The following is a 71018-nucleotide window of genomic DNA, read 5'->3' on the forward strand; positions in this document are numbered from 1 at the left end:
CCTGGTCTAACTGGTGCTTTAGAGCTAAAGGAAAATACCACAAGCTTAGTTCTAGGGTTCACCTTGGAGACACCCCAAAGCAGAAAGCAGACTCAATAGGTATTTCATGTCCCTGATTGTGCTTTCACAGCTCTTTGTGAAGGCCAGGAAATCAGCTGCTCAGAACCTGTTCTGAAGTTTGCAGACTGGGAACTCCAACATCTGGGCTAGGGGGATTGTGCTTCAAAGGAAAGTCGTGAGGAGTGGGGGGTCTCTTGTAAAATTGGGCTCCTACTCTGCAGCCATTGATACTTCTTGTCTCAGTGAAAACTGCTGTTGTATTTCTATGAGATGACTGCTGAAACTCTGCATGTAGCTGCTAACAGTGGGATGCTGGGGAATACAACACATGTGCTAAGCCATTTTCTTGGAAGCTTTTTGGATATCTAAATTCAGTCTGGAGAAGGAAATTATTTCCTCTGAAGATACCTCCCTTTTGATGCCTTCTCTCCCAACAGTGTTCTGATTGCTCACTTTGTGGGAGGAAGCAGAAAGGCTGGTTGCAAACAGTGAAGATACTGCTTTACCACAAAAGACCAGGCAAAATGTCTGTTGGTTTAGTTTCATTTTGAGCAGGATTAAAACCCAGCTTCTTCCTTTCCCTGAATCAAAACATGGAAAGCAGAGGAACCACAAATACTGGAAATAAACATTTTCATAAAATCAGAGTCTGAACTTTGCCTTATAGTGTTATTACTCTAACAATTATGCCCAAATAAAACACAATCTACTGGCAAACAATACATCAATCTAAAAGAGAAAATGTAACTAATGTTGATTGATAGTTCATTTTGCATCTGACTGTTCTACCAGAACCATTAAATCCTGGTTAGCTTAGAATGGTTAATTTGCTTTTGGAAGAAATCTCCATCTGTGTAACATGTTTTGTTAAGTCTAAGCCAAATTTAATAGAAAGAAATTGTATTTTTGCAGACCAGAAAAAGGATAGGTTTCCTGCTAGTTTTGCAGACATTCCTTTTAATTTTCTGCCCAATAAACAGAGCTCAGACCCATTAAAAGATGGACTGTGTCAGCCATTTCTGAAACATCCTCTAAGCTGTCAGTAAATGCTATTTGTGAGAGGTGGTCCTTTAATAAAAAGGGAACAAGAACTGGATGTAGCTTACTAGGGAATACTTCTTAGTTCTTTCTGTTGCCAAGAGGCCAAAGCTTTTACTGCCTTTTGGCACTGTTTCACTAGCAATGCACATTACAGTTCAGTAGGACAGGTAAAGGAAGAGATGGATACTGGAACTGCTCCTTTATTTTTGTTGGCTGCAAAAAAAGCATTCAGCCTCCTCTTGGATGTGTTTTCTCAAGTGTAGAATAATACATCAGTCAGAATTGCAAAGTAAGAAGAGTCTTCAAAAGCAAAATTTGTAAAGGGCAAGTCCTACCTGACTAGGTGACCTGACAGAATTCTTGATGGAAAAATGAAATATTTCGTTACCTTTGGTTTTCAAATGTGATCTCTGAGGTGAGAGAAGGACTCTTGTGACTGGGACAAAGACACTACAGATGCTCCATCCTCAGCATCACACACTGCCTCTGGCTTTCTTTGGGACTTTGGATAAATCCTTTATCCCATGAGAAGGAGTAAGAATATCTATTTATCTCGTCAGCAGATGTTTTGCCCTTTTTAAACCAAATGCAAATGTTAACTTGTAGGTGCTCTCAATAATCTGTTTTACACACAGCTCTGCTTGTTAAAAGCCACAGGCACAGATCTGAGATTGCAGCCCTTGCCCCAACCTCAAAGTGCATTTACTGCCCCCAGCATTATCCTTCTGTGCTTGGGAACTTCTAGCAATAAAGACTTGCTTTCTTAGGAATCCTCCTAGCAGCTGGTTGCTTATCTAAGGAAAAGTGACAGATATGAGCATAAGCAGACACACAGGTACTGGATGCAAATTATCAATGGGAAAAGATTCCCTGAGGCCAACAGGCTTGGATATAGCCTGGCCCAGAGCTGATAAGAAGCAGTTAAACCCAAGAATGCACAAGTCTGAATAAGAAAGAAAGAAATAGGCTTCATCTCTTTATCCTCACTTATTTCAACTCAGGGGATGATCCAGAGAGTACCCCTGGGGCCAGGCTCAGGACCTGCAAAGCCACAGCCAGGTGATGCAGGGGCACGGCCACCGGAGCTGCTCCCTTTGAGCCAGCTGGCAGCAAGGCCTGATGGATGCAGCGCTCACAAATGCAGCTCATGCTTCCAAAAGCTCAATCTCATCCTAGCTCCTCAAACCATCTCTGTGGAAAATAGAACTAAGGTTCCCAAAGCAGCTGGGGATCTCTCCTTGAAAAGCTGGCAGTCTCCACCTGTGAATTAACTCAGCTGCTGTAGATCAGGTAAATCACTTCTGCTGTGTGGCTGAACTTCTCTTATTCATGGTGACCCTTAGCTATATTTTATTTATTTATGTAGTCATCACCGGTTTTACCTGACTGATTATGTCTATGAAGGACAAATATTTATTTTGTTGTTTGGTTTTGTGGGTTTCTTTGTATATTGAAAATCCATCAATTTAACGGATAAGAAAGAAGATTAAGTTGGTTAAGTATTAGCAGATACCAGGTTCAGGGCAGTGAATAAGCTGTGGTTTACACCATTAACACAGTACAGAGCAGAAGATTTAGTATTGCAGCTTGTATTTTGCTAGTCAGAAAAATAACCAAAATTATATTTATTTCTGTTCATGGAAATTTACAGGAGCTCTGTCCCTAAGAGGAAAGATATGCTCTATTCAGAGTTGTGCTTTTTCCCAGTCTATCTGGAAAAAATATCTTCATGTAGGCTGTAACAATGGAAGCACAAGCTATTTATGCATTGATGGGTATTTCTGACTTGAAATATTTGACAGTCTCTATGTTAAATATCTGGTTTCAGTTTCTAAATGTCTCTCTCAAAGCTTATCTTTCCCCTGTGCCTTATTAAAAAAAAAAGACTGTAAGAAATGAAGTGAGAAAACTTGAAAGTTAAAAACATTCTAGCAGTATGTAGGAAGCCTTCCAGTGTATCGACCCTCCTTGACCCCTAATTAATATATTGAGTTTCCTATATTCATTTTCTTGATCAATTAGTTTGTGTTTCTTTTAAAATGATAGATGCTTCTAGGACTTTTTAAGGCAGAAGTTGGCATTAAGGACAGAGCTCTGAAAGATATCAGAATCAGACTTACCCAAAACTTTATTTGCTTCACAATATTTGCCTCTGCAGCCGATGAGGATGTGTTTAATGGGCTGAAGATGAGCAGCAATTGCTTCAACTGTGTCTGTCTGAAGAAAATTTTGTTAGAGACCACTTTCCAAAGGCAAAAAATAAACCCCTGACCTATCAAGAGGAGCAGCAGGCTGCCTGCTGTGGTTTGTGGTGGGAAGGGCTGGCTCAGGTCGGTGCCTTTGCTGCCGAGTGCCACTGATGCCACCCAGTGTGTGAGCAGGAACCCTGTGCTCCTGGAGCTGGAGCTCCTGGTGTCTGCAGGACGGCACAGGAAGGTGGGACTGAACCTCCCAGAGTCCCTGAAGATCCCAAAGAGGACAGGGCTCAGTGCAGATGCTGATCAGGTTCTTCCCACCAAATGCTGCGATGGGGCTGGGGCTGATGGCTGCTGCTTTTGCAGGGGTGCTCCAGCTGCCAGCAGCACGTTCAGGGAGCACTCCAAGCTACTGCCCTGACTCTGCACACAGCCATGAGCAGGCTTGGATGTCCCTGATGGCAGCAGAGCTGGATGAAACCATTTGTCTTGTTTGCAATTATTTGTTTTTTTATGGAGACATCATAAGCTCAATGGACCTTCTATTCACAGTTACTGTCTCCTTGGAGCTGCTGGGCTGCCTGGACAACAGCAGAAACTGAGCTATTGAACACCAGTAATGTGCAGCATCCCAATTCCTGCCTCCCAGGCTGGCTGGCGGAAGCCCTGGTAGTGTGCTTTGCCATCCACTGGATCTTTACTGTAAGAATTTTTTAAAACAATGAAAATGGTTCACCTATGTAACCTGTCTGTTTAATGTGATCAGGGTAGTGCTGCTGATTTTTGCAAAGTTAAGGGTAAAGCCTTGCATTGGACCTGGTGGGTTTCTCTGCTATTCTTCAATAACCCTGCGAATCTGGGGGTGTAGAAACACAAGTAACTGCAATATTTTGTTACCCTTCATACAGCTGTGCTTAGTTGTTGACAACATGACTTGGGAGAAAGCAGATGGTTTTGCAGTCCAGAAGTCTGGAATTCATTAGTGGAAATTTTCAGACGTGGGTTATTTTTCTGGAGTTTTTTAAAATTATTTTCTGGCTGAGCTACAAAAAGTCAAAACAAACAGAGCTGAAAATTCATCATGAAGGGTGCTAAAGAGTTTCTTTGCTCTCTTTCACCAAAGAATGATTGGACAGGAAAATCACTTGAAAATTACTTTTTCCTGGTTTGCTTTATTTGTGACAGCAAACCCTTTCCTGAGAAGAGAAGCTGTTAAGTTTCTCTTCCAGTTAAGAGGAGCTGCTCTGGAATTCAGGTTTATTTGTAGAACATCAGCTAAAGCCTGCATTTTGTACTAACCTCAGAAGGGAAAGGGGAGGAGATAGAGAAGTGATGTTAATTTATTCACTGAAGAATTCAAACTGTGCAGTTTTTCCCCTCCAAGGAACTTTTTCTCCTGCTCAGGAACACAAACTGCTCAGCAAATGTTAACCTGTGACATCCTGACTCGAGACAGGAGGGGATTGCTTTGGGTTTGTTTTCTAGTGAGAGCACACTGCAGCATTTCAATACTGCAACGGCCTGGAAGAAGATGAAGGTGGAATTTGTTTGGCAGGAGTGAAAAATTCTTTGCCTGAATAAAAGCAAAGGAGTGCTGAGTCCTCCTGGGGCAGCACCAGCCTGGCTGCTGGTCTGGCAGTGCTCTTGGCCAGGTTCTGCCTTGAGCTCCCTTCTCAGTCTCATACCTATTTCTTCCACTTTGTAGGCTTTTCTTCCATTTCCGCCATCTAGATTTGTTGCTCTAGACTCCCTGTCTTTAGGGGCAAAATGGCATTGTCTCAGCTCCTGGCAGCTTCTTTCTGGAGTTTTTCAAGAGATCCTGTGCTCCAAGGCTGCCCCAGCATCCACCCTTCCCTGCTGTTCTACTTCCCATTATCCTTCAGACAGCAAATATTTCCTGTCTTGTTACACTCCTGTGATGCTGAGCCCTGGGAAAGGCTGGGCTCTGCTCCAGGGCCAACAGCTTTCTGACAAGCACAAGCAACCCCCTAACAAATAATGGGGCTTTGGAGAGCCACCTTTCCATAAGGAAACAGAGGTGGAGGGAGCAATCAGGCATGGGGAACCTCTCCTGCTCAAATATTTCAGCACACGCTGGGGATCTGCTGCAAAGGATGTTTCAACACCAGCTTCTGGAAGCTGTGCTGCTTGTGAATCACGAGGTGGTTTACACACCCCTTAGTCTTGGAAAGCCTTTAAGCCTTAGGTAAATACAGGTTAACAAAAGTTACACTGCCTGGTACTTCAGAAGTGTTAGGTAAACTCTGGAACTGGGGGAATTGGTTGTTAAAAAAAAAAAAAAATTAAAAATGCCTGTTTCTACTTCACATTTTTGGGCCTCTTGGACATCCAAGCTGATTTAAGTGTTACCCTCCCATGCAGACAGGGAAGCAGATTTGGTGTGTCATAGCAGCCTCAGAGCAGAAGTGATGTCATAAGGAAGTTTTGCCCCAATCCAGACAGGATGATGACTCTCTCTGGTTGGACTAAGGACTAGCTAAGCCCCTGGCAGCCCTCCTCTCACATCTAATACGTAGAGAAGGTGCTGCAGCTGTTATTTAACATCTGTGCTCCTCGCACTCAGCCAGTAAACGATGTGACTAAGACACAACGAAATTGGATTTTTTTTTTTTTAAACTGTAATGTGTAATTATGGCAGATGATAATCCAGCGTTTCTTGGAAAAGGGAAAAGTTCCTATGTGGGACTTTCTTAGTGTGACACAGTTCAGGAAGCAAATGACCTTCCACAGAATTCCCTGCAAAAGTAGCAAATTTCTGGTCCTTGGTGCCAAGGATGCTGGTTCTTGTGAACTGACATGCTTCCTGTCGGTTTCCAACATGGAAATTCTTGTTGCAACTCCAGTGGCAGATGCAGGGCAGACTGTGAAGCTGTTTCTTCTGCCTTCTTTTACTGCTGCTTTTGGTAAATGAACTCAGAAGATATGTGATATAAAATACAATGGTTCCTTATTTGAAAATTTTTCATGAATTTATGATATTTTTAGCACATTCAAGTTAAAACTGCATTCATTTAGGTTGCTTAGAAGCAATTTAAATTTTTCATTATAGGTGGATTCATAAATGTGGAGACTAATGTTAAATGTTTCCCATTTAATTCAACACCTATCTGTGTTTGAGTTAATTTAAAATGGAATCAAGCTGTATTATAACAAGATATCCAAGCTTTGAGCCTGGATTGACTGGATTGCATTCAAATCTCCCTTGCAGCAAGGCTGTGCCTGTAGCTGTACAAGCACCAGCTTAAACCATTGCTGTGGTTAGAAGACTTTAGCAAAACTTCTTCTGAAACATGGGCAGAATGTTGTAGGCTGTAAGGACAGAGGAGGCTTGTGACCATTCCAGATCCTGCTGCAGGACCCCGAGGTTACTGCCTGGATGTAGAGTTGATGTCCTGCAACTTGATCATCTGAGAGGGGTGGAGGAGAGCCCAGTGCCTGCAGCTGTACAAATAAGGGATTTAGCTGCTTGGGTTTCAAGTTTGCCAGCCAGTTTTGGTCAACTGAGTTGAAAACTGACTGTCTTTGCTGTCAAAATGTACAGCACAAAAAAAAAAAAGGTCTCAGACTTGAATTGAAATTAGATGTTTTGACTAGGGCAGAATATTTTTTAAGAGTAAATCTCTTCATTTTAAGATGTAACTCAAACACAGAAAACAGAAACGTCTATTCCTATTTAGTTTTCTAGCAACCCCCAGCTCTTGCTTAAATTTTGTCCAAGTTACCATGAGTTAGTATTTTTTCCTCTTTAAATTGCAGAAACAATAGGAAACATTTAAGAAGTACATGTTCAGTTTCAGCACACAGCTCAAAGAAGCACAGTTAAAACTGGAGAATCAAAACCATCATCTTGTCTCCCACTTGTCCAGCTAAAATGATGAGGTAAACTGTAGGTTTACTAAAAGCAGAAAACTCAGTTTTAAAGCAAAACATTGTCCTCAACTTACCCCATCTGGTATGTTCAGACCAAAGTACGCAGAGCCCAATGACAATACCACAGGAACTTCATTTGCCAAAGGCAACTTCGCAGTGCAAGAGCATAAACACCCCCACAGGGATGCCATCCTTTCATGCATCCCATGGGATACTCTAAACATGAAGTTCTAAATCCATTCAGCAACTGGAGCAGTTAGGACTAGATAGAGACCATCTGAGTAAGAGAAACCAAAAGAAGATTTCTAATTTTACTGTAATACAAGTTTCTGTGCTTAATAGAAGAAAACTATACTTAAAACCAAAAAAGGAAAAAAAAGCCCAAAAAAAACCCAGAAAATACATGGAATTTTTACTGGCAGTAAAACAGTGCAATTCATAGCTTGGCTATGAGAGCTGTTTCACTGTGTAGCTGAAGCTGTCAGGACAGATTTACTCTGCAGCCCGAGGGGCAGTGGCAGCAGGGGAGGTGCTGTGGGATGTGCACTTGAGGTGACACCGTGGGGGAGCTGCCATTTCACTGCACAACTTTTCCTCCATTCCAGGCTCACTTAAGGATAACATCCTGCCCACTTGCACAGGTTGTAGAGCACTGTTTCTGTTAATTATCTACTTGTGGCTTCTACTCAGTGGTCTCTATCGCCCTGTTCTGCAGCAATGCTGTGTGTGTAGTAAACAAACAGATGCTCTGCATTTTTTTCAGGTGCTTCCTAATCTCTAGTACAGAGGAACTGCACAAAAACTGAACTGGTTTTGCATATGGCTGGTGATAGAAAAGTTATCTTGGAATCCCCTGTGTGCAATATCTATATTTCTACCAATGTTGGTGTGCCCAAACCTGATTTTGACAATTGATAGGTTATGGCAGATCTAATAAGCCCAAACCCCTGGAAACAGAGATGTAGATGAGACATTAATTGTCAGTGAAAGAAAATGACTGCTTCTATTTAAGCAGAGTTAATGCTATTTTTCTTTGAATAAGCTGCCAAAAGAACAAGATCACAAGCTGTTAGAAAAACAACTTGAAGAAATTGTAGCTGTGATTTGTGTCAAGCTCAGAAGGAGAAATATAGAATCTGTAGGCAAGAGCAGACATCATCAGAATAGCTGTGACTCTGGGACAGAAAATAGCCCACCTGTGGGAAGAGTTTTGTTCAATACTGTATCAGTTGCTAAAAAACAGCATCACATATCTATCACAATTGTTTTTTATTTATTAAAGCTGGGGAATGCCTGATTACCTGTGTTTGGGCTTAAGGTACTATATTTTCACCCTCCTCTAAAATAAAGAGTAGCACTGAAGCTGCAGTGTTAAATACATCAGTCCTAAAAAATTACTGTTGTAGCTTAATCTGGCTCCCCTCATTTATTTATTTTAATCAAAAATGGGAGAAAAGGGAGAAGAGATGGTGTTTAAGTTCCCAGTATGTAGTCAGTCCTTTGAGGCCTATCTCAACTAGAAGGAAGTGATAGGGACAGATTAGGATTTGGGGATAGAGATAGATAAAACAAATAGATTTGAATGTGTGAGGTAAAGCCAGACGCATCTTCTTATATGGGCTGCTTTTAGATACTCAGATGTGTTTTCTTTCAGCCTAGAGCTGCTGATAACTGGAGCTGTCTGGAAGTGCCTCCCATTGCCAGCACCTTTCCTCCCTCCAGCTCATTCCAGCTGCTGCTGTAGCAGCTTCTTGCTGGGCACTGGTGACAGAAACAATGGTAGGGGTGAGACTGGAGAAAATTGGACTGTTACTCAGCTTGGCTTTGGGGAGAGTACAGATATGTGTTCTGCAAAACAACAGGGATTTATTCACAAAATCAGAAGCTTCTTGCCAGAGAGCTCTTTAAAGGGCAACCCAGAGGGCAGCCAGCAGCAAAACCATTTTGTAGCTTCAGAGGTGTTGTTCTCAAGGGCCAGTATAAATCCTTGAAGCACGAAAGTTGTGAAAATGAGAGAAGAATGGAATGAAATTGTTCTTACCAAAATAGCAAGCCAGGTTCATATGCTTAGAAATAAAATTACCCCAGAGCAGTGCAGGAGTTACACCTCACCCTGCTCTGCTCCGTGGTGCTGAGTGAGGCAGAGCAGCTGGGGGAGAGCACAATTATTGCACACGGGGAGAACAGAATTATTGCACACGGGGAGAGCAGAATTATTGCACATGGGGAGAACAGAATTATTGCACACGGGGAGAACAGAATTATTGCACATGGGGAGAACAGAATTATTGCTGCTGCCAGGAGGGCTCCGCAGGAGTTGGGGAAGGAGGTTGAGGCTTTCCTTCAGTGGAGGACAAAGAGGTGATGCTGTGGTTTGTGTGGGGTGTGAAGGAGCTCTTTGGGCCATATGGAGAAGCTGTAGCAGCTTTTTGGTTCTCTGACCAGTTCCTTGCCCAAACACTTTCAGCCAAGCCATGTTCTGTGGAATCACTGGAGAGAATTCTCTTCTTGCACTGCTTTTTTCATCTCTGGATTTTAAGCTTCTCGACTTCTCACATGGGGATGCTTCCTGCAACTGTTGTAAGTAGCTAGCTTTGCTCCCTTCAACCCAATGTAAGCTGAGAGAATCTCAAATTTATGAAAAATAATGAGCAGCTTGATCTGGTCCCCAGAAATGGGGCAGGGGAGGGAAAGTATTTAGTCTGTCGGCATTTCTCACTTTTGACCTGAAGGACCACACAATATGCTGAGAAAACTAATCCAGCACTGAAAGCTGGCTTTCTTGAAAAAAAATCTACAGACTTTTTCAAGAATTTATTTTTCTCTCTGATACTTGCCATCAATTTATTTGCAGCTCCTATTATGAGGAATTTACATCAAAACCTCAGGAAACCACATTTTGCTTTTTAGAGCACAATGCTTTAGATGAATTATTACTAAATGTGCCTTAATGTTTTTTAAAGTATTTAAGATCTAGTTAATTAGCTGGGTTGGTTTTACATTACATATACTCCCCATGACTCTCAGCTGAAAAGCCACCAATGAATTAAATCATGGTTACTTAATCCTCAGTCATAGGTATGATCTTGATTCACATTTATGTGTAACTCCTCCTACCACACATAATTTTTATAATTTCAAAGTCCACTTTTTGATAGTGATAAATGACAATTAACTCTCCCCATTCTCAAATTAAAAGCTGTTAATTACTATTTCATACTTTTAAACTGAAAATACCAATGTCTTAGCCCTACACAGATCCTAGGTGAGCAGCTAGTTGACACCTCCATTGAATTGTCAAAATTGCAAATATTTTTTCCCTCTCTTTTGAACTCTCAGCAGAAGAAAGGTGTTGCTGTTTCCACTTCAAAAGTATTGCTGATTGTTTTCCAAACTTGCTGTGGAGCTGAGATGGATGCAGAGGGTGTCCTGAAGCTCAGCCTGACTGTCTTCATATGCCAGCAAGGTCAGCACTTCATTTTTATGTTTTCTGTTGGTGAAATTCAGCTTCACTGGAGTGACTCCTGGTTAACAACACTCATCATCAGACTGGGAAGAAATCATAGAGATCCAGACCAAGCTGTCAGCCCAAATACTCCTAAGAGCCTTGGTAGGGAATAAGACTGTCCCATTTTGTTAAGATGAAAGTGATGTTGATGAGAGTGTTCAGAATTTGTCCACGTTTTAAATATTTTTTTATTTTTTTATTATACATAAAAAGTGCAGAAGCCTAATTGTGGGGGATGATGATCAGTGTACAATCACTGCTTTTAGGCTCTCAAATTCCTTATTCTGAAGCAAGAAATCTCTAAATAAATAATAGAAAATTATATGTAACTGATAAATATATAATATATAAATATATATTACATAGATATTTATATGTAAAATATAGGTTGAATATATGTATGTTAAATATATGTAATATATAATATAAACTAAAATAACAGATTTCAGTGTTAATATAAGAACTTTTGCTGTGCATTCTATTATGAATGTAGAGACAGGCTACCAGTGATCAGAAAATGTAGCCACTCAAACAGCAGCTCAAAAAGGCAATTTAAAAGGAGTTTTATAACCCAGTCATAATCATGGAAGTTGCTGGAGTTGGAAGGGATTGCCATTTGGTCACCCCTTGTCCTTCACACCACACACAGGTCACTCAGTGGTGACTCACAGGACAGGGTCTATTCCAGTGGTGTCACCAGAGAAAGGGCCATAATCCAGCCTCTGGGAGCTGTTCCATTGCATAACTGCTCCTCCTATTTTTTTTCCTGATATTTATCACAGTTCCTCCCTTTTGCACTTCACATTCACTACTTTTTTCCTGCCCCTGTTTACTAATGAGAGGAATTTGGTCCTTTCACTCCCTGGGACAAGGGAACTTACTGAAACTCCTCACCAGGAAATTCAGTCCCCATGGGTGTCAAGGAACAGAACAAGGTATTCAGAGATGTATCTGGACCTCTTGAGTATGCAAATGCAGTTTTAAGTAGCTGTTCTTAAAATGCTGATGGCTGCTTTTCAGGGAAAATCAAATGCTGTGAGAACTAGTACCTGTATTAGGCTCAGAGGGAGCATAAACATAAATCCCTCCTCTTTCTAGCTACATGCTCCATGATTTTCATTACACCTCACCTTTGCCTATTGGTAACTGAAATTTGCCCAGGCAAATTCCTTGTTACCTGACACTAAAACAGTGTTACAGTGCTCTTCACTCTGTACTGTGTCCTACTTCTATTTTTGATCACTTGTGTAAAGACAGAAATAAAAGTGAAAGATGCAGCTGGGCAAAAATTCCTGATCCTTTGGGTGCTCCTTCAGGTTTGCATTCAGACCTTAGTGGGAAGTTGCACCCCTTGACCTCCTTATTGCTCATCAGTTGTGTGTCTCTTATGACAGGAAAACTGAAACCTTCAATTTGCAAACTCTCTGTCAAAACTGCTCTCATTTGTTTTCGGTTTTTTAATGGTCTCATGGGAAGAGCACTTTTCCCGAGTATGGCAGAATTTCTGGATGCTTATTATGTTGAATACAGTAGGTGATATTTTTGCTTTTAGAGTTTAAGAAGTTCTGAGATGGAAACAGTTTGATCATCTTATCTGAGTACCATAAAATGTGTCCTTCAAGCCAAACAAAACCACCAGTAAAAAAAAATTAGTACTCTCTGATGCACTTCCAAAAAGTCGTGATAAAGCCAAATGGCCTCAGGCAGATGCATCTGGGAAGTGTTGACTGATAAGTTATCAAGGTGATGCATTAACCACTAATTAATGCAGTTCTTCCTAGCAGTTGAATCTCATTTTGTTTAATTTTCTCCCTGGGAATGTCACATGGAAACATGAAATGTCTTGCATGAATGGAATTTGGGGCTCTAACTCGTGATCTTTGGCAATTAGTATGGCAGTGATGTTAAAAAAAAAAAGAGTGTTTTTTTCCTACTGTCTGCATTACTCATTAGTTAAAATGCTCACAAGGAGCAAATAAGTTTTCCTTTATTGTATGTAACTTAATATAAATAAGAATGCTACTTAACACATAGAGCCGCAATTAGGAATGTCCCTCTTCACTCAGGCTGGGCTGGGGGAAACAGCCCGGAGGTGGTGGAGTCCTCATCCCTGGAGGTGTTGAAGAAATGATGGGATGTGACTTTTAGCGCTCTGTTTGACCAGGTGTGAGCGGCCAAAGGCTGCGCTTGGTGACCTGGGAGGGCTTTCCCAAATTTAATGGCTCTGTGACTCCCCGTGCGCGGAGCCCGGCACGGCCGGCCGGGGGGATTCACCGCGGGTCCGCCGGGCTGTGTCCCTCAACCCCGGGCTGTGTGCCCTCCCCGGGCTGTGTCCCTCCCCGGGCTCTGTCCCTTCCCCGGGCTCTGTCCCTCCCCGGGCTGTGTCCCTTCCCCGGGCTCTGTCCCTCCCCGGGCTGTGTCCCACCGGGCTCTGTCCCTTCCCCGGGCTCTGTCTCTTCCCCGGGCTCTGTCTCTTCCCCGGGCTGTGTCCCTCCCCGGGCTGTGTCCCTCCCCGGGCTGTGTCCCACCGGGCTCTGTCTCTTCCCCGGGCTCTGTCTCTTCCCCGGGCTCTGTCTCTTCCCCGGGCTGTGTCCCTCCTCGGGCTGTGTCCCTTCCCTGTGCTCTGTCCCACCGGGCTCTGTCTCTTCCCCGGGCTCTGTCTCTTCCCCGGGCTCTGTCTCTTCCCCGGGCTCTGTCCCTTCCCCGGGCTCTGTCCCTCCCCGGGCTGTGTCCCTTCCCTGGGCTCTGTCCCTCCCCGGGCTGTGTCCCTTCCCTGGGCTGTGTCCCTTCCCCGGGCTCTGTCCCCTCCCCGGGCTGTGTCCCTCCCCCGGGCTGTGTCCCTTCCCCGGGCTCTGTCCCCTCCCCGGGCTGTGTCCCTTCCCTGGGCTGTGTCCCTTCCCCGGGCTCTGTCCCCTCCCCGGGCTGTGTCCCTCCCCCGGGCTGTGTCCCTTCCCCGGGCTCTGTCCCTCCCCGGGCTGTGTCCCTTCCCTGGGCTCTGTCCCTCCCCGGGCTGTGTCCCTTCCCTGGGCTGTGTCCCTTCCCCGGGCTCTGTCCCCTCCCCGGGCTGTGTCCCTCCCCCGGGCTGTGTCCCTTCCCCGGGCTGTGTCCCTTCCCTGGGCTCTGTCCCCTCCCCGGGCTCTGTCCCCTCCCCGGGCTGTGTCCCTTCCCCGGGCTGTGTCCCTTCCCTGTGCCCTGTCCCTCCCCGGCTCTGTCCCCTCCCCGGGCTCTGTCCCTTCCCTGGTCTCTATCCCTTCCCCCGGCTCTGTCCCTCCCTGTGCCCTGTCCCTCCCTGTGCCCTGTCCCTCCCCGGCTCTGTCCCTCCCCGGCTCTGTCCCTCCCCGGGCTCTGTCCCTCCCCGGCTCTGTCCCTCCCCGGCTCTGTCCCTCCCCGGCTCTGCCCCGGGCCGTGTCCCGGCGGGCAGGGGGCGGGCGCGGCCCGGCCCGGCCCCACGAGCGGGGCTATAAGAGCCGCGGGCAGCGGGCCCGGCGCGGCGCCCGCCGCGTTCGCCGGGAGCGGAGGGAGCGAGCGCGGCCACCATGTGCGGTGAGTGCCGGAGCGCGGCCGGCGAGGGACAAGGGCGGCTTTGTCCCCGAGCCCGGCGGTGTCGCGGCTGCGGGTTCGCTCGGGACTGGCCCCGCGGCATCCTTTTGGGGGGTGGGAAGGACAGGCAGCGCCTGGCAGGTGAAGGTGAAGCCCCTCCGCCCGCTCCTTCTCCCGAGGAGAGGCGATCGCCGCTCCGTTCCTCCCTCCCCGAGCCCCCCGTGCCTGGCGGCGTGTCCCCGGGTCTTGGCATGGCAATCGTCCCGTTCCCACCGCCCGGCTGCCCCGAGGGTGCCCGGGGTGCCAGGTACACCTCTGCTCCTGGTCCTGCTGCCGCTGATGCACGGGATGCGCTGGGCTCTGTCTTTCCTGATCCGGGACTAGGGATTGATTAATCGTGACTCACTTCCGAGCTGCAGCGATAAGGGAGAGTTTGTGGTTTTCAAACAAAGGCAGTGAAGGAGCTTAATTTTTAGCTGTTGTGAGTTTATTCACCTCATTTTTTCTAGTAAAAACCATAATTCCTACATCGTGTACACAATTGTTTGGATATGCTTCGGATCAAAGTATGGGCTCAGAAGCTGCTAACGCGATTGTATTTGGTTAAGGAGGAAAGTTTAGTGAAACTTTGCCAATCTGTCCCTGACATCTCCTCTCAGGTCTGATGAAAGCAGAAAAACTTGCACTTGTACTTCTTAGTCGTCATCAACAAAATCTTTTTTGTGGGTTGCAGACTGAAAGTGAGTTGAATTACTTCTCCCAAAATTGTACTTTCTGAATTAGGGATCTTTTCCTTGCCTCCACATCCTTTTTAATTGTAACCTCAGAAAGAGCAAGGAGCTCGAGAATTCTCTTTCACTTGAATGGGGACACGAGGTGATGCTGTTTCAGCTCCTATTGTTTGAGCTCCTACGTGACAGATCACTATCAAAGAGACAAACTCGGTGCCTTCTAAACAAAACCCCTCCAGGTGATAGACCTGGCTCAGTGCTGAGCCACCCTGGAGAATTCACAGCAAGCCCTGAGAATGTAATGGTAATATCAAAGCCTTTGCATGTCTGGACTGTGTATTGATTGGGAAGTGAGGGTGTTAACAGTGTTCAAGGAGTTCAGTAGAACATCTAGTTTGGGGTGGAGAAAATGACTCAGTATGAAATGTCAAAGAGCAGCAGTTCATGAAGGTTAAGTGCTAGTTTTTTTCCCATCAGCATTTAGAATCCTTTTCTGTTACATTTGTTTTAATGAAAGATATCCCTCAGCCTGCTATGCTGATCTCTGTAGGGAGTGTAGGAGTTCTAGAGACTGCAACTAGTACTTTCAAAATTACTTTTTTGTTGTTTTCGTTTTTTCATATCTTTCCAGGTTTAAGTGCTGATAATGGACCCCATTGTGTTTTCTTTGGCTTCAGGTAGCATGTGAAGATTTATAGCCCTTGGTTTATGTTTTGAAAATACACAGGTCATAAATTCCGCTATAGACATGCTTGTAAGGAAGTAAAGTCGAGATGTCATCATGCTCACATGTAAGACAGTATAGCCAAGTATTCAAGCAAAAGTATTCAGGGTTCAGAAAACAGTCAAGATGCACTTAAACTGATGACCTCTTTTAAATCAAGGTTAGTTTCATCAGGATATGAAGCTGAGACTTTTTCAAAGCTAAGTTTCTGGTATCAACAATGTGCTTAGAGGTATCCTTTTATTTTTCAAAAAGTAAATATTTTTTCTCAAACTTCGAGTATAGGCTGCCCCCTTCTTGATTTTGGTGAAGCCTTGCAATTGCAAGAGTTCTTGTGGAATTTTCCCACCAAAAAATACTCAATTTACTTTTCTTCCTTTTGATGCTCTGCTTGTAATCCTGAAAGGTGAAGCTCTAAATTCTTGATATACATGTAAAGGGATTCAGTGTCTTGCTTTCAGTGTCTGCATGTGATTGAAACTGGTTTTAGTAATGTTTTAGCAACCTTCTCTTTCTGTTATTAGTACCTGCTTCTAAAGGTCAGCCATACATGACTGACCTAGTTCATCCTTCTAAGCAAACTGTGATTATGGAAAGATATAAACTAGATTTAACATTCAGATCAAGAGGACAATGTCCTAGTAAGACACTTCTTGGGTGCTTTTCCTGGATTTTATGTTTTTGAGTCTTCTTAAGGAAGCAAGATCTGGAAATGGCATCTAATATCTTGGGGAGGCCATCATAAAGGAACTTGTTAGCATCACAAAATTCTTATCATAAGATGATTCAACTGAGATTTAGTCATACTGGTGTGCTTCCAGAAAGAATTAAGATACAAGGAGTCTTTATCACAAGTAGTTTCTACATGAGTTGAGTAATGTTCTTTAAATGGGGCCAAAATGACTGAGGAGGGGGAAAAAATCGCAAGTGGAATCATGAAACAGAAACTTCCTAGAGAAAGTGTTACTCTCAGTGCTTAGACTAAGACTTATTTTCCTTAACTGGAAAAGTTTATAACATGTTCTTTGAAGTCAGACTGCAGCTATTGTTTTCATTTTAAATGGCCTCTGGTGACTTCTACATCTTCTAATGCACGTGTGTGGAAGTGCAGCTCCAATTCCCTGGAAACAAGGATCTTTTTAACAATTGTAGCACACTGGTAGCATTGTAAGGATGGTCCCAGAGGAAGGTTCTTCCTGGAGCTCTGTGTAGTGAAAGATGCCACATGGAACATACAAGGATGTTGAGGCTTAAATTAATTGTGAAATCTGGCCTAGAAAGTAGAGCTGGATCTGAAACGAGGTGTGGCAATGTTTTGGAATGATGTTGAGAAATTCGTATTGAAGAATGCTGCTTTTGAGGTTCATGGTTAGTGCCAGAGAACGGCAAATATCTGTCTGGAAAAATGATCAACAGGCTCTCAGTCTAAAGTGACTGCTTATAACCAGAGGCATTATTTTTTGAAGCATCCATGAAGAACAGTATTACGCAGTTCAAATTCTCAAATAGCTCCTTAAATGCAACTATTGTCTTAATGTCTCTGTTAATGTTGGATGCGCTAGAAATAATTAGGCTGAGCTCCTCATAAATCTCACTTCTGAAGCAGAAAAGTATTATTCACCCTTTAATCTTTCCAAAATAAATTCAGAAGCAAATGTAATACTCTCTTTGTCTCATCAACAGTATTAATGTCTTATAATCCAGTGGAGTAACCAAATTCACAGTACTATTTATTAGGGAGATTTATTGGTGCATCATTATAACAGCTTCTTCACTATGGCCATTTACAGTTCAAAAGCCTTAATTGAGGGGGAAGAGGGTGTTAAATTTCAAACAAAGGCTTTCTCTATCTAGAACACTTGTCTGAACTGCTTATCTGTAGAGCTCTTCAAGTCTGGATTTTTTTTTTCCTAACTGTAGTCTCCAGTCCTGACTTGTTGCTGGAAGAAACTGTTGAAACAGTGAAATTAGTTGTTTCTGTTTTATCGGGATACAGATTTGCAAGAGTTAATAAAAAGGCCTAACGTATCCATATAAATACCAGAGTCGCAGGAAGAGCAATAGGCATGGAAAAGGAATTAGCTGTGTTTTCCTTTGCAGGTGACTCTTTTATTACACCTTTTCTAAAGATAAAACAACATCCCTTCTAATAAAAAAATGCCTGTGTTCTTAAAAAAAAAAATAGGGTGGAGGAACCAAGCCCAAAACTAAAAAAAAGAAGTCTCTTCTTGGTCGATGCCTGGTCTATTAAAGAGGAGGGGGATCAGGGAGTGAGTTCAGGGTGCCCGGGGGAGCTGACGGGGCTCAGTGCCCGCCTGGCTTTGGGATTGTGCCGTGGCAGCGCAGGGGGAGTGCTCATGTTGTGGCTGACCCTGTTTTGTACCTCCTGTTTCTTTCCTTTTATTGTCCTACCCTATTGACTTCTGCCCTTTCCTCGTGTTTGCTTCTCCATTCTCTTTCTGCTGAAGTGGCTGCTGCATACAGGATTAAGCTGGAGCCTTTCAGAAATAGATGTTGTGCCTCGTACCTACCCATGGGTATTTAAGGCCACGACTTGGATTACAAAAGTCTCCTTGTGTTAGTACTGGTGAATATATTCCTTCTTTGAATGCGTGGATATGTAATAGATCACAATGTTCCCATTTTCAGCTGTGGTTTTCATGAAAAGTAGAGTTTTTTTAACCTCTCCTAACTGTTTAACTCTTGGTGGGTAACATGAGGAGAATGAAACTCACCAGTAAAGTTTGTGTTATGTGTTGAAATTAGGCTTCTGAGTCCTTTATTGTACTTGAATTCTTTCCATTTCAAAATGCATTAGAAGGAGGTGTACTAAACCAGGAGATTGGGTGCTCTTGGGACTTCTCCCTGACACTAGTTTTAAAGACTTTCAAATTGAGTCTGAAGTGATGCAAATTTTTAAAATAACCTCTTTGCTTCTTTTCCCCCCTCCTTCCCCCTTTCTCTTTAAACAGGAATTTTTGCTTATCTAAACTACAGAGTGCCTCGAACTAGGAAGGAAATATATGAAACCCTGATAAAAGGATTACAGAGACTGGAATACAGAGGATATGACTCTGCAGGTATGTTAACCAACTCAACGAATTAATTTTAGCAACCACTAGCTCATTCCATGACTTCTGGGTACTTTCAGTGCCTGGCCTCTTGGATTTTTCTTTCTTTATTCTACAGATTAACAGATCAGAACTAATTAGGCCAATTCTTGGAGTGCTACAGTTTTTCTCAGGACTTAAAATTGGGTGTTTAGCTCTGTAATTAGATGGTTGAGGTTAGTACATGTAAGCAAAACAAACAGGGTGTGGAAAAAGATCTCTATACAGGGCCGTGTAGTTTGTATCAGCCTTTTTTGAGTATGTGAATCACAGTGAAGGATGGGGAAGATTAAACTTGTCTTAATTTTGAGTTGGCTCATTTCATCAGGCAAAATATGTCTGTTGTTAAATACAATTTGAGATGGCTCATGTATGTTTTAATCTGTGCAATGGATATAGACTTGATATGGTTTCATTTGAACATGCACAGGTCTAGCAACAGACTTCAAATTTAAAATTCAAAGGGTAATTTAACAATACTAATTTCAGCGGTGTGTGTATTTTCTCAGCGTTTTCCTCATTCTAATGTATTTCATGCTTTAAATAACACTTATGACTGTGTCCTGTGCTGTAGGAGTGGCAATTGATGGAAATAATAATGAAGATAAAGAAAGATTCATCAAACTGGTTAAGAAAAGAGGAAAAGTAAAGGCCCTGGAAGAAGAGTTGTACAGTAAGTGTTAAAAATGACCCCTTTACTTTGGCCTCCCAGTCAGATACCATCTGCATTTCAGCAGAAAGTCAGACCATAAAATTGCAATTATGATTTTGCATTAGCAATAACATCAATGGGAAATCCAAGCAGCTAAATTTTTTGTGCCCCTCAAATCTGCACTGAAAAAGCAAGCTGATCTTCAGATCTAGCAGTGGGGAATTTCAGTCTATTCTCCCTTTTTTTGGTTGCTCCTTTGTTCAAGACCTGGGTTGTTTGGCTCTTTACTCATGTGATTTCTGTGCTGCATGGCTGAAATGCTGAAACATGCACTCTGACAGAATTTATGACCATTTAAGCAGCTGGCTGTCATCACAATCTGCTTTATGCAGTGCTTCCATCTGTGAAAGGCTGAAGTTGTGTTTTAATACGTTTACATTATAATTTGTAGTAATGGGGTCTGTTAGCCTGTCTGTTAGTATTGGCTAAAAATGCTCATGTCTTGGCAAACAAGGTTTTAATCACAGTAGCTGAACTTTCTGAAGTGTCATGTAAAGAAAGCAAATGGTTAAAAAAAAGCCAAACAGAAGATATCTTTTAAATTTTTTGCCTGTAGGAATTGTCTTTGTGTTTTACTAATAGTGTGTATGTGAGAGAGAGAGAGAGAGGGAGAGAGGCAATATTAATTATTCAGTAAACTGAATTTCTCCTATATAGAACAAGATGACCTGGATTCAAAAACAGATTTTGAAACCCATTTTGGAATTGCTCATACTCGCTGGGCGACCCACGGAGTACCAAGTGCAATAAACAGTCACCCTCAGAGATCAGATAAAAGGAATGGTACGTAATCTCTGCAGCACTTGAACCACACAAATCTGAAATGATTCAATCCACTGAGCACATATGTTCTTAATATTGTTATGGTATCTATTTTTTATAGTAGGGCTAAGCTGTTGTTATTCTATTTAGCTCAGACACTTTTAAAACGAAATAGCCTCTTTTCAGGCTAAAGTAACACTAAAAATTAATGAGATCTGTTCTCTGAAAATTGCAAGCTAATCGAAGTAGAACACTCTTTTTTTGAAAGGTAAGACTGAAAATATGAATGTGTCAATATTGCCTGGTCCAGAAAAGGGAGATTTATTATCATTCTTTACTTGAGATGGCTTGGTACTCTACTAGGTGTAGTTTAGAACCCTCTCAATAATTTGGAACTGCCTTTGTATACTTTCAGAATTTGTAAGATTCTGCTTGCAGTTGCCCGTGTTGTTGTACACTGCAGATCTGAAAGCTATAACAGGTGGTTTCAAGTGTACTTCTAAGCTTTTTTCCCTTGTAATTTTGTGTTCTGAATTAAATATCGTAATTTTTTGTTGCTCATGAATATATATATATTTTTTTTTTCTCTTAGAGTTTGTTGTCATCCATAATGGAATCATCACAAACTATAAGGACCTGAGAAAATTTCTGGTGAGTCTGTGGGAACTCAATTCTAAAACTAGAAAGTGAATACTCCCCCAGACTACCATCAGGTCATTCATGACTTTGGTGGAACATGAATTCAAGTTTCTTGATGTCATCTATAAAAAAGCTGTGTGAAAGGGTCTGCCTAATAACGATACTCAGGAGCTGATGAAGTGCAATATGTCCTTGTAATCCTAAATGCAAACTATTTATGAGCAGAATAGCAGTTTGTGCTGAGATTCTCTGAGAGGGTGTGTGGAGTGGGCTCCCTCCTGTCTCTTTCTGCTTCACAGATGCCAAATATGTCTTACTATGGGTTTTATTCCAGCATTTCCCAAAGAGTATCTGTGACATGATAAGTCCTTATATTTTATCTATAGTGATTTTATATCCACTGGTCCAATGTAGTGTTCTGAGCTCTGACTGAAGTTTCTGGTGGGAGGCAGCTGAGAGGCTCTTCAGTGTTTGTTGTCTGAGGTTGGACACAATTTTTACTCTTCTATATGATATTTCAGGAGAGCAAAGGATATGAATTTGAATCTGAAACAGATACAGAAACAATCCCCAAATTGATCAAATACATGTATGACAATAGAGAGAGCGAAGACACCAGTTTTTCAGCCTTGGTAGAGAGAGTTATTCAACAGTTGGTAAGTGGGAAATTACTTTTTTCCCCTGTACAACAGTATAAGCTACCTGTGGGGTTCCTTAGCATTCTGCCTTAGCATTTATATCCTCTGCAGGAGTTCTTAGAAGGTGATGAAAATAACACTTTTAGGCTTCTAAATAATGCTTAATAGACCAAGAAATGAGATTAAAATTTTGGAGACTTCAAAGGCTTTTCACTGTTAAGTCTTTAAATTGCAGTAGCAGCAGGTTTTGTTTGTTGAGTTTTTTGTCTTGTTTTGTTTTTAGCAAGAAGTTAACACAGCTTTTTAATGAAGCTGTTTAATTTTAAAAAGTAATAAGAGCCTCTGGGGATTCAAATCTCTCATAAATGGCAGAGTGTTCCTAAAGGTTATTCTGATCGTGTTGAAACACTGCTGTGATTCAAGTTTGGCCAATGCCTTGGCTTTCCTATTTGGAAATAGATCTAACGAGCTGGACGGGTTTCCAAACTGTGAAGTGGGAATCTACTGTTACTCAGTATGTGAATGCTTAAAAACTTTGATAGATGCATTGCAAACTTGGAGAAAGCTGGCTTTGTTTCCTCCCCCAGTCTCCGGGCAGATGTTTTCCCTCCCCTTCCTGCAGTTTCTGACTCTCTTTTCACCTCCCGTCTCCTCTTTAAAGCAGCTCTGTAGGATTCCGTGGAGGAGGCTGGAATCCACACCAAGGCAAGGCTTGTGTGGGTCAAGGAGCAGCCCCAGAGCTGAGGGGAAGGGAGGCTTCACCTGACCCCAGAACAGGGGAGAGCTCTGAGTGGAGCCCTGGGGAGGAGGGAATGTCACCATCTCTGTCCTGCTGGCAGGGTGGGGGGCCTTGGCTCCTGCTTTGGGAATCCTCCTCCAGGAGTTTGCCATCTGTTTCTGGTCTTTTGTTTGTTTGGTTGGGGTTTTTTTTTGTTTGTTTTTTTTTTTTCCTGGTGGATTTTTAATTTTTTTTTTTTTTAATACATTAATGAGAACTTGCTGCTTGAACTAGAAACAGTAACTCCAGGTTTTTAGTTGAAACTGCATGGTAATGCACTACAAGCAAAATTCTGATTGACCGTCTTACAGAAAGTAAATGTCTAACAATCTTCATGTTGATTATGAGTACCATCTCTGACAGTTTTATAGCATTTGGATTCAAGTTTATTGTTTTTATTTATAAAGAGAGGCTAAGTGCTCACTTCCTGGTCTTTTAGCCATTGCACCTTTGGTGTGCATGTCAGCTTGCTCTGCTCCATGGCCAATTCCTTTAAAGGTGCAGTCAGCCCTCCAGGAAGAGACTCCTGATAGCAGCTCCTTAGTGCCCCTTCAGAGAGGGGCCCCAGTTTAATGAGATGCAACTATTTGAGATAAGTTGTTTAGGATCTTTTTTTTTTCTCCTTTGTATTCATGGTTTCCAGGAAGGTGCTTTTGCACTGGTTTTCAAGAGCATCCATTACCCAGGTGAAGCTGTTGCTACCAGGTTAGTAAAAGTCCATTTTATACATAATGCATGCTTTTTATTAGGTTAAAAAAAAAGCCAGCCTCTTAGAGATACTAAAATATTGATGCTTAAAGTGCTTAATTAACCAAAATCAGTGCATCAATAAAGAGCCTCAGTGTATCTTGTGTTTCTAAATTTGTATTAAGAGCATGCTAACACTTTTTGTATATCAAAAAGGGGCGAGGAAAGGGATATGGTTCAGTTTTAGCTCCCATTGAGTAAAGATTGAGATAAGTACACTAATGTTGGCTGAAAGACCATCACAGTAACAGGTTATACAAATAGTGTTCTATAGCTGTCATAGCATTTATGGTGTCTTTCTGTGTTAAGTTCTACTTTTATTTATGACTTGAAAAACAACTTTCAGGAAATGTAAAGATATTAAAATAGCAACTGACATAGCAAGTGATTAAAATAGCAAGTGATGGGAATAAAGACTGTTTTATATTACAACCCAAAAGCCCATTGCTTCGGTGGTCTAAAATAAGACTATATTAAAATTTTGAAAAAGCCAGCTGTACCATCACTCCAACTGGAGAACATCTTCTGAAATGAACTATTCTATATGTGGTTCAGATTTGGGTTTTTAGGGCTGAGGGATTTAAGAGAAGCTAATCTTGTAATCTGAGTGTGACTTGTTCTTTTATTTCTGTGATGATTTTTTTTAATAAGGTCTTCAGTGACATGTAACCCATTTAATTTAAAAATTGTCTTAATATTCTACAGTTTCAGAGGTACAGTAGGGATGGTTGATGTTTCTGACTTTGAGAGGCTAAAGAGTGTAACAGTACTTCAATTCTAAAGAGTACGGGAGCTTACTGTTGTCTCACTTTAGAGGCAAAGTAAGCTTTGGTTCAAATTGGTCTCTGTACTAAGATGTTTTCTGATTACTAGAAAGAAAACAGCTGGTTCATATACATTTTCCTCTGCCTGGATATAGTTTACAGGTAAAGAATCACCAAGGCATGTAGTAATTACTTATTTAATAATATTTGGTGAATTTTACAGAAGAACAAATTTAATAGAACTCCTGCCATGTAATGGCCTTAGGATCATGGTTGAAGGAGGCTGTTCCTATTTAGGAGGCTAGATGGGATATTGTCTTTTCAGTTTCACCAATGTCTGGTAACTTCTTTGCATGCACATTTCTCTTTACAAACTTGAGTGTTTTCCTTTCTCTAGGAGAGGGAGTCCTTTGCTCATTGGGGTTAGGAGCAAGTACAAGCTCTCAACTGAACAGATTCCAGTTTTGTATAGAACATGTAAGTTGATAAATCAAAATACATTATTTTTAAGAACTAAAATTACCATCACTTTATGACTAGAAATTAGGTTAATTGGTTTTTGTACCATAAAGCTACCAGCTGATGCCCCAAATAGCTTCTTGGCTGGGGAAATTTTTATACACTGAATGTGTAGTTCGTGTGAAAGTCCCATGCCCCAACCTATTTCTGTAACTGTGGTACCCTAAAGCTGTGTAGTCTGTAATCTTAACTGAACAGAATGGGTTTGCATTTAAAATGTCTCATTTCTTTAATAGGCAACATTGAGAACGTGAAGAACATCTGCAACTCCCAAATGAAAAGACTGGACAGCTCAACCTGCCTTCATGCTGTTGGGGATAAGGCAGTAGAATTCTTCTTTGCTTCAGATGCAAGGTAGTAAAAGTACTTCAATTTTGCTGAAAATACTGGTTTTTGGTTTTTTGGGGTTTTTTTTTTGTTTTTTTAATAAGTGAGATAGTTCTGGAAATTTAAGCTGCCTTGACCTTCACAAGTGCAATATCTGCCAGCTGCTGACCTCTATGTGAAATACATCCAGTGTAAAAAAGTAATTTGGGTACAAATGGGCACTCATCAGCTGAGCATTTGGGCAGACTATAGGTTAGTCGGGGTTGTGATATTTTCAATACAGATACTGGAGGAGGAAAATAGAGGTGTAGTTCCAAGCTGGGCAGGAACCTGGACATCAGGCACACATTTATCTTGGGAAAAAGAGTGGAACCTTAGCGGGATCCATCAAGGCCACTGGGAAGCATCTTCAGACCAGCAGGAATGGATGCAGTGGTTGCTGAGCCTCCTGCTGTGGGTTGCTGTGAGGGTGCAGGAGGAGCAGCAGATGGAGCCATTGCCTTTAGGATGGCTCTGGCTGCAGTTCTGCCCAAAAGGAAGAGAGGCAGGGCTGGAAGTGCTCGTAGCGTATTTAATTGCTTTGTTATTACCAACTCTGATGTGTCAGGTTTGTCTTGCTTCTGTTTTTTTCTCTGTAGTGCTATCATTGAGCACACCAACAGAGTGATTTTCTTAGAAGATGATGACATTGCAGCTGTAACTGATGGGAAGCTCTCGATTCACCGTCTGGAGCGTTCAGCTAGTGATGATCCTTCCCGGGCCATCCAGACCTTGCAGATGGAATTGCAGCAAATCATGAAGGGTGGGTTGAAACATCTGTAAATTAGTATCATCAAAATGGATAGTTACTGTTTGTGTAGTAGATGAAGCAGAAAACTGTTAATTTGTTGTGACAATTACCTTATATGCAAACCGTTTGTACTGGGAGCTGACAATTCCAAGTTTTGAGACCAAGAGAGAATGGGCAGCCTGGGACCCTATCCATTTTAGCCTTGGAAAAGTCATAGATACTTCTATTCATTGCAGTATCTAGTGAAAATGTAACTAATGTTAACATGTTGTAGTTGTTGGCAAAGTTTGACTATAAATTAAGAATTGAAGGGGAGCACAGATGTTTCCTTATGAAGGAATTTATTTACCTTGTCAGTACTGGGAAATGGAACCTACCAGATAAAGTGACCTATCCATCCTTCTTTTCTTCTTGCTTATTCTAAGCTTTTATTTAGGCTAACACAGTCAAGTTAGTCTTAAAAGGTCTCTTGGTAACTGGAATAGATGTAAAGTAACAAACCTAAGTATTGTCATGTCATGTTTTTATACAGGTAACTTCAGTGCCTTCATGCAAAAGGAAATCTTTGAACAACCGGAATCAGTTGTCAACACAATGAGAGGCAGGGTGAATTTTGAGAGCAGCACAGGTAAAGGAGAACAGCCTTTCAAACTTCACTAAGTTTGAAATTTGTAAATATGCTATCTAGAAAATCAAAACCACCGTTGTATATTTATTTGTTTGCAGTTCTGCTGGGGGGACTGAAGGATCATCTGAAAGAAATCAGAAGATGCCGAAGACTGATCATTATTGGCTGTGGGACCAGTTACCACGCTGCAGTGGCTGTATGTTCCCAGCCTTGGTCGAAATGCATTTATAACTTAATTGCTGGGCTTTCAGACAACAGCTTTTCATCTGCTTTTTCTTCTATCTCAGACTTTGTCTTTCATTGAGGGGTCTCACCCTTTTATTTAGCTTTACTTATTGCCACATTCTTTATTAATGCTCCAATGCCATTAATTACCATGCTAGAAATTAACTTTTTCCACCTTGGTTTTAAAGTTCTGGTAAGCTGTACTTACCAGCTTTTCTAATAAGAATTCATTTAGATTTTCTCTGACCTGTAGAATGTCCAAATGTTAGTGGATGGCAATATTAACAAATATTGTGTTCTGCTTGAATACAGACTCGACAAGTCCTGGAAGAATTAACTGAATTACCAGTGATGGTGGAACTTGCCAGTGACTTCCTGGATAGAAACACACCTGTATTCAGGGATGATGTGTGCTTTTTTATAAGCCAGTCAGGTGAGCTGCATTTGCTGTTGAGTGAGCACTCTAAGATTGCTCTCCATTGCACTTTGCATCATGTAAGCGTGGGTACAGTTATCTAGAACACACTTGTGTAGGCTTTGATGCTTTTCAGGAATCATTACTATCTCTGCCAACCTGAAGTGAAGGTGTGAATGTTTTCCAGGTGAAACTGCAGATACACTCATGGCCTTGAGGTATTGTAAAGAACGCCGTGCTCTGACAGTCGGCATCACAAACACAGTTGGAAGTTCAATATCCAGGGAGACTGACTGTGGTGTGCACATCAATGCAGGGCCTGAAATTGGTGTGGCAAGCACAAAGGTAACTGCTGTTCAGTGTTTGGCTTTCACCCTTCAGCCCTGTGGAATACAACTCAAATTTTAATTGCAGCACTTCAACCTGAGATCATATTCACTCTCTGCAGAATTAGCTGCTAAATGGTTTTGTTTTGTCTGCAGGCCTATACCAGCCAATTCGTGTCTCTTGTAATGTTCGGCCTAATGATGTCTGAGGACAGAATTTCCTTGCAGAAAAGGAGACAGGAAATCATAAGTGGACTAAAATCATTGCCAGGTATATTGATATTTTGGGTTTGAGGAGGCATAGGGGATGTTTGCAGTGTAAAATACTACTCAGGGATATTTCTTTTTCATTTAAGTTTCACTCTCCCCCTCATCCTGAAAGGCAGACAATATGAGAAAAATGGACTGTTCATTTCTCCACTGTTTGCCAATTTTAAAAGTGCCCTTCCAAGAAACTTGGCAGGAAGATTGGAAATTTCACGGGGTGGGTTTTCTAATTAAAATAAGGTAGTTTTGTATGAGAAATATTACTTGATCTCCTACATTCATGATTTGAAATTTTTAAAACCTCCCACTTTAAATCAGGACAGATAAAATGAAACTAATTCAAGGTGATTTTCAAATGGAAATTTAACAACTTCCTTTAGAAATTCAAATGTGATTTATGAACACTGTTTAAACCAATAGTTGTTTTAAATTTATTACTGTAAGTAAGGCTGGAGAAAATATCCTTAAACTGCAGTCAAAGTTGCTAAGTTAATGGTTGAATTACATTAAGTGTATTTGTCCTATTCGATAATTAGAACATTCTGTACATTCTGTTCATTCAGTACAAATGAACTATTTTTTCCAGTTAAAAAAATCAATTTTTGTTTTTCTGTACCTCAATAGAAATGATTAAAGAAGTCTTGTCCTTGGATGAGAAGATACATGATTTGGCTCTTGAACTGTACAAACAGAGATCATTGCTGGTTATGGGCCGTGGGTATAATTACGCCACATGTCTGGAAGGAGCTTTGGTAGGAACTTCTCAATATTCTTTGATATTATTTAAAATAATATTTTGTGGATTCTGCAAAATAGGTTATTTCTATTATTTCATTACAATTTAATTCTACTGCAATAAAACTATTTATAACTAGAAGTATTTAAACATACACATAAGGTGAACCTGGATGTGATACCACTTTCTTGTTTCTTTCACATAATAAACACGGTGTTTAATTAGTCTATTTAAAATCAGGAAACTAGCAATTTAAGTTGCTGACCCATTTGAAAACATCAGAAACAGTGTGCTGATGTTGAGAAGAGATGCTCATGCATGAAACTCATTAATTATGTTATGAACACTGGTAAAATGGACACATACCCATCACTCAGAGGAGTTTGGTGTGTTAAAGGTAGACTGCAGTAGCCAAGGTTGTGCTGGGTGTTTGGTTCCTAAAATTCCTTGTTGGTTACTCCATGTGCATGGGCGAGCTCTGCTGCTGGCCACAGCCTGCTACAAACCCCAGCAGCCACCCGTGTGCTTTCACTAATGCTTGATGCTGGGTACATGAATTTAAGTGGCAGCGGTACAGTCTGGGTGTTTTGATTTTTGTGGCTCTTGTTTCTCAGCTGATTTAGTAATAATTTGAGGCTTTTTTTTTTTTTCCTAGAAAATAAAAGAAATCACCTATATGCACTCAGAAGGTATCTTGGCTGGTGAGCTGAAACATGGGCCTTTGGCCCTAATAGATAAACAAATGCCTGTTATCATGGTGATCATGAAGGATCCTTGTTTCACCAAGTGCCAGAATGCTCTGCAACAGATCACTGCTCGGCAGGTAGTGTTCAACTAATTAACTTCTCCTGTGTCATAGGAAAAGAGATTGTGCCCACTGCACTGCTGCTGACTGTGCACCTGGAAAGGGATGTACTGCTGATTATTGTTAATTATTAAGTTATAAATAAGATGCTACATCTGCATTGAAGGTTTTTATTACAGGTTAATATCAGCAGTGAAAACTGCTTTCAGATGGCTTGTTTGTTTTGGGGTTTTTTTGTTTTGAAGCAAATGGAATAATGTTAAATCTCTACAGGGTGAAAACATTCAAATCTTACAATATAGGGAAAGTCAAGAGTCATTATGCAAGACTGGCATTGCCTTTGTTAGCTACTTGAATGTCTTCAAACACATACAGGCATGCTGTGAACAATATTTCAAAGCAATTCTAGGCTAGCTCTTCACTTAACAATGCAAAAATTTATTTTCAGGGTCGCCCAATCATTCTGTGTTCTAAAGAAGATACTGAAAGCTCAAAATTTGCCTACAAAACTATTGAGCTGCCTCATACAGTTGACTGCCTTCAAGGAGTGTTGAGTGTCATTCCTCTACAGTTACTTTCATTTCACCTGGCTGTTCTCAGAGGATATGATGTAAGTGTTTTCTATATTTAACACTTGTTTTAGTGCAGTTTTGAATTTCCTTCTACCAGTATAAATTGACAGACACAGTTATATGGCATATCTAAGATTTACTAGCTATGAAAACAGCTAGTGAATCTCATAGTGAGTGTGCTTATAGAGGTGACATTTCAGTGCCAATTCTTCCATTTTGTCTTTTTCAATTAGTATCCTTCTAAAAAATTGCAAAGCTCTTTAGCTGTTTGGTTAGTTAAGAGTGCAAATGGGACTTTTCCAGGGAACCTAATCTTGAAATGCGATATTGTACTTTAACTTAAAATAGGTCAGTGCTTTGTACACCTTGGTTTGTTGATGTGTCAGTTTGACAATGATGACTGCTTTGGAAAGGTATCCTATGCAAAACGAATATGTTTTTGTTAGGAGGGTTTTGGAAGCACAGATGAATTCAGCTGCAAGTCATTACCTGCAGATCAATAGCCTGCTGTGTGTGTTAATGTGTATAGAATCAAACAGAACTCATTAGGAAGTCAGAAAAATCACACTGAAGGAACTTTCAAATGCAGAATGCCAGTATTACTCTGTCATACTGAAAGACTGTCTCTTCATTCCAGGTGGACTTTCCAAGAAATTTGGCCAAATCTGTTACTGTAGAGTGACAGCCAAGAACAGCTGATGTCTTTGTCACCAGACCTCTGAGTTATACTTGTATAATGTGTTGTTCTGAATTGATAGGTAAATGTTTTTTCTAAAGAGAATGATAGTGCTAACTGGAAAGTGTCAGAAGGATTTATCTTGCAGCTTTAAAAGCTTTTGATGTGCCTTGTACCCAAGTGCTTTTGCTCCCACCAAATACTCCTCTAAGTCCTGAAATTACCAAAGAAGATAAAAGTTGTTTACACATGGTATACTGAATGAACTTTTTTACTGTGCAATATATATATATATATACAGCTCTCTCCAGAGTAACTGTGAACATTTTTTTAGCCCACACTACATAACTAGTTTCAAAGATATAGTATTTATAAGTACAATTTGTATAGCTTTTTTAAGTTATTTTTTTAGTACATTGCTTATCTGTAACATTGGTAATGCTCAGAATGTAAACACTGAGCGTGTTGATACTTCTGTACAGTTATTAGGGATTTTCCTCCTTCAGCCTCAAACTGGAAATTTGTTGTCCCCTCTTCTTTCCCAGCTTCCCTTCCCCCATTGAATCTGTGTTTCATATTTAAAAAGTCATTTGCAAAGTTCTTCTGTGGCTGTAAATTCCCAGCTATGTTTTCAATTTCTGCTTCTTTTAACTGTTCTGAAAAGTCAGAACGACATTTGTTTTGTATGCCACCCTAGCTTTTATTTGCATAACATGTATACTGCAACAGAATAAGGGAACTGGATGTCTCTCAAGTGATATTTTTGTTTGAAGAGGGTACAATGAAATGACAATGCAATTAAAAGATTATATAATTCTTCTTACTTTGTGGTTTGTTTCTTTGTGTGTGTATGTGTGTTTGGGTTTTTATTTATTTCATTTTTGTTTTTTTTTTAAACTTGATGACCTTTATCTCAAGTCTGAAGAAAGTCCTATTTTAGTAGCATATAGATGTGCAAAAACACACTGATAGTTGTGAACCAACTTGCAGTAGTGAAGAACCTATAAACCTGCAAAAAAAAAAAAAAGGCAGATACACACAATAAGTTCTCTGCTCATTTGTTTAGTTTTTATTTCTAAATGGCCAGAAGGCATAGTATTTAATTTTTCTTCATTTTATTAACTAAAATGTAAAGTTAGTTTAACAGTAAAGTTTATGATATTCCTCTGCAGGCTTGGCTCTAAATGGAAAAAGTGTTTGAATGTTTACTTAAGAGCTTGAAAGTGTTACACTAGCTTATTATAATAGGATATACTTTCCCTAGTACTTTTAATAACAATAATAAAACCAAAATCATAACAAAAAATATACTACTAATGTGACCTAAATGCCAAGAATATGTAACTCTGTATCTAACATGTTTTGGCATGAAAAGGCCTGTTTTACTCTTGATCTAGAAGTAATATTCTCTTCATATTAAAAAGTGGAACTATAAAGGCATATTGAGGTCATCTGGTCTATTTGTGACATTAAATTGATTTATTTAAAAAATTACAGGTACATTTTTCTAAAATCATCTGTGGGAACAGAAATCACAGAAATGAAAGCGCTCATCAGTCCTAGGAGAGGTGGCAAATTGAGTTTATTTTTAGGCAGCACCTGTTTTAAAAACAAGCACTCCTCGTGTCGGGGCGGGGGGTACGTAATGGAGAGAAGGCTTCTGATTTTTGCGTGGGGTTGAAAATAGCTCCGGGAGGGAATGAATCCCTTCCCTCCGGAGCCATCCCTCGGGAAAAGCTGAGGGGAGGCTGTGCTGCAGGGCTATGGCAGCCCCGGGGTCGGGCCTGCTGTGGTGCGCTGTGCCGGGGTGCCAGGTGCCACCGGGAATGTCACCGCTGCCACTGGGCCATGCCACCGCTGCCACCGGGAATGTCACCGCTGCCACCGGGAATGTCACCGCTGCCACCGGGCCATGCCACCGCTGCCACTCTGGGGTGCTTGTGCAGGGCAGGGTTCGCCTCAGCCACGGCTTCTGCCGGCCTGCCGGAGCAGTGAGGAGCCGGCAGCAGGATGGGCGCCACAGCACTGCTGTCAGGTGACATCACGACTATCGTGACAGGCTGACGTCAGGCGGTGACATAACTCCCGTGGCGCCATGACGTCATGCATGACATCATGGCAATCGAGAAACGGTGACATCACGCAGCGACACCCCGCCGGGGGCGGGGGCCGAACTGCCCCGTCACTGCGGTCCTTCAGCGCCCTGCCTTATATAGTGGTCAGTAAGATCCACCCCCAAGCGCGATTGGCTGAGCTTCTCCGGCGGGAGCTGCGATTGGCCGGGGCGGCTGTCAGTCAGGGGCGGCGCCGTGCGGAGCGCCGGGAGGCCATTGTGGCTGGGGCAGCGGGAGGCGGCGGCTGGGGCCGGTCCCGCCGCGTCCGACCCAGGTGAGGGGGCGGCCGCGAGGGGCGTGCTGGGGCGGCGGGGCCGGGGCGGGACGAGCCCTGCGCCGGACGGAGCGCTCGGCTCGTCCCGCGGCGCGGGCAGAGCCGGGGCGCCCCGCGGGCCGCTGCCCGGGCCCGGGCGCGCTGCAGGGACGCGGGGCAGCGGCAGGGCCGGGCCCTTCCTCCTGCGGCCGATCCCCGCCTTCCCCGAGCCGCAGGCCCGGCCCCGCGGGGCCGCCTCTGCCCGTCCTGCTGCCCCGTCCTCCGTGCCGTGCCCGGCTCGGCGGCCCCGGAGCCCCGTCCCGGAGCGCAGCAGCGCCGAGCGCCGCGGGTCCCGCGGCCGCGGCCAGCCCGGGCTCTCTGCAGCCGTAGCGATTTCTTAGCAGAAGTTTTAGGAAAGATGCGGGAAGAATCTTCCTGCTCGCTTCCTACATGAACGGCGAAATTGCTTGCAGCACATGCATGTTTAAACTTTTTCTCTCTTTACACCAGCTTGCCCTGGCAGAGTTCTGAGATCCTTTCAGTGCGTCTGTGTGTAATAGCTGAATGCTATTCACTGTAACAGGTAGTGGTGAAATCTTCGTTTGGCCAGTAGTAATGTGGGCTGCTTAAAGAAAAAGGTCTACTTTCCAAGAGTTTTCAGTTGCAAACTGTCTCTGAACTGCTGTAATCCTTGGGGGTTACCCAGCTAGTGCTTTGTTACACTTTCGTTCTAAAGAGTCAGTAGAGGAATGAGGTCTAGCTCACTGTGATTTTGTAGTTGGACTATTTCCTTTTGATATATACTGCTGTAAAAATTAAAAAAAAACCCTTGATGCTATTGGGTGATAAAACTTAAAAGGGCACACCTGAATTAGAAATGCTTTAGCAAAGGTCAATAAGAGAATGGGGGGAGATTTTTCCATATGTTTTCATAAATACACGTGTGTGTGTATATCTATTCATTGTGAATATTGTCAGCAGTAGAATTTTAGCTTGAGGCTTAAAAATCCAGGCAAGCTTCATGTTGTTCTTGTGTTTTGTTGTCAGTATAACATTTCTGTAACCAAAACAGCCCTGGGAATGTGTGCCCAGTCTGTTTCATAAACTTTTGACTTGAAGATATCCAGAGTACAAATCTGGTTAATAATAAATTGCCATTTTAATAAATACATTTTAGGGAAGTATCTGTTTAATGCAGGATGCATTCTGTAATGCAGTTGCTTCCAGCTTCTAAAGATTTCTCACTGCAATTGTGTATAAGCCTACTACTGGCAGGTTTGGTGTGTTGGTTATTTTTCTAGAAGGAGAATAACAGGTAAATACTAAGAAACTTATTTGACAGATATACTTCTTATTTGCACAGCAGGAAATCTATTTTTATTTGTGGGTCTTGCCCCCAGAATGGATTGTCTGAAGTGCTGTGAACAGCTACAATTGCATGGCAGCTAATTTTACAGTAGTGGGTACGTCTGAAGTAATATATGTCCTGATGCATTCCAGCCAACTTGAAGCCTGAGTGAAAGTCAAGACTCATGGAGAGCTGCTTTGCAAAGAGAATTGTAAATGTGTTCAAATACATAAAACTTGAGTGTTCTGATATCCCATTTCTCTCTTTGGGGCTTTTCTAAGGAGCTTATGCTCATCTCCAAGTGATTTTTGCAAGGTGGCTTTGTGCAGACAGTGATTCTTAAAGGGAAGAGTTTTTCAGGATCAGGATAATTTTGTTTTCCCATATTTCTTTGTCCCTGTTACAGAAATTTTTTTCATTAATTCCTGAAGAGGTACAGCATTGTTCTTGTGTAGCTAAGAAGTTGATATCCTGTAACTTGGTATCTGTACTTTTTTGGTTTTGTCTCTTAAGTCCTTGCAGAGGAGGATCTTGACCTTCCAGCTGTACTTTTCTTACAATATTGAAGATTCAGTGAAAATACCATAGGTGCCTAGGAACTATTAATCAAAACACTTGGTACCTCAGAGTGCATAGCTGTGGAGTAATGAAAAGGGTTGGAAGGAAGGGTGTGATGTACCAGGAAAGTCTGGGAGCTGCCCTTGAGGCATCCTGTGGTCTCATGTTAGTGCTAGCTGGCTGTGGAGCTGCATCTGACTGCCTCTAATATTATTGTGTAGGAGATACTGTTTTCTTCCTCCTTCTCCCTGTGACAGAGCAGAAAGTTGGTAGCCCACATTCTCCCTTTGCTGATCCTTTCTCCTCTGCTTTTTTCCTAAAGCTTCTAAGAGGAAATGTCAGGTAAACTGACTGTCTAAATTATTGCCGGAGATGACCCAGTTGAATGTCTGCCTCTTAAAATGCTGCAGAGATTTTGAGAAACTAGAAGGTAAAAGGGACTCTAGACATTTCTTGAGAATCTCTTAAAACTATTACAGTTTGGTTTAAACTCAGTCTTTATTAGGTCTTGGAGGTCTTCCTCGTATTTTACTGCAGATTCCTTGAGTTCATCAGCTCACTTAAAACATGGAAAAGATGCTGCTGCCTCCTACATGCACTGAGGAAGACAGAAATCCTAATTTTTGAAGGAACTAAGTGTTATTTGTGTGGCTTTGTGCCCTTCTAGGGTGGGTGTCTGGGTTGTCCTCGAGGCTTTTCTGTTTTGCATTGGCTCACAGATACTCGGTGGGGCCAGTGAAGAGAGCTCTTCCAGTAACCAAAGCAGACAGCACAGAGCACAGATGCTCCGGGGGAAGGGGCTGCTTGCATTTCCTGTTTTAAGGAACAAGTTTCAAGTGATTTGCCTGTGCAAATCACTCTGGGCTCTAATGGCACTATCTGTCATAGTGAATGCAAAATTATGAAGGGGAGAATTTGTTAGAGAGCTCTTCAGCAATTACTGAGGTAATTTACTTGTAAGGTTTGGAAGAGGGATGGACACCCAGGAAAACTGTTGGTCTGTGCTCTTGTTACTGTAGCACTTCAGAGCTAAAGAGGTTGAGTCCATTACTGTACTCTCTGATGTAATTACTTACCTCTTACTCATTCTTGACAGATTAATTTAACTTACACTATTGTGGCAGGAAAGTCTTTTCTACACTGTAGCACAAAAGTCTTATTCTGTAGTACTACAAGGACCACAAAGTCTTATTCTGTAGTACAACAAGGACTCTGACTGATAGTGCAGGGTGTTGTGGTGTGTATAAATTGGGAAGGAGAATGTGTTGCCATAGGTCTGGATCAGGGAAGGGTTGCCTGGCAGAGCCCTCCTTGAAATTTCTTACTGAACAAGGCTGGCAGGGATGTTGGAGAAATTGCAGCAGGCACAGGGATTTGGGGGGCAGTTTTGTTTGAAACTTGTTTTGCTATTTTAATAAAGTCTTTTATTAAAACCCCATTTCCCTCTGTCCATGGACTCCATGGATGTCGGTTGTCACTTTTATCTGTATTCTCAGTGTTTGAATAACATACTTTTTGATTTTTTTTCCTGTAATGCAGAAATTAGTATAGTCCTAGCACAGAGCAGTAGTTCTAAGTTATGGAGTTGCCTTCAAGGAGTAGAGAGTTGTATTTGGGTGGTTTTGTTTTTAGTGTTGTTTACTTAGATGCTTTTTGTTTGAGGGATTAGAGTAGGAACACACATTCCCTTTAAGCTGTGAAAGCTGTAATTGCTGTCTGTCTACAAGTATATTTCATTAGTAGTGGTAATGCACAAAACTGAAAATGTTTGTTTATGAATGAATGTTTAATGGTGTGCTGTTGAAAAATTCATATGTATTAAAATATGTATAATATTTCCCATCTTGTCTGCATGAAATTAGTGAGATATTGAACATTTGTTTTCTTTCTTTTTCTTTAAGATCTTGAAAACTTTGCCAGGTCCCTGAGAGAGAAAACTACATGACACTACACCATGACTGACAGTAAATGTGATAGTCAGTTTTACAGTGTTCAAGTTGCAGATTCAACATTCACTGTACTAAAACGTTACCAGCAATTGAAGCCCATAGGATCAGGGGCACAGGGCATTGTTTGGTAAGTAATAATTACTCTATTTAAATATTAAAAGCTATAAATATAAAGCAAAGTTTGCATGTATTTCTGATAGAGGTACCAGAACATAAAACACTGATAACAAATTCTCTTGTTACAGGGTTATGGACTAAATAAATTCTAAACCAATTGCTTCCTATAGTTCATGTGCAAACCTCTTTTTTTTTGTTCTGTTTTTAGGGAAAATTAATATTTGAATAACTGCATAAATTAGAATGGTAAACAAATTTCTTCCTTTCTCATTAATCACTTTTTTTCTCTTTCTAGTTCTCCCATTGCCCTTGTAGTTTTGACATTGCAGTGTAAGGTATTACAGTGATGAGAGATTCTGGGTTTTACTCGTTTCTTCATCATGGCCCCCTTTCTTCCCCCTCTTTTATTCCCAATCACTCCTGTCCATTTCTAGGAGCCATCAATGCAGTGCCTTGCCATTAACTGGCAGGATGAGGCAAATCAGTGTCATTGTCACTCCATGGATTAACCAGAAAGGGATGCTGTGTGAGGGGCTGGGCTGGCCTGCTCTCCCTTGGTGTGTCACCCCAGCTTTGTGTCCAGCCTCCACTGGCCCAGGACGTGGGAGTCTTTAGGCTGATCCTGAACCTTAGTCTCTTGTATGGCACCACACCTCTGGGCCAGCTAAAGGTAAACACTTTCAAATGTTTTTTAGACTGCAGCAATCCATTCTGCACAATTTAGTGCCAGCCCATATTTTGTTGGGCAAAACTTACTTGGTAACAGCAGAAATGTTTATTGATGTGGGTTTTCATTCCATAAACAGGGGAGCAAACAGATGTACTCAGGGACTCTGTGATACTGACTTCATCACAACACATGGTGGGCTGTTCATGCTCTGAATTCCAGGCTGCAGTTTGTCTTCATCTATAAAATCTGCAGAATAAGTGTGATGACTCATGTGCTGTGAACAGCTCCTTAACAACACCTGCCCATGTCTTCTTGGCCTTTTCATAATCATAATAAGTTATATAAGTAGGGAAAGAGTGCATTTCTGTGAGACCATGCATTTATTTTAAAAATTTTTATCTACCCCTCTTTCCCTGCTGATCGGTGACAAGCAGTCAAAATGAGAACACCATATTTCATTCTTTTTCAGTGGGTTGAGTGATGAGGGGGTCCTAGATCTTGGTCATATAGGATTTGGGAAAGATTTAGTATAGTACTGACATTCTCTAGGTGTTGGTGTTATCAGAGCTATGCTTGGTTGAGATGGCGTCCAGGAATTTGGGTGCTTCAAAGTGTTTCTCCTTTCAGTAGAAGCAGAGCATTTTTAAGCCAAATTACTTGGTCTGGATCTCTGCTTCAGAATTAAATGCAAGTAGTGATAAGGTCATCGTGTTGGGAGGAAGAAGAAATTAGTTGATTTATTGACTTCTTTTAAACTACTTGATTTATGGAACAGCAGAGTGAAACATTGCATGAATTTTCATCTTCATGTCAAATAGCTCAAATTGAACAAGGTGCAACAGCTTAGTTTCTCCTAAAATCTTTATGCAAGGGAAAGATACATTTTACTTCCCAGTTTTTTGTAGAAAAATCATTGTAAGATGAGTGCTATCCTGCTATGTTTGGCTGAAAAAAATGTCACAACATTAGGGTAACACACAGATGTGATAGCTCTTTTATCATCCCATGTTTAATATAAAAAATAGGAAAAGTTTTTCTGTGGTTTTCTGTCTAGATTTAATTTATTTTATGAGGAATTCTTAATACAACCTGTGTCACTTTAGCTAGGAGAGGTCTAAATTTATGCTTTTTTTCTCATTATATTAGTGGGATACTCCATTGGTATTGCTCCATGTAATTTTAACTGTGATACTAAAATGTTGCAAAATAAGTAGTTTTAAAAATATATATACTTAGGGAAAATGGTAAATGAGAGCTCTAGGAAAATGAAAAAGTAACTCAGTTTTTATGTTGAGGATATTTCTAGCTCACACAGAACACAGGCCAGGAGAGAAACTGGATATACCTTTTGTATTTTATGTACAAAGTACACATACTTAACGGACTGCACTTTGTTCCGAAGTATTAGTACATCTAAAGTCTGGTAATCCATTTTGGACTGAATCAAAATAACTTTTGTCTTTAACTTCCTGACATCTTTTTTTTCCCTTTTTGTCCTTGGTTTCCTAAATCTTCTAGTCAATCTCCAAAATAAGAGATTTAGGTGGAGTTCTTCATATTTGCTAAGACTGAGGCTTGTCATACATCTGATTTATCAGATCACAGAGGGACACTTCCCCTAAAATTATTCCTCTGTCTGCTGCTGCCCTGTGATTTACAGCTAATTCATGCAGACCCTGATGGTTACTGATTTGATACTAATTCACAGGTATAGCCATTAAGATATGGAAGTCATTAAACATTAAAGGCATTAACGTATAACATTTAATTTACATGTAACATCTTTTGGGTGAATACTGAAATATCAGTGCTTTCATGTTTGGGAGGAAAACAATTTCTCCAACTGTCTGGCCAGTTGCTTTTCTCCCACTCTGAGTTTCCTTTTGCACAGGCATAAAGGGTTTAAATCAGAGACTTACTGTAACATTCAGCAATGACTTGTGCACTACACAGAAGTAAGCTGAAATAAATGGTAGCAGGTCTTCAGTGTAAGTGGCATGGTTGTTCAAACTGGGAGGCATGTCCCAAGAAAACACATCTCCTGGGTGCGCCCTGCTTTGTGGTGGTATTGCTTTTTTCCAGGAGGGAAAACAGTGACTTCATGCTAGGAAACTTGATATAATTTGAGTATTGTACTCACAGAGAAGCTGTACTTTTTGTTAGAATACTGTAGTGTGATGGCCCTTTTAAGTCTGGTGTCACATATAACTTGATGAGATAGGAAAGGATCTCACAAAGAGCTTAAATGTGCTTGGAAAAAATGTGAATGAGAATTCTTTCCTACCCTATGAAAGTAACATTAAATGGAAATAGGGTAATGTGGGAATCCTTATTTAAAACTGTTTATAGACTGGAACTTCTGAGTATCACGTGCTAGGAATTCACATATATTTTGCCAAATAGTCTGTGTTACTAATGAAGACTATTCCCACTTTAGTCTTGTCTTGTTTATACAGAACTTTAGCTTTAGATTCTTTCAGCTATTAAAGTAAGTGTAACTTTGACCTCAAACTGCAGAGGGAAGGAAGAAACACAAGTGAAAAACAGAGTAAATTTAATGGTCATGGTCACTTTTAAACTCTTGTATTCCTCTCTTCAGTCTGAGTTTTCCTTATTTCTCAATTCAATGCATTTTTTTCCATCCAGCAGATAATGAATGCAATTTTCTGCTAGGCACTATATTTTTTTATCATTGCAAACTATCCACATACAGGAGAATATTGATCCCATGATCACATCATGGAGATGTGGTTGTGACTCTTCTTTAGCTAAAAGAAATTTCTGCTGTAAATACTAAATGATTGTCAGTCAGCAAAGTGTCCAAAAAATACTCCAAATATACAGATTAGGCTGCAATGCTTCTTGATTTTTAAACAAGCCTAAAATATTTTTAGATCTTGCAATTTTGGTTTTGAGTCTCAAGTCAGCAGTTTCAAGCTTGAAAACAAAAAGGAGAGCAGGAAGACTTTGATGAATGTCAGTGCTTCTGTTTGACTTACTTGTATTTATTAAAGATTGTGTAGTTTTTAAAGGATGTTTCTTTTCTGAATTAAAATCAGGTGTAGTACCAACAAGCTAGTGGGTATACTTTGTCTTAAATCTTGATTTCTTTCCTTCCTTACTCTGCCTCTCTTTTGCCCCCTCCTCTCCCTTAAACAGACTTCAACTTGTTTGTCTTTGAACACTTGTAGTGCTGCATTTGATACAGTGCTGGGAATCAATGTTGCTGTGAAGAAGCTGAGTCGTCCTTTTCAGAACCAAACCCACGCCAAAAGGGCCTACAGAGAGCTCGTTCTTCTAAAGTGCGTCAATCACAAAAATGTGAGTTGGGCTTTGTGTTCTCTCCTTACTCTGCCTTATCAAAAAAGCTCAGGGTTTGCTCTCTCACTTGCTGTTAGTAACCACAGGAATGGAAATAGAGATGGGCTGGAAAGATTTGCTGTGGGCAATGCAGTTCTCCACAATGTATGGCTCAGTTTTTGGGTGAGCTGCTTGGGGTCTGAAGTACCGAGGGGAGGAGGTCCTGCTGCCATCAGTGTCTGTTAGAGACCAGGCCTTGCTGGGTTGCATTTGTCCTTTTAAGCTACGTGCAGCAAAGCCTGTTTGACACTGGGGTGGGTTGTGGGTTTGACCATTGTAACTCTTCTGAGTTTAGGCAAGATTTTATTAAATACAGTGTTTAACTGCTGAGGTTTTCAGGGCTACAGCACTGCCTACAAAATGCTATGGACAATACTTGTGAATTTTGAAATCTTTAAACTCTCTAAAGTGAGCCATGATGTCAATACTTCATTATTCAAATACAAGAATATCAGAATTTATCTGACTGCTGTGTGCTAGTATTAACATGAACTAGAAACATTGCTGGTCATTGGAGTTCTGCAGTCAAATCTCAAACTTCCTGCAATTAGCTTTTCAGGTTTGTTTTTAAGTAAGCTTTTGGTGAGGCCCAAATGTAGCAGAATAAAAGCAAGGTGGTTATTAAAGATGGCAGTAGAGCAATTTTAGCAGTTCTGGAAATAGTACATCATAATCTAAGTTTAATGGGATGGCGTGGGGCACCTCTGTGCATGTGGTGTTGGACAACCTTGGTTAAAATTCCTTGCACAGCATATGATTTAAAATAAGAGATTATTATTTGTGGGGAAAAATGGGATATATTTCAGACACTGGGGAGGGAGCTAGAAGGTGACATATAACTTAAAAAAAAGAAAGTAATTTTGTCCTGTCTTGATTCCCATGGCACACATGCTGCAGTTTGGAACTATTTCTGAATTGGCAGTTTTTCAGCATATGCGATTTAAGTGCAGCCAAGTAACATTCAAATTGTGTATATAGTAACAGTGTGCACTTTATTTTGCATAGTAACTTCTGCAGTGTTAGGGGTTTTATATGAATTAAAGCAGAAGTTTCTTCTAATGTTTTGGTTTTTATTTTATAGATTATTAGTTTATTAAATGTATTTACACCACAGAAGTCACTAGAAGAATTTCAGGATGTGTAAGTACTAGATTTTTTTTTCATTTTCTCTGAGAAATACTGGCGTAAGCACTAGAGATGGATTTCCAGTATCCTACAGGCTTCATGCTTTGAAAATCAAGAGTAGCTAAAAGCTGAAGTGGGCACTGAAAAAGGGATATTTACCTTTTGTTCATCAGTCTGCCATACTTTGCTTGCACATGCATCTGGTTTATCATCTCCATGGATCACCTCAGGATAGTAACTTGGTTTGGATAACGTGAGAGCAATTTTTTACTGTACCAGTCACATCAGCACAACAGTATTTTGGCCTCAGTTCAGAACTGAGTATGTTTCCTTTTTATTCAAGCATTATCTATTGGTTTAGAAAGGATTCAGGGCCATTTGGCTGGTGGGATATCTCTAGGTTCCAGTGAATGGGCTGTTGAAGTTTGTGAATGGGCTGCTTGGGTAAATGAGGAAGTGTTTGTTTGAAGAGGGTAAGTAGATGACAAATGAAAATTATTTTATGATTATTAGTTTTCACTGTGGTTATCCTAATTTTCTTATTTTTTAGAGTAAAATACAGTGAAAGAGCATTTATGTTGCAATATCGCAATCTCTACATCAATTCACTCAGTTTTTCATGATGCATAAGGATAGAATTATTCTCTGTATTGCTGTTGATAAAACTAGTGGATTTTTAATATTTTGTGATTGAATATTCAACACTTTATTTTTAATAGATATAGATAATTTTTCTTTGTAATTGTGATAATGCATGAGGTTTTTTTATAATTTTTTTGACACTTAGGTTAGCAAAGGTGATTTTTCTTAAATATCTCATATGCTAAACTTAAACCTATGAAAAATAAGATTTGAGTTTTCTTAATACTTTCTTTTTTGTGCTTTAGATATTTGGTTATGGAGCTGATGGATGCAAATTTGTGCCAGGTTATTCATATGGAGTTGGATCATGAAAGAATGTCTTATCTTCTTTACCAAATGCTATGTGGGATCAAGCATCTCCACTCAGCTGGTATCATCCACAGAGTAGGTAGTAGTAGATCATTAACAATACTCTTTATGAAATATATACAGTTTTTATGAAATATGGAGGAAGGGAGGGGGTTGTATAAATAAGCATATACACCAGGGCAGGAAAATGCACTTGTTAGTAAAGTGAATTTTTGTCTTATCCTGATTGTGGAGGGGGTTGTGTGGGTATTATTCTGTATGTTAATTCTTCCTTAACTGAAGTAATTTCTTGTTAGGATTTGAAACCCAGCAACATAGTAGTAAAATCAGATTGCACACTAAAAATCCTTGATTTTGGGCTGGCAAGAACAGCATGTACTAACTTCATGATGACTCCATATGTAGTAACACGGTACTACAGAGCACCAGAGGTTATCCTGGGAATGGGATACAAAGAGAATGGTAAGCTGCTGGAGTAATGCTTTAAATCTTCTGCCTAAAGTATCTCTCTCGGAACATAACTGCTTTAAAAAGAGGAGGGAGGGTTGCTTTCCCCCTGTCAAGTTTGTTGTTAAAGTATTCTAATCATGCTATTGGAAATTAAAATTATTACAGTGTAATTTTTTTGTTGAAAATATGATAGTTTTCTGTATGCTTTTCTTCATTTAACATTAACTATTCCCTCTCCCCTGCTATAGTTATATATTGTCATATATTCACCATTATCTTTTTGCTATGTTTTTTATTCTCAGAAAAACTGTTGATACACTGATGGTGGCTGGTATTAAAAAAATCCAAACAAAAAAATCAATATATGAATAATAAACCCTTTAATCAACGTAATTTTATTCTGAAACACCTTCTTTTTGCAGTGTGTCCCCTTTTGCCTCTCTGATTATGAAAATACATTGCAGATCCCTACCATAAACCATGCCTGATATTCTCTTAAGTCTGTTTGGTGCTCAAAGAGGGTGGGTGTTACATTATTAAAACCAACACAGCTGTAATATATTGAACACTGAGCCAACAAACTTGCTGCCAAGGATTGTCCTTGTGTTATTGGGGATTTTACCTGCTGACTTTTACTAGCACAGGACTTGTATGCTCTTTATCACAAAGGCTTGTGGATGCCATGATTTTGAGAATCTGTAATTTTGTGTGTGTAAAAGAAGGGATTTGTGGCATCTTGCTGGGCCCTTGATAATGATAAAAACACTTTATTTAGTGCAGAAGGCAGCTTGTTGTACAGTAAGTGCTGATGTGGAGCAGAGCTTCAAAAAGATTATTCTGGTTGGGACAAAAATAAATTATCTGCAGGACTGTAGGAATACAGTGTGAGCTTTCAAACAAATAATTGTGGTATTTAAAAAAAATCTCTTTAATCTTTTGTCCTTGTTGCACCTAACATATGATAGTGGATATCTGGTCTGTTGGGTGCATTATGGCAGAAATGGTCCTCCATAAAGTCCTGTTCCCAGGAAGAGATTGTATCCTTCTTCATGGTGGTTTCACAGTGTAAACACTGACTATGTTTTACAAAATACAAAATTCAGGAACAGTCAGTTGGTGTTGATATGATTGAAAATTCATGTGAACAGTTTGGTTTTCCACATTGTGTTTTACTGTAGATGCAGATGGTTTTGTTTGTTTTCCTCACATTTGTTCATGATACTCCATAATTTGATCATTTCACTTTTATTTTCAGTTGATATCTGGTCAGTTGGGTGCATCATGGGAGAATTGGTGAAAGGTTGTGTGATATTCCAAGGCACTGATCGTATCCTTCCCTAGTCATCCCTGAGTCCCATTCCACTTCCAACAGAAACACAATTATTTAGATCTGTATAAAAGCACAAACAATATTTTTAATAATGTTTTACTAGATCCACTGTACTCTTTGAAATTAGTGTCATTAACCAAGTTGTTGAGCTTTCAATTTTATTTTCTTAGTAGACTATATTTCATGTATTTTATAGTGGTTGAATCCAATGTGTTACAAGCTTCAGCTTTTGTAGTTTAAAAGACAGATACTGCTAGGTTTGAAAAATAGAAAATAACTGGTTTTTTACTCTTGTTCTTTGTACATAAGTGTTTTAAGCAAAAGCCTACAAAGTTACTCCTTTAATATGCATGGGTTTTGCTTATTATTTGTTTGAACAGTAGACTAATTTTTTTTTATTGCACAATTTTTTGAGTTTTAATCAGATTTTTTTTCTTATTTATTAGGGCTTGCTGGGCAAAAGTGACCTGATGGCAAGCACACTGCATGAGATGTTTTTTTTTGTTATTATTTAACAGAAAAAGCAAAACTTCCTGGATGTTCCTTTTTTTCCCATTTTATGAAAATTTTATTTTGGACTGACTTCTTCTATAAGACAGTTGCTCTTCCATTTCTCCTTCCAATATTTTTCACCAAGATTTCATAGAACCATAATCTCAGAACAATTTGGGTTGTAAGGTGCCTTAAAAGCTATCTTATTCCAACCCTCCCTACATATTCCACTATCCCAGGTTCTTCAAACCCCATCCAGCCTGGCCTTGAACCCTTCCAGGGATGGGGCAGCCCCAGCTTCTCTGGGCAGCCTGTCTTCATAATTGTGCTCCAAGGTTTTGAAGCCAATATAATGCTTTTGCTCATCAGCAAGGAGCAACCACCACTAAAACATCAGGTGCCTGTTCACAGATACTTGTGTATCTTATAGAGGATAATTTCCAGTTTTAATACTAGATTTCATGACACTAATCTTCAACAGTTGATCATACATTATTTAGTAGTAAAATGATTAAAAGTTAAACAAGTATCTTTTTTTTCTACCTTTCTTCCTTTCTATATTTATTATTTTAACTTTTGAAGCCTTCAGACCAACCTAACACAATTCTTCATGGATGTTATGTGTCTTTCACCTGCATGTTGTTAGCATCTTGATTTATTCATGAATAAATGAAGGAAATTTTGTTCAAGCTTTTTGAATATACAAATTATCATTTGTGATTCTCTCAGGGCCCCTGAAGCTCTACCAGTCTATGTTTCAAGGAGTCTCCTCCCCTGACAGGGAAGTGCATAGCTTTGCTTACAGGGATTTTTGCTTCTTGTAAGAGTTTCAGTTCTCTTTAATGTGAGATACTGACAATTGTTTGTGTTGTTGAGGCCTTTCCTGGGTGATCACTGGGTGGGTCAGGTTGTCACCTTAAGCTTCAGGATTGTCTTGGCAGGGTGGTTTATGGGCAGTGCTGCTGTGCATGGCCATGAAGCATTCCTTTTGTTGATGGTGTTTGGGGTTTCTTTTGTTTGGTTGCTTTTTTTTAATTTAAATTTTAAGATGTCTTAGTATTCAGGCATTTAGAGGAGGGTGCCAAGTCCAGCATATTGCCCAATGCTTGTCCTTGACTATCTTCAGGAAAATCTGCTCCTAGATTCAGTAAATTGTATTTTCCCAGACGGGGTATGAGAATTTCTGGGATACTTGCAGCAGTGTTCTGGGTGGAATGAGAGGCTCTGTGTTGCCAGGGTGATGGATGCACAGAACCTGCTCCTGACTGTGCTGGGGAAGCCTGAGTTACTGCCAGCTCCTGTTGGAAATGAGAAGTGGAGAAAAACCAGGGAATACAGGCACCTAAGGTGACATAGTGGAAAAGCCTGTCAGCAGCCATGTGTTTTTGGTGTTCTTTCTGCCCATATGGAGAAGAAAACGGATGGCCTGACCAATGCAAAAAGCATGAGGGATATTTGTGCTTTCCTGGGAAAAGTCATGCTTTTTTATGGTTGTAGGAAGGATTCTTGTTTTCAGCTTCTCTTCTTGCAGAGTCCCAAAAGGCAAATAGACTTGGCATGGATTAAATGCCTGGTTCCTTCTGACCCTGAAGCCTCTAGAATGGGGAGAGTGGCTTTGTGTGAAGGCTGCCAGGTCAGTCACAGAGCTTACTCTGCCTGCTTTATACTGAAATCCCACTTGGGTTTCTGATAAGAGGCTTATTTTAAATCTGTCCTATATTGAGAATTTTTTTGACTTTCACCATCTGTAAAGCATTTTAAAACTGAGATACTGGTTTTTGCCTGTTTTTATCTCTAAAGTGGGATGGGTCATTAAGTTTTCTGCCCTTTCCTGCAATCTTCTGAGGCCTCAATAAACTGGACTTTGATTTTCTGACTAACCAAGCTGCTGTTTCTTAAAGGAAAAGCATCTTCTTGAATCTAGATTGGTGGAGCTCTCACATAAATCAGTTTCTCAGCTAGAAACAAAATTTCCTGTTGTATGTTAATTTTCTCTTTGTCTGTGCTTTGTTTTAGCATGACAGTTAACAATGTCAGTTCTGAATTTTGATTTTAGTATAGCTTTTCCATTGGAATGCATTTAATAAGCAAATAAAATTTTCAATCTTTGTATCAGAAGTCTAAAGTCTTAGCATGGAGCAGTGACTATTCATATATTCATAATTGTATTCTAGGCACACTAACTGAAATAGAAGCACCTCAGTGTTTTTTAAATACATCTTTAATTCAAAGTACAGCATGTTTGTTGTTTAGTTGCATAGTCTGTCTGTAAGAAAGGATAGGTTGAAGTGCTAGATGGTGAATTCAGCTATGAATTTTTTTGCAAGGTCAATGGATAGGCTCTGCTGGAATTGCATATTCTTTTTATCAGGAAAAACTAGCAGGTATAGATCTGAGTTGACTTAAGTGTTAGGAATATTAATGCAGTGTCTCCTGAGTGTGATAAATGAGCTTTGTTTCCCTAGCTGGGCTGGTTTAGAGCAGGCTCTGGTATCTCTGTAACGAGTGTCACCATGGCTGGGGAAAATGCCTTCACTTGAGAGGGGGAGAAGGGACAGTCCTGAGGAAACATGAGGCCAAATTTCAATTTGTGGCTTGTAAATACTATTCTTACGAAACATTTGAATTTTGAATTATAAGAACAGAATTATCTGTGAGTATAGCATGATGGTTGATACACTTAAACAAAAGAACTTGCTATAGAACCTTCTGGAATATGGATTTCCTGTTCAGAACTCCTCTGGGCCTTTTCTGAAGTTGAAAAAGAAATCAACCCCACCCAAACACCAGCCAAGAAAAGCCCCAAACCATCCAACTACACCCCTGCAAAATGCTCCAACTCAAAGTTTCATTTCCTTAGGAGACAGGTACAAAGCTCCTTACTTCAGGTGGGATGCATTTGTGCTTTACGTTTTTTTTGTGCATTTTTCTCTACTTTCAAGAATCTTCAGTGTTCGTGATGTTACATTGCACTTCAGAAGATTCCACAGCAGCCTTTCTTTTCTGACCTTAGAATAGTTTTCTGTGGATACAAGTACCAAATAAAGCTTCTTTTGGATTCTAGAAAAATATTATAATTAGAAAAAGATACTTAAGCATAATGCATTGTGCAGCACTTCCAGCCTGTCCTTCAGAACACACTGACACAAAAATAAGGCTCAGATTTTGTAGCTTTTTGCATGGCAGCTCAGAATACTGCTGATGCTGCAGTCAAGTTCATCTTTGTGTCCTCTGTTCAAGTTCCTGTTAACTTCTCCGATTTTTAAGTGGTATTTTTTTAGAATGCAGACTTCAAATTCTTCAGCTGATTTTCCTAAAGATATGGTGCAGATATTGATCAATGGAATAAAGTTATTGAACAACTAGGAACACCATCAGCAGACTTCATGAAGAAACTGCAGCCGACAGTGAGGAATTATGTAGAAAACAGGCCAAAATATCCCGGTATTAAGTTTGAAGAGCTCTTCCCAGACTGGATATTTCCATCAGAATCTGATCGGGACAAGTTAAAAAGTAAGGCGAGTTTTTTCTCTCTTTTTTTCCTATGAAGTTAATTTAAAATGTGTGCAGCACACTTAATTTAAAGCCTAATGAAAATATTTATTGCAGTAGATGTCAACATTAAAAGCTTCATACCTTCTGTTTCTTTCATTTATGATAAGTTCTCAGATCTTCATAGTAGTTACTAAATATTCCTTCTCTGTCTCAGGATTCTATTTAATTATCTTAATTTTAATCCATTGAATAATGTTTGTCATTTAGTGTTCTCCAAAAGTAATACTTTTTATTGAGATTGTTGATCATCTTGTTCTAAGTGCATACAGCCTATGTGAGTTATACTTTAGATAATTACTGAGAAAATTAAAAGAAAAAACAAAACAACAATCTATATTATTATATTCTGTAGAACAGAAGTGAATATTTGCAGTGCATGCCCTGTGTTTCCAGTATTTATTTCCTGTGTCAGACATTAAACTCTACAGCTCTTTTACATGTGTGTTCTTTTCACCTTTACTTTCTAGCCAGCCAAGCTAGAGATTTATTGTCAAAAATGCTTGTAGTAGATCCAGACAAGAGAATTTCTGTAGATGAAGCCTTACGTCATCCTTATATTACTGTCTGGTATGATCCAGCTGAAGCAGAAGCTGTAAGTTTGCAATTAAAATAAATTTTTAAGATTCCAATTCTATAACTCTAAAAATAGTCTCAATTTTAGTCAAGAGCATGCTTTGAACTCACTGGCTAGCAGGAGCCACGCAGAAAACCTTCAGGTGAGCATTGGGGCAGAATCACCTGAAGGACAGCTGCTGGTGGGGAGCTGATATAATTCTGAAAGTGGTTGTTAATACTTTGTTTTATTTACAGAAAGAGGTGCCTATGTGGTGGCAGTCCTGGGCTTTTAAAACAGGGTCTTGCTCTAAGGCCCTGTAAAGCCTTACAATGAATTTCATTTTGGTTGATGCTTTTAAACAACCTTTCAGTGTGAGGCAGGACTTAAAAGCAGATTCTGGAGTTGTAAAATGAATGTGTCTTTGAAGTATAGGGAATAAACTGCCAACAGTGAAGGTAAAAATGCTAAAAAAGTTGTCATTTTTAGATTTTTTTAGTTAAGATTGGATGTGCTAACCTGATGTATAGGCATTATAGACTTTTCTTTTCTTTGTAGCCTCCACCTCAAATCTATGATGCACAGCTGGAAGAAAGAGAACATGCAATTGAGGAATGGAAAGGTAAGGAGTGAGCATGACAAATTACATTTATTGTAGTATCTTGTGTTATTAGTGAGTGGCTGCAGTGTGTGCTGGGTTGTGTAACAGACTATTCCACATAAGTAGTACTGCCTGTGGCAACAGGAAAGGAAATCAGTGATGGAAACATGCTGTGTGTGCAGTGAATACATACCTAGGTGTGTGAATACTCATATATACATGAAGTCTGTTCAACAAAATGCTGCAGTTTTCTTTTTTCCTTCCCTTTTTGTTCTTAAGTGCCTATAACCTATAGAGCTTTTTCCTTGATAGAGAGTTCTCTGAAAAAGAAACATGCCTCTTCTCAGTATGCATTGTTTAAGCCATATCTCTTGACAATATTTACTACTTCATTTGTTCTAGAAATCTTAAATAGCAGGAGAGTCCTTTGGTGTAGTTTTTTTTCCTCTAATCTCATTGCTTATTTATTGACCAAATAGATTAAACTGTTGACTTAAACAAAAGAATAAACAGCACTGTGGTATTAAAATCAATTTCACCTTACAGTTCTAGTCAAAACCATTGAATGGTGAGGCAGTTAAAATTTTAACATCTGCTATCACAAGACCAAGGGTAATAGGCATCTTTTATGACTACTTTGAAAGCTGCTTGGTTTTGTAAAACAGCATTATAAACTTGAGATATTGATTCTGGCTGATCTATATGTATGTTGTCCTTAGGGCATGTCTGCACAGGTAGGTAGGCTTCAAATCATCTTTGATTACTGCAAGGTGGAAAAGTAAAATGGATCCACTAAATGTAATTGAATGCGTTTGTAAACATTGTTACTCAGAATTGAAGAGTCCTGAATCTATTTAGATATTGCTATCTAAGTTACATTAAGACTATGGGTACACACGCAAGCTTCTGTGATTTAAGTTACAGCTCTGGATTTTTCTGGGTGTTGTTCAGGTGACTGTATCTTTAGTTGTCCTTGACTAGTAAATGAGGGTTTTCATAAAATATTTTAATTGTTTGATCTTCTTCAAACTATCCAGACTTTCCTCAATGCACCCATGGAGATGGTTCTTCAAGAATAAAAAATTGTGTATAATTTTGTTATCAAAGTAAAATTTCCAGAGAGGTTTACATAAAATCAGATTTTGAATCCAAATTTGGTTTTTATTTTTTTTTAAAGTTAACATTAGTGCACTGTAGGTATACATAAAATTTTGAGGTGAGATATTTGTTATTTTTAAGTGGACAGCTGTGCTATTTATATGATATGTTGATTTTGGTACAGTCCTTATGTCTTTCTGTGATGCTTGAGAAAATCTGTGTAATTCTCTTACCATTGCTGTAGGCAAGATGACAAATCAATACTTCTACAGTTCTACTTCCAGACTGATCCTTAACCATTTCCTTGTACCTTGATGCAAATGCGAATTACTTACAAAATCCCCTGTGATCTTACAGTGCTTTTCTGTCTCATTTTTCTTTTGTCCCACTGTTCTCTTGTAAGAATTAATATACAAAGAAGTTATGGATTGGGAAGAAAGGAGCAAGAATGGTGTGGTAAAAGATCAGCCCTCAGGTTAGTCATTGTTTCAGTAGTTCTGTAACTGTCACACGTAGTGCTGTGAATGAATGAAGAAATCTGCTCAGTAATCCAGGTAGGCAAAGCTTTTGTTGTTTGGGACTCTTGAGACTGATCTGTCTTTGGAGATCCATGTGCTCTGCTTTTTAATTGGTTCTGAACTTGGTCTTGCATGTCCCACACCCTGAGCTGCTTTATCCTAAAGGGCTCAGTCATCAAATGAAATTATCAGCACCAGTGAGCTCACCTGGAGCTCAGGTAACTGTGCTGAGTGCTCAGCATCAACCCCTTTCCTTAGGGCTAAACAGCTTTAGGGCTCCCTTAGGATACTTAACAGTGCTAAGTGTTTGTGCCCATGATTTAATCCGTGTGTTTGCTGCTGTTCTCACAGCTCAGTAATCAGAATATTGTACTGTCTTTTATTAACTATATATGTTCGATTTCATGACACTCAAGTCATTATTCACACTATGCATTGTTAGTCTTTTCTTCCTTTCCTCCACAGAGGGGAAAAAAGTAAAAATCTCTTTAAAGGTCACCTTGGCTTTTGAGTGCTAGGGCCCTTAGTGCTTGCTTTTCTCCTTTTTTATTAATTCCTTGATTTTTCTAAGGATCTCTGTGGGGAAAGTGCTGCTCACAGCCCAGAAGAGTGATTATTTGTGACTGTAATATTGTCTTGCCTCAGATTTTATTATGTTTGGTTTTCTTAGCACAGATGCAGCAGTGAATAGCAACACCAGTCCTTCCCAGTCATCATCTATCAATGACATTTCATCCATGTCAACAGAGCAAACATTGGCCTCAGACACAGACAGCAGCCTGGATGCCTTGACAGGACCCCTCGAAGGATGTCGATGATCAGCTGTGATTGCAGACTTGACTTTGGAAAAGAACTCTACTTTCCATTGGGCCTGAATTGCTTGTAAGTTAATGGAACCAAGTAGAAAAACTCCATGTTCTGCATGTTCTGCTAAAGTAATGCCTGTTGTTATTTTTACTCAGTTGTTATGAAATTGCCTGCTTAATGTTGTAGAATGGAAGCAAATCAATGTCTAAAGAACAAAAAAAAAAATTTAGACACTATTAGAGGCTTTTCTTTGTTTCAGCCTATTTCAGGTGAGCAGTTATAATAGACTTTTAGCCAATAACTCCTCTTAAGTGGCTTCATCAATCTCCAGTCCCAGCTGGCAGGCTTCTGTGACACAGTGGTTGTTTACATTTAGTACAGTATTGCTCATCAGCAGGTTTTTTGAATGTATAGTCCCTATGAAGTTTGTTTTACTGTGTGACTGTGGCAGTTTGATTTATTTAACAACCAGAGTGTTGTGTGTGTGAGCTCACATGTGGAATGCTCTCAGTACTATGTTTAAAGGGCAGTTTTTCTTCCACATAGCACTTTTTTTCTTTTACTCAAACCCCTTATCTTCACTTTTCAGTAAGTCTCTCTTCTTGTAGAAGAGATAAACATGAAGTTTAAGGCATAAAGCCATTACTTTGTATTTCACCTGAGTGTCTTTTCCAGTCTTTTAAATGTGGACAGAAGATACAATGGCTTAAATAAATACTGAGGAAGGATGAGTGACTTTTCTGTGAAGCAGTGCCTGTTTAGAAGGAGACTGTGCTAAAATGTTCTGTATTTTCTAGCTTGTGATACTCATCCTTTAACAGAGATGAACAGAAATTTTTTCTGTGATGCTCTTCATTCACTGCAAGCTCAGATAAAATGAGAGATGACTTGGAGATACTTGCAGCCTCAAAAAGCTGCATAAATATTTTCCATTTTTTTTAATGGGTCCATTCTATCTAGTGAGTAAGTAAAGAAATAACAGTACAGTTGTTCTGAGTCACTTGTAAATTAAGCATTTAGGTAACAGCTCAGCTCTATTCTCACCTTAGGAAAGTCTGTTTGTAGTGAGAAGAAAGACAATGTTTAATACAAATTTTCTAAATGCAATGTCAGACAAGAGGAGGAGATTATTTGCTGTTTCCATACAGATTTATCAATACAGTTTTTAGAATCAGATAATACAAAATTGCCTGTTACATTGTACAATCTGTTGAATTAGAAAATGCATTTGCAGTAGGGTAGGGCTTAAATTGCTTTGTAACACACACTTGTGACTTGGTGCACGTTCACTTTGGAGTGCACAGGTGTGAAGTTTGCTACAGGATCTCATGTGTGCATGTGTGTGAGTGACCTATAGAACTGATAGAGTAATAGACATGTACAAGATGAGGTAAAACACCACTTTCTTAAAGGCACTATATTTAGCTGTTGATCAGATCCTCTTGTCTTGAATATATAAATAGAACCTGTAAAATACACTGGCCTAGAGAGCCACTGACATTACTGACATACTTCTCATGTAAAACACAATTGTCCATTGTTCCAGGCCTTATGACTTGAAAGGCAGCACTTTCTCCTTATGCAAACTACTTTTTTATTAAAATTTTGCCCCTTTTTAATAGCTTAATTTGCTGTAGTAAAAAATACCAAGATTTTAGTGTCCCAGAAGATTTAAAAAAATTAACAAAGTAGATTATGTTAATTTCAGAATTGTATTCTGGCATATCTGATTTTTAAAATCATCTTAAATTGAATTGCAAGATATTTGGGGCTTTTGTTTTTTCTTACTGTTTGGTTTTCAACCTATGGATAGTTTACTTTTATCTTTAGATACTGACGGTATATGTGAAATATTTTTCCTGCATTCTTGTCACTGGAAACAGTTAAAAATACCTATTTACCATATAGCAGAAAAGTACACTTTGCTGTTCTTCGCTTTTTTTAGTCCATGTGCAAATTAAAATAGCTGAAAACACCTATTCACAATGACCAATTAGTGATTCATTATGGAAGTCATCTGCTGAATTTCATTTTTTCAAGACTTTTACATTTTTCAGCTGAAGTTGCACTGTGCTATGTTCATTTTAACAGTTTCTGCTTTAGAAGACTTAAATATTTATTTCTTTTTCCCTATGTGATTTGAAATCTCACAGAATTGAATTTTTCCTGTTGAACTTGGGCTGCTCAGCACAACGGAGGGTTGGACCAGATGACTTCCAGGTCTATTCCAACCTAAATTATTCTGTGATTCAAATTGTCTTTTAATGTTTTTAACAAAACTGTCCTGTCTTCATGACTTGAACTGGTATCTGTCCTTCTCCTAGTACATACTGTTAGCTTGAACATACACTCTTGGAACAAGAAAAGAAACCCCAACCTTGAGATTAAATGAGTTTATTTGTAAATCTTGTAGGAAAAGCTGTCTCATACCTAATTTTTTTGATGTCTTTTTGCTATGGCATACATTGAAGCTTAATTACAGAATGCCTTCAGAGCATGCATGAAATGCTGTGAATATTGTCGATTTGGACTCCAGTTTAATTGAAAACCATGGTGCAAATGCACATATGCAGACAGTACCCACCAGACCCAGCCAGGTGCACGCTGCAGTTCCATCCCAGTGTGCTCATGTGGGCCCTCCATGCGCTGCATGCAGCTTCTCCCCCTGGCACTGCTCCTGACTGCAGGGGAAGTTCAGTGCCAGGTTTGTGACATGGTTGTAAATGCCACGAGAACCTCCTCCCTGATGGAAAACAAAATCCAATGTAACTTGACAGAGGTTTAAAAATTAAGAGAGTTTGGTGTGCAATGTAATCGCTTTTATTCCTAATACTAAAATTATGTATGTAAAGTGATGCAGTTGACCGTGTTTTTGCACTTTGGCATTTATAAATATTTATATGTATTTAAAGATTAAGAATATTTGTGTGTATACATATATATCAAGAAAACAGCTCAGTTTTGTAAACATGAATGTTACTTTCCTTTGAGAGACTTTGTATAGCCTTGACACTACTGCAGCATACATAGACAATTTATGAACTATGACTAAAATAAATAGTGGTCAACATAGGTACAATCTGTAATCTTAACTGCTCACCTGAAAAAGAAAGGGATCTTTGGCTGTCAATAGATACTTTACCAGAAATGGTTAAACATCTGAACACTGAGTAGCTGAATGGCATTGCAGAAATGGAGTATATTTTAAACAGTTCATTTCATCTGTGCTCATATCATTTTTCCTCAAAAAAGCCTTTGGAAAGAGAAGCTTGGCATTTTGCAATCTGGGTAAGCAGCCTGTAAATGTACTTTGAGGAAATACTGTGATATGACAAGTCTAGGTCTTTATGGAAAAAGACAAGAAATGAATGTCAAAATTAAGGCTTTGTCTGCATGGATCATACAAATTAAACCAGTCTTAGGACTGGAAACTACAGTTTGCAAACAGCCTTTGAAGTTTTGTAACGTTTCCAGCAAGGGCTTGCATTTTCTTGTCAAAATAATGAAAAAATCGACTAGAAATTAACTAGTTGGTTGGAGAGTTTCAAAAGCTGTTAGGAACCAGAGGGCTCTTGAAAGAGGTTTTGTCTTTTTTTACATCCTAACAGAGCGTATGTGTTTACTCCAAATTAATTAAAAGAAAAAAAAAAAGTTATTCCATATGTTTAATTTTTCTTTCTTAAAGGAAGGACCTTAAATGCTAAATTGCTTTCCTTAAAATTAGAATTTTATGAATGAAGTAGGGTTTAGCTATTCCAAACACAGCTGACGTATGGAGTCTCCCTGCAGCTGGGAATGGGCTGGGAGGTCACAGCTCCAGGTGCACACAGACCTTTGTGGTCCCTGGGGAGTGTGGGTTCAGCCTTGCAGAGTGTTTGGGTGAGTGCTGAACTGCATTTTGTCTGCGTGTTCTACGTGTGGCATGGATTCTAGCAGGGCTTGATGCTAAACCTAGGGAGGTCATATTCTGGGAACCAGATTCTTTCCTGGGATGCGTGTTGTGTCATTCCTGCTCAAAACTGGTTTTGATCCAGGGACACCTGCATCCAGATGCAGAATTTGGACTTGAGTTCTATAATGAATCTAGTGTTTTCTTCGCTTTTCCAGAGTGTCTTGAATTATTTTTTTTTAACATGTTGAAATATGACAAAAAATTGTATTCTGGTTCATTATTTTACATATTTTAGATTGTTTTTACATGAATGATGTTCTAAAACCTTCTTACACAAGCTGTCAAATCAGTTTTGGTTTTTGCCCACTCTGCATGCTAAAATAATGTCTGGGGCTAAAATAATGTTTTAAGTAAACCATCTTTTCTCATGTTAGATTTGGAGGAAATTAGAGAGATAATGTTTTTTTCTGTTTGTGTTTTATAAAATGATTATTTTTGCAGCTAAAATTTCAGTTGTTGGACTTCAATCCCACAGTGTTGCTTTGTGGATATAAATTTCCTGGGTCCGCTATTTCAAATGTATATAACAAGTCCGGTATAAAATTAAACTAATAAAATGCACTCTTCTGCAATTTGTTATTGAAAACATGGCAAATCATTTCGGTCCAAGAATTCATAACAAAATAGAGAAAATACATTTAACTATATAAGTTTATTCAGTGATGCTGCTGCTTATTTTTTTAAAAGGTGCTTGCAGTTTTGCACAAAAGAAATCAACTTTATTAATTGCTGGGTTTGAAGCACTTTAGGATTCTTCTAAATACAACCATATATGGTGTGAAAAGGAATGACATAACATGCTTACTGTATTTAAATTTTGGTTGTAGCCTTTGCTATTCTGACAGATTTGATCAGCATGTTTAAACCTATTTTCAGAGATTAGAAATCAGAAACCTTTTGGGGGCTGAAATTTAACACATGGTAAGAGATCATTTGAAAAATACCTTCTGAGTGGGTGACTTGATTGGCAATGTCCTGGCCGTCTATTAAAGACACAGTGATGTCTGTTCCTGGAGCAAGGGCAGCTCGCTGTGAGCACTGGGATTCATTTTTAAACAAAAAAACTTTTCTTAACTCTTGGCTATGCATCATGAAGGTGTTTGTGCTGTGGTGAGGCCAGGACAGCTCTGTGGGACTCCCCTGCAGCAGATGCTCACACGGTCCCTGCTCTGCAGTGCTCCAAACACCAAACCCCTGGTGTTTGTGGGATGTGCTGGAGCAAATCCTGTGTTTCTTTCCCTGGTGGGCAGTAGCTCAGCACTCCAGAGGCTCCTTAGGATAACAGAAGCAGGGGAGGAAGGAGTCAGCTGCACAGAGTGTTTGGTGCTGGCTGCCTGAAGCAGAGGTTGTGTTTGTTGCTGATCACAGAGCTCCTTATACCCCTGAGCATGTGCTGTTGTCTTGTCTTCTAATGGGGAAAACCTTTTTTTTGAAAACCCAAGTGTGTCACGTTTTCTATGAATTCAGATGCTTAAAATTGGTGCTAATTTTTTAAAAGAAAATGTAACAGATGGTTAGCACTGTATTTGTCTGTTTTTGATACCTATATTTTCTTAACTGGTAGCAAGCTAAACTTTATAAAATGACTAATGTGCATTTTCAGCTTCATCAGATTCCCAGATTTTCCTGAAGTAAAATGTTTAAACTTCCATCGTAGCTACTGCTTCTTTGGAGCCATTGCTTTCAGGTGTTTTATACACTAATCAAATGAACACAATTAGAGCAGACAGCAATACCTAACTATCCCTTTCTTTAAATCACAACGTGGTTCCCCAGGTGGTTTTAGCAGTTTAAGATGCCTAATTAAGAGCAAATTAGAGATACCTGTGTGCAGTAAACTCAGTATATTGAAGCCTTACCTGGTTGTTAAGATAATTTATAAAGATTATACAAATGTTCATCTATTTTAAAGAGGGAATAACAAGCAGAAATAATTAACTGTTTTCATACAAATTAAATGTAAATTCCAGAAAATATATTATTTAATATATTACAGAACACGGGCTACTAAAGAGTGTAATAGGTTCATTAAGTGATTAGTTATGAAATCCAGTTTTATCCAATGACTCAAAATAAACCCCCTCCAAAATGTAGTTCTTTGAGATTTTCTTTTGAATGCCTTCAAGTTTAACTCCCCTCAGAATCAGTTTTTGGTTTGGTGTCCTCTTTCCTACCTTCTGTTTACCAAAAGTCACCAAAAGTAGCATCAAGCCCTATCACTTGTTACAGTGTTCTGGTTTTATGGCCTTAACATTAGTTCTAGTCTGGTCTATAATTTCAGAAGAAAGATGTGCTTTGAAGTCTAACTATAGATACATGTGGCCTCTTCTGCCTATGGAATTAGGCTTTGATTGTCATATCTCATTCTCAATGCTTGTGCAATAGGAACATATTCCTCTCAATGCAGTGGCTGTTTTGTCTGATGCTGGACTTTGGTTTCAGGATGACTAGAAAGTTTGTTTTAGGTTTGTTTGGTTTGTGGTTTTTTGGTTTTTTGTTTGTTTTTTTTTAATGGACAGCAGTCATGCTTCATTGGCTTTTTGGACTGATACTCTTTAGGAAACTAGAATTTCATAAGGAAAACTGTCAATAACTAGTTCTGTAGTTCTAGTTAAAGCCTTGTTCTGAAGCTTTTGGTTGTTTATTTTTTTTTCTTTCCAAAACCTTTATTGTAAAACAGTACTAAAGCCACTGTAAAATTACAAATAAATATGTATACATAAAGGATTTGAGCAGTCTGTCTTATTTACTGTATTTTTTCTTATTTACTTATATTTTGCTTACTTACTTGGTTCTTCCTATGTTGAAGTAGAATGTTTTATGTAACCAATGATGTATGTTTGTTTAGATTACTTCTTTCAAAACATGAAGTTTCAATTACCACTTTAGCTTCCACTTAATGGAAATGTAGGTGTTGGCATGAAAAATGAATGAAAAAACTTAAAGAAATTGATTGCAGCATCCTTATCCTGAACAACTGGAATATTTGGACACATTAACAGCATTTGGTTTAACTACCAAGTGTGTTTTGAAACTTATTTAGGGGGTTTTGTTGTTGTTGTTTAAATGGCAGAAGCTTTTAAAAATTAGTTCCGCTGTGCTTCTTTTGAGGATGATCTGAGTATTTTTGCAAAGACAGTGATGAGGTTTCCAGGCACCTTGCAGAGCTGTCTGCTCTGACTCCAGGGAATGGGAACTAAAACTGAACTGCTTTGATCTACTGGATTTAATGAAGGGTTTCTGATATTAAAGGGAGCATTAACAGCTGCCTTCCCAGATCCAGGGCAGGGGCTCTCAGCCAGCTTTTGGTGTTGTGAAAGCTTCACCTGGGACAGTCTGAAATTATTTTTACAACCATGTTTCTTTCTTGTGTGGAGAAGATGGAAGTTTTACCTCTTCTTTACAAGGCTTTGCAACAGAGTATGTGGATAAGGCAGGGATGCCCAGTACATCCCAAAACATCCCATGTATTAGATGATGGGATGTTTTTCAGGGTGCTGTTTGATCTACAAGGAAGATCTAATCCATGAAATACACACCAACAGCAGCAAAAAAAAAAAATTAAGCAGGATGATGTGTGAGCAGGGAAGTGCTTTGCAAAGCATTACCCAAGAACATTCTTCACTTAGGCAACACCTTTTCTTTATATTTCCTGTAAGTTCTTGATGCTGGCAGGGCAGTTTTTAAAACGTAAGGAGGGAGTGATGTGATTAAACAAGACTCATATATTTTTTTGAGGAAAGTGGTACTTCAGAAGCTGATTTTTCTTATACTAATAAGGTCCAAAAAAGAGAATGCAAATGCTGGAATTCAAATGAAAAACCTGCTCATTTGTGATTGCTTGGTGTGAAGGTGGCAGTGAACAAGCTCTTGTTCAGTGATGCACATGCATGAGTGCATGGAAGGGGTTGGCCAGGAGGCACTTGGGAAGGAAGATGCAGAACCCTCAGCAGAGCCCTCTGCATCTTCCTTTGCTCTCTGCATTTCTCATCCCCATCTCCCACAGCCTGTACCACTTAGGCTGCTGTCCCAATTTCCAAAGCATCCCCTGAAACTCCAACTGCAGCGCTTTGTTCTGCTCCAGGCTGGTAGAAACATAAATGCTGTAAAGCACAAGATTAATTTCCGTCTTAGAAAAGCTCTAGTCTTTTAAAGTTAGCCTTTTTAAACATATGTTCCCATAAATACAAGTATTGGCACCCCCAATACGTTTCCAGTCTTTAGTGTTATGTATTAAAAGCTGCAATTTTCAGTTACCCTAATTTATAGTAAGTATAAATAACCATATGGCAAATGGAGTCAGTTTGTGGGTTGATTGGTTTTTTAAGGGTTTTGTTTTTGTAGTGGAATACTCCAGTAGTGTAACAGCAAATGGCAATGCAACATATTTTAGGAGACACTGGTGATTCTGCTTAAATTGCAGTTCCCTTGTACTGCAGGGGAAAACAGAAGAAGGCTACAGCAAAGATATTAAAAAAATCCCTGAAATGCTACAAACAGTTTCTTTACTAAGAAGAAATTGAGGAATACTTCAGAAAATTAAATGGATCTTTTCCTTAACACAAAGAAAAATGTAATTTGACATTACCCACTTGCCATCTGTTGAAATGGAGCGTGTTGAGGTATTTTCTGGTCTATGTCAATTTACATGACATACTTGTAACTTTTAACTAATTAACAATGTTATATCTTAAACATTCATTCATTTTAACTACACAATAGCAGAGCGGCACTCTTTGGAAAGTGAAGCCTGGAAATGTTGCTGGCTTTTGGCTTTGATAACAAGCTATGAGTAAATCTCCATTCAATTTCTAATCTTAGAAATTGGGAAAATACTAATGAACACTTTCCTCAGAGTTGTTAAAATTCATGATTTGCAATTTGTAAAGAATAATGACTTACTGCTAATGCTGCTGAGTAGCCTGCACATTATTCCCTGGAGAAATGCTTAATATTGGATTAAGGCAAAAAGGGAAAATACACAATAGACCAGAGGCTTTTCAAGAGCTCTGTGCAGCCCTGCAAAAAATCTTTTAGATGCTCTGGAGTTCCTCAAGCACCTTACTTGAAAATGAGTTTGGATAAGGCTGAATAATTGCCTACCTAATCCTGTAATGCTGGATCTGGTATAGGGAGGCATTGATGCAGGAACCACAGACCCTGCTCCTGGTTACACACAGTGGGAAGGGATCCCTTCCCTGGAGCCTCATAGCGTTTAAAATCCTTTACCTTGCAAGTACAGATTCAGACTGAGCCTTTCATCTGCCATCAGCATCCTCAGAGCTGCCAGGTGGTGCTGTGAGGGTTTGCTGGCGAGTCCCAGGGCAAGGGAACCTGTCACTGCCATTCCCTGGGACCTGTCCTGTCTTTTTCTGATCCCACAAAACATGACTTACAGCTGTCCTGGTTTTTTGGGAGTCTTCTGGCCAGGCAAGTTGTGTCAGCTATGTTGAGAGTTTTCCCCAGTTGTGGTTCCTCAGGAGGAACCTGTGAGCTGCCCAGCCTGCTGTCCCCAGGCCTTCCAGCGCTGCCACCAGCTCCATGTCCCTTCTGCTCATGTTTGTATGTGTGCCTTGCTCTGCCTTGCCACAGGTCATGAGAGTTTTCTTCCACCCTGCAGCTGTTTGGAGCTTTTCAAGTACTTGAAAAGGGTCTATTTTGCCAGAGCTGGGATCTTATTTCAGCCTCCAGCTTTACTTTTTGTGCACAGCAGGTTGAGGTCTTGAGCTGCTGTACCCATCTGCTGCCCACTCCCATTGTCACCATGGCTGGTTTATTGTCATCTCCAGGAGCTACTGCTGCTTTCCTAGCCCAGCTCTGTTGGCTGTGGATTGTCTGACACCTGCAGGTGGCTCAGTTGAGAGCTGAGCACTCTTAAATGGTTCAATTCGCTGGCTGGGAGGGGAATCCTGCAGCACTGTCCCAGTCCCAGGGCTGTGCAGGGGAACAGGGAGTCCCCTTTGCAGGCTTCAGGGACACAGCTCCTTGCATTCCCCTTCCCACACGGCAGGAGAGAGACCTGTAACTGTGTTTTGGCTGCACTGTATCCAGCTGGTGATGCATGAGAAAAATTGCCTGGATGTGCAATGGCTCAGGCTGCTCATCCCTGGGGCAGCCTCTGCTCAGCTTCGAGCGAGCAAATCACAGCGAGGGGAGCGACTCCCCCGGTCACACTGCTTCAAGGACGAGAAGCTGGAGGTTAAGGAAAAATAGGCCACATCAGCAATATTTCAATTCCTCTTGGAAAAACTTTGATGTGAATAGATGCAGAGTGTTTATTTTAGCTGCCTGTTCTCACAAGAGAATCAAGCACAGCACAAAAATAACTCGGTTATTACTAAAGGAAGAGCAGCCCTTGCAGTTTAAATGCATGTCTCAGAAATAATGGAGAGATGGTTTAAAATAATCTGGAAACATGTTTCCTCTCCCTCCTCCCCACATCTTCAGTCTTATGATATAAGAAATTAAAATTAGCTGTTTTAAGTGCTGCTATATTTCTGTAAATGTTTTACAGGTCTCTCTGAAAAACTCTTCAGGCTTTCCTCTGCCCACCTGACAAAGCTGGGATGTGTTCCTGGCAGAAATTTGGTTTGGGAGGTTATTGAGATGTTTTCCCACCTTAACCTGCACTCCCTTCTGTAGGAAGAGTCCTTAGAAATGAGCAGGCATGTGAGTGTTTTGGGAATCTAAAGAAGGCCTGGGGTGTAATATGTAAAAGCCAAGTAAGTAAGGCTTTAGCTGTCTGAGGGAGGAGATGCTGTACTGGAGGAAGGTGGGGAGGAATCCACTAATTTGATTTTGCAGAAGTGAAATAATAAACTGGTTTAAATTCCACCATCAACCTCCCTTCCCCACCCAATGCTGCAGTTGCTGCAACCTAAACTTTTGCTCCAAACAAAGATCTTCCTGGAATATTCACGGCAGTGCTTTACAGGAGTTCTGTGCCTATTAATAAGCTGACAGATGGCTGTAGTTTCTGATGAAGCAGATTCGGTTTCATTGATGAATCTGTTTTCTCCCTACCCCAAAGGACAGGCACAGCTGTGTGGACCAGCAGCTGCTCTGCACAGACCTGATTTCCACAGGCACATCTGCCTGCCTGGTCAGGAGGCTGGGTGGAGCTGGCCTGGTGATTCTGCTGAGGCAGGATGGAGAAGCAGGGCAGTCAAGGAATCCCCATCTGAGAGCTGAGGCACTGGGAGGAGTCCAACTTCGTGGTCCCCGTTGCAGTCACATTGTTAAAACAACACAGCGTGGGTGAAATCACGGAGTTCAATGGGAAAATCACAGAGCTGACCTCTGCTCTTGGTCATGGGAGAGCCACTGGAGGCAGCAGGTTTGCAGCATATGGGGCTGGGACCTGGGGACAAGCAGCCCTTAGTCCTGTGCCTCTTTTACACAGTGGCTGCCAAGCTCCACATTAGGAGCTCAAAGTACCCCAGAGCAACATCAATGGGGTGTCACAGCTGGAATCTCATCTACTCTGAGCTTCCTCTCCCAGTAATTATCTTGATGAGGCACAGCACCATATTATGTTGATTTCCTCCCCCACATCCCTCTGGATTTACATTTATTCATATGCCATATTCTCCTTTCACCTTCCCTATGGCTTCTCCAAGAAGATTGCTTGTATTAGTTTCCTGACAATGTAAAGGTCAGCAATGAAAAGAGCTGTGGTTTTGTTTTTTTTTTTGCCCCGAGGCAGAGGAAGAGCTCTGTTCCAGACTCTCAGCTTGCAGAAAGCTGGGATGTTTTGAAAAATTGTTTCTTATTTTGGACTGACTTGGGATGGAGCTTGTGATTCTCTGCTATGACCTCTTCCTGGAGCGCAGAGATGCTGCCATGTGTGGTTAAAATTTAACATGCTTGAAATAGTTCCTCCAGGCGAGCTGTGGGACTCAGCCTCCCTCAGTTCTGGTCCTGTGCCAGCTGCCTGTTCCCCTGGAATCGCCTCAGCTCTAGAAGAGAGACCAGAGTCCCCTCACTGTGCCTTTTGTGAGGTATCATTTGCTCTGCAGAAAGATGAGATGTGTCTGTTCCAAAAGGGACATTGCTCAGCCCTGGGGCTGTGCATGTCTGGGGTCACTGTCCAGGTAAAAGCTCACAATTTCCTGCACACAAAAACTGATGACAGAGTTAGAGAGTCATAGAACGGTTGGGATTGGAAAGTACTTTGAAGGTATTCCAGTTTCAACCCTTGTCATGGGCTGTGCACCTTTCACTATCACAAGCTTGGTCCAAACTTGGTTCAACCTGGCTTTAAACACTTCCAGGGTTGGGGCAGCCTTTGCCAGAGCCTTACAACCCTCACAGGGTTGTAATTTCTTCTCAATATGTAAAATCTACCCACCTTTTGCCAATTTGAAGCCATTCCCTCTTATCCAGTCACCAGCTGCTGTTGTCCAGGTTCCTCTCAGCTACACCACTGGAGTGTTGTTGTAACCTGGGTTAATCGGCCCTTTCTCACATTCAGCCTGGGGCTGGAGCTGAGCTCAGCTGCCAGCAAGGGAGAAAGCAGAGAGAGCTGCACACAGCTGGCAGGGCACCTCCTTGTGCCAGGTTCAGCTCTTCCAGTTTGTTAAAGTAGCCATGTGGTTTGTGCAGGTAGCCAAGAGCTGCTCAAAATGCACTTCCAGGTGTGCACTGGAATGGCTTGGAATGACCTGAACCCAGCACTGTGCTCCCAAACCATCCTGTTCTCCATGAGCCCCTTGTGCAGCTGGGCTGGAGAACATGTCCTGGAATGGGGAAACACTGCTGCCCTCTTCTGCAGGATGCAGTCAGAGCTGTGGAATGAATGACTTTAATGCTTTCTTGCTTTGCCATTGATGAATTGAAAGTTTTGTTCTTGCTGGGTTTGTTTACAGCCTGGACTTCCATGATGTTGGAATAATCAATGTCAGATCCTCATCTCTTGTTTTCCTCTTGCAGCCGAATTAAAAATAAAAACGGTTTCCTGTGGGTTTTTTTCTTTTTTTTTCAAATCTCACTTGAGTTTTAACTCTGAACGAACTATTTATTGTGCTAAATATGAGGGAAACAAATAAAATGTTCTCTGTGCACCTGCAGAAAGAGAATCAGCATGGACCAGCCCTGGCTGGGACAGGCTCTGGACCCAGGCACCTGCCCATGTCATGAGTCTGCCCTCTGTTAAACTCCTGGCAGCAATCTTGTATTGCTTGATAGCAATCTTTTTACAAAAAATAAATAGAAACAAAGGAATAAAAAGCATAAGTTCAAAACTTGATTTTGAAATCTGATTACGCTTTTAATCTTAGTTTGCCTTTTTATGATGCATGTTCTTATACAAAGGTGCTGCCTCATTCCAGTAGGGGAGGAACAGGTGTGTGTGGCTTGATGCCATAAGGACCTGATCTTTTCAAACTTTTGTCGGGAGTATTGGAGATTGCCTGTCTGCGTAACATAATGCCTTTGTGCATAAATAAAAGTCTAAGGCTGCATCACAGAAAATAAGGGTGCTTGCCTTCGGGCAGCTGGAAGCTGCTTCAAGAACAGCTGGAGTCTCCCTGCTGAGAGCGCAGCAGAGCCGTGAGCGGGTTTAGCTCTGCGGCTCGTCGCAGGCTGGAGCTGAGCGTGGCATCCTCCCCGCCCTGCCCGAGCCTTCCCGCTGGGACAGCGGCACATTTTCGGCTGTGTGGGAAGGGGGAAATGTCCTCTTTTCTCTCCTCCCCTCTCCGGAGAAGCGCAGCGCTCGGCCATCTCCCGCTAGATGTCACGGCTGGGGCTGGGCTGGGGCTGCTGGCGCTGCCGGAGCCAAAAAATCCCACCCTTTCCTCAGGCTCTGTGACAGTTTGTGAGCGACATCTTATAAAAACAAGCTTAAATTTTATTTACGTTCCTTAAAAAGGGGGCAAAAAGACAGGTGTGGGGAATATTTGAAAAACACAGGCTCCTGGCAGGAGAGGGCACTGTGTACTTGGCTATTGGGAGGCAGTGGCAGGTGGGATGAGGCGTTTGGGTGGAAAGCTGTGCAGCCGCAGAGCCGCTGCCCCGAGGTGTGACAGCTGTGACAGCTGTCCCCGTGCCGTGCACAAACGCTCCGAGGACAAAGCTCGTGAGCTGTTCCTGCTCCTCTTTCCCACACCACGCTGGTTTGGGTTAAAACCTGCTTTGCACCTGATGCTGACTTACAGGGCCAGAGAAGATGCTGAGGGAATGGGCCGGGATGAAGGCAAAGCCAGCATGGGGAGGTGGGAAACAAGGCTTCATCATAGGCAGCATCTGCATCACTCTGCAACAAAAGCATCCTCACCAAATGTATGCAAATACCTTTAATTTGAGATGCTTTTCCCTCTCAGCAACTGTGTTTTGTACCATAACCATAATTTACCTGTTCGCTTTAATGTAGAGTTTCCATCTGGGGGAAATGGAGTTTCACTGGAAATGTGTGTTCCAATTAACTCTCTTATCCTTTGTTTTCTTCTGTAAAGTAACTCCTGTTGTGCTATAATGGGAGAAAATTGCTTGGAAGGAACCCTCCCAACCTGCCTGTCTCATTGACTTGGCTTTTCATGGAGGCAGTTTTGATGCAATTCCCTACTTTGGTTTATTTTAGCTCTACAGATCTGCAAGGGAGGATTTCAAGTATTGGGGTTTGTTCAGCATTAAAGACAAGCTCAAGACTTTCTTGTGCTCTCAGAATGACCCTCAAACCCTCACAGGGAACAGCCTGTTTAGTTGAGCATTTGTATTTCTGATAAACACTAATGGGAGCTGCTGGTGTTCAGACTGTCATTCAGTTTTAAGGATTTTATTTCCCTTTCAGGTTCTTCCCAAGGCATGTTTCCATGTGGGACTTTTGTCTTTGCATAAGGACGAGGCTTAGACTTTAAAGTAGGGAAAATGCTGAGAGCTCCTGGGATCCCTCTGGAAATGATCACTGTAACAAATGCCTGCTGCTCGAGCTGTCGTGTTTAGCTGCATTTTGGATGGTGTCTGTAAACACAGCAGCTGTCTGCATGCAAACGGGACTTTCCAGCAGTGCATAATATGAAAAGAATCTTATTACCAGTTAAAAAAAAAAAAAAGAAAAAGCAAGAAAGGCTCAAAGAGCTCAGATGATGCCAGCTTCCTATCAGCTCCAGCAGCAGTCTAGACATCTCAGGGAGTCATCAGACCAATGTGATGTGCGTGAGGCATTTACAGCTCTGCGTGCCTTAGAGACAGCTGGGGAAAAGCAGCTTTCCTCCAGGGATGGGCACAGCTCCTCAGGGCTCCTGCTGTCCCCTGTCCCACTTCTCCCCCTTTGCTTTCTCTCCTGCCTGGGTTGGGGTGCCAGGGGTCACCTCTCCAGTGAGGCACAGTGTGTGATGATGAATTTCTTTTAGTGTCATTAACCTCGTTGACACTTTGCTCAAACCTCAGGGATTTTGCAAATGCTCCTGGGGCAGGGCTGTGGTCCCTTCACTCAGGGCTGAGGCTGGGGGAGCTGCAGGGACACTGTCAGGAGGTTGGACACCTCCACTGTCCCCTGCCCTGGGCCTTTCCTCAGGGTGGTGAAGGAACAAAGCCAAGGTCTGACCCCACTCCCAACATTTCCCCCAGCCACAAGCTGCTCTTCCATCTGCTCCAAAAACTGCTGTGCTGGGATACCCCAAGATGGTATCCCATTGTCCTGCCATCCCATCAGCTCTTAGTCAAGTGTCCCCACCACCTCCTGAGCCAGGCTGCTCTTTGGGGCAAGAATAAGCCATCTCCCATTTGCAGGATTCAATTTGTAAAACATTACAAAATTTTGGGGAAAAAAAACCCCAATGCCTTGCTCTTTAGCAAGTAAATGAGTGTAAAGCCAGGGATCTAAGTAGGTTTTCTGCCATCCCTCATGACTAGCTGAGCTGTGGGATGGATGCCACGGGGAAAACTTGGCTCTGTCTGCACTGAGGAGGTTCCCAAAAAAGAAATACCAAAACACCAGAGGAAAGACAGCTTTCATGACAATTTCTGGCCCATCCAGAGGGAGAAAATGTCAGGAATTTCCCAAGAATATCTGTAGTCTCTGACTTTCCAGCTGAACTCTAGAGCTGTCTGGGATGGGGGAGCACCAGAGATTGCAGGTGTCCTGCCTCTCCTCAAACACCCAGACCTGGCATTTCTCACAGGACTCTTCTTTTAACAAGATTGAACAAAATTTATTTGGTGCTTCTGGGTTTTTAATCTTGTGGTTTGTGTTGACAGGAGCATGTTGGGCTGGATACACAGCTTCATTGTTTGCATATTACAGGGGAAAAAGCAGCAAGAAAATGGGGAGGCTTATAGATAACTAGCAGTTCTTTGCTATCATTTTTGGAAAATACAGCATAGAATTCACTAGTCCCAAGCAAAGGTACTGAAAGAGGGAAGGAGAGAGATATGCCACTTAACATGTTATTTTTCCTAGGCAAAGCAAGCAGGTAGCAGAAAGCAGTGGAAGAAATATATCCGTGTTCTTATTCAAATTGGTAAGTAAAATACATATTAAAAACGCAGTGAGTAATCGCTTTAGGGTGCTTAAAGTTATGGCCCCAAAAACCCCTGACAACTTACTCGTGTGGGGGTACATGACTGAAAGTGGTTCCTGTGCAATCCCTGCCCTGTGAACATGACTTTGCTCTTCTCTGCAGGCAGTGCTGGAGTTGGTGCTTCCCTGCAGAGCTGGAATCTCCCCCAGCTCGGGACCTGCAGGGTCGGGGATGCTGAGGTGGGTCAGTGCCTCCCTCTCACCTCAGCCTCGCTCCATGGAGGGTTCTCATGGCTGGAGAGGAGCATGAGGAACCAGAGAGTGCCTGGTTCAGTCCACATGAGGGCAAAATTTTGCTGAGAATAAAGATAAACAGTGAGTGAGCCCTGTCCTGCTCTGAGGCTGCCAGGGAGGAGGAGGTTGAGGCACAGCCAGCGCTGCAGGGCCAGCCTGGGGCACAGAGAGGGACAGCAGCATATTACAGCCTCTGATTCAATCATTTTTTCTTAAATGTCACTTGAAGAGAGTGGTCGTAATGTTGAGTCATTACCAGCCATTTGCATGTACAATAACAACAGGGAAAAAGATAAAAAAATCAATACCAGGATCAATGGAGAGATCCCTGCTCTGGGTCTTTTGCCTGGAGCTTATCATTAGTAGACACTCACAGAACAGAGTACTATTAATTAGAGGAAGCATTGGCAGTCCACAGGAAATGACTGGCAGGTGGAAAATCCTTGAAGTGTCTTCTTCTTCCCTGTGCTTTGAAGAAAGTTTTCTCACCTGGAATTATGGAAAAAGATGACTTTCCAAAACATGTGAGGAGAAGCCAGGGACAGCTGTGCTTGAGTTTAACCCCTCAAATCACTGGGCAGTGAGCCTTTGATCCTCCTCTCCTGCACCCCTTCCCCAGCACTGCTCAAAGCCTGGTGCAGCACATAAATAACAAACATTTCTACTGTTTTTCCAACAGCAGCTGATGGGTTTCCAGGAGAGGGGGCTCTGGGCAGGCAGAGCATTCTCCAAGTGCTGCTGGAGGCCTCAGCCCTGGCCTGGGCAGGACCATGGCCGGGTGGGTAAAATGAACACCAGCCTTGGTTTCCATGCAGTTGGAGTAACTCTTGTTGTGTTAAATTTAAATTAAATTAAATTCCTGCAGAAATAACCCCCAGGAAAGAGCCTTGTCCCCCCAGCTGTCCCCAGGCTGTGTCATCCTGCCATCCCCAGCTCATGGCACCATCCAAGGCAGGGTTGGTGCTCTGGCCTTTGGCTGCTCCTCCTTGACCACTCTGTGGCTCTGTGCCAAAATTCAGCTCCTGAGCCCCCAGCCCACCCACTGCAAAGAGCAGTTATAGATCAGCAGTGAGAAAAGTACACAATTAACTGCAAAATATCCAGTTATTTTGCTTATTTTTGACAGTTGTGTGAACTAAAATGAAGACAGAATGCAGCAAATGTGTTTAGGGACAGCTGTGTCATGGCTATGCCAAGGTGAAGCTGTGCCAGGGCAGGGACTGCCCATGGCTTTGTGCTGGGGAGAGACCACTGGATCTCAGGCTGAGGGTGAGGACCTCAGATTTATTTTTTCTTGGTATTCTGGGGGAGTCACAACAAATTTAAGTGTGTGAAAGTGTACACAATCCTGCCTGGACTGGCTGGACTGTGAGCCTGGCTCTTGGCACTCTTTTTGCTTTATTGTCTGTGGTTGTGCATTTATTTTAACTAAGAAACAAATGCTAAAACCACATTTGAGATACTCTTCCTCCTCTGCATCATGGTTTAGCTGATCCCAGGCAGCTTCTATTAGGTGGCTTTGTATTTTGGGGTTTTTTTCCTTACTTGCTATTACTACCATGAAAGCATTTCTAGGCCCCAGGGAAGACTGGGAAAAAAAATCTCTTTAAAACCAGCAATTATTCTTAGTAAAATATTCTAAATAATTCATTGCTTACTGGCTGTAGTGCACTATTAAATGCCTTTTAGCTACTACTTGTATAAACTCTTCAAGCCCTGGTTCAAAGCCAAGCTCAGGTTAATGATACAGAGATTTCTGTGGGAAGATCTGTGTGTCCCATAGAGCAGCTCCTGCAGAAGCCCCACGGAGCTGGACACAGAGAGGTCTGTGTGGGCAGGTGCCTGTGTCACTGCACTTGGTTTTGAGCAGATTCTCAGGATTTCTGGACCTAGGCAGTCTCCTCATTCTCTCTGGAGAAGCTGTGTGGACGATGTGCTGTATTGGTGTGATGCTCTTCTCGCAGAAACACAGGGGATTTAGGAACTGACAGCTGCCTGTAGAGCGGGGAAGAAAGGGCCACAAATGTGAAGGCAGCAGTGGCTCAGTTCCCCCCTGCCTCTCCAGCAGCCTGTTCTCCCTCCGTGCCCACGGGAGGTAAAGGAGAGTCCTTGGCAGGCTGGGCTCAGTGCAGGGCCCATCACAGTGTGAGGGTGTTTTTCCTTTTATTTTTCATATGCTTGCCCACCTCTGTCATGTATTTGTTTCTATTTGGTTCAATCCTAACCCAGCACTTCAGCTGCTAAATCTGATCCAAATGAGTCCTTACTTGTCTGACAAAAACTTTACCTCAACACTTGTAGAAAACTGTTTAAGAGGACTGACCTGAGCACAGCATCTGC

General features: G+C 41.0%; 2 protein-coding genes across 6 annotated transcripts; both read left to right on the forward strand.

Moving 5' to 3' along the window:
• Positions 1-14171: 14171 nt before the first annotated feature.
• GFPT2 (glutamine--fructose-6-phosphate transaminase 2) lies at positions 14172-30560 on the forward strand. The gene is made up of 19 exons (XM_021552154.3): positions 14172-14238; positions 18663-18770; positions 19375-19473; positions 20170-20295; positions 20867-20925; positions 21435-21569; positions 22973-23034; positions 24238-24317; positions 24596-24713; positions 25325-25488; positions 26009-26104; positions 26203-26300; positions 26642-26762; positions 26932-27089; positions 27227-27341; positions 27962-28089; positions 28729-28896; positions 29327-29488; positions 30088-30560. The coding sequence occupies exons 1-19, from the start codon at positions 14232-14234 to the stop codon at positions 30130-30132; spliced, it is 2049 nt and encodes a 682-aa protein (XP_021407829.1). The 5' UTR covers positions 14172-14231; the 3' UTR covers positions 30133-30560.
• Positions 30561-32389: 1829 nt separating this feature from the next.
• Positions 32390-58651, forward strand: MAPK9 (mitogen-activated protein kinase 9). 5 transcript variants are annotated; one of them, XM_021552276.3, is made up of 12 exons: positions 32390-32514; positions 36301-36475; positions 40327-40456; positions 41577-41635; positions 42508-42646; positions 42868-43033; positions 43987-44058; positions 48174-48356; positions 48866-48990; positions 49510-49573; positions 51054-51125; positions 51844-58651. In XM_021552276.3, the coding sequence occupies exons 2-12, from the start codon at positions 36354-36356 to the stop codon at positions 51984-51986; spliced, it is 1275 nt and encodes a 424-aa protein (XP_021407951.1). In that variant the 5' UTR covers positions 32390-32514; positions 36301-36353; the 3' UTR covers positions 51987-58651. The 5 variants fall into 5 exon arrangements, with proteins under 5 accessions (XP_021407951.1, XP_021407952.1, XP_021407953.1 ...); XM_021552277.3 differs by lacking the exon at positions 43987-44058 and adding an exon at positions 44277-44348; XM_021552278.3 differs by having other exon boundaries at positions 51839-51958.
• Positions 58652-71018: the final 12367 nt, after the last annotated feature.

The sequence above is a fragment of the Lonchura striata genome, chromosome 15, assembly GCF_046129695.1.
Source record: "Lonchura striata isolate bLonStr1 chromosome 15, bLonStr1.mat, whole genome shotgun sequence".
In the NCBI taxonomy this organism is placed as follows: Eukaryota; Metazoa; Chordata; class Aves; order Passeriformes; family Estrildidae; genus Lonchura; species Lonchura striata.

Excerpts from the sequence above, each read along its gene's own strand:
- GFPT2 (XM_021552154.3), top strand. Across the intron at positions 20,926-21,434 it reads AGGACCTGAGAAAATTTCTG|GAGAGCAAAGGATATGAATT; the intron begins GTGAGTCTGTGG and ends ATGATATTTCAG. Across the intron at positions 28,897-29,326 it reads AACAGATCACTGCTCGGCAG|GGTCGCCCAATCATTCTGTG; the intron begins GTAGTGTTCAAC and ends ATTTATTTTCAG.
- MAPK9 (XM_021552276.3), top strand. The coding sequence starts at position 36,354 with ATGACTGACAGTAAATGTGATAGTCAGTTTTACAGTGTTCAAGTTGCA. Across the intron at positions 36,476-40,326 it reads GGGGCACAGGGCATTGTTTG|TGCTGCATTTGATACAGTGC; the intron begins GTAAGTAATAAT and ends GAACACTTGTAG. Across the intron at positions 44,059-48,173 it reads CCTGTTCCCAGGAAGAGATT|ATATTGATCAATGGAATAAA; the intron begins GTATCCTTCTTC and ends GATATGGTGCAG.